Source organism: Brassica napus, chromosome C1 (genome assembly GCF_020379485.1).
Source record: "Brassica napus cultivar Da-Ae chromosome C1, Da-Ae, whole genome shotgun sequence".
In the NCBI taxonomy this organism is placed as follows: Eukaryota; Viridiplantae; Streptophyta; class Magnoliopsida; order Brassicales; family Brassicaceae; genus Brassica; species Brassica napus.
Genome location: NC_063444.1, coordinates 28,308,154 through 28,380,242, shown reverse-complemented (window position 1 = coordinate 28,380,242; position 72,089 = coordinate 28,308,154). Strand labels below are relative to the sequence as shown.

The 72,089-nt window shown below is 44.8% G+C and overlaps 2 protein-coding genes across 2 annotated transcripts; both read right to left on the bottom strand.

Annotated features, from left to right (window-relative positions):
* Nucleotides 1-21,013: 21,013 nt before the first annotated feature.
* On the bottom strand, nt 21,014-22,853 carry LOC106427587. The gene is made up of 5 exons (XM_013868307.2): nt 22,765-22,853; nt 22,284-22,719; nt 22,031-22,145; nt 21,445-21,546; nt 21,014-21,381 (listed from the first exon to the last, which is right to left on the bottom strand). Exons 1-5 carry the CDS (start codon nt 22,851-22,853, stop codon nt 21,014-21,016), a joined length of 1,110 nt encoding a protein of 369 aa, XP_013723761.2.
* Nucleotides 22,854-31,669: 8,816 nt separating this feature from the next.
* LOC106427588 lies at nt 31,670-34,138 on the bottom strand. The gene is made up of 5 exons (XM_013868308.2): nt 33,625-34,138; nt 33,425-33,552; nt 32,869-33,275; nt 32,547-32,678; nt 31,670-32,489 (listed from the first exon to the last, which is right to left on the bottom strand). Exons 1-5 carry the CDS (start codon nt 34,136-34,138, stop codon nt 31,670-31,672), a joined length of 2,001 nt encoding a protein of 666 aa, XP_013723762.2.
* Nucleotides 34,139-72,089: the final 37,951 nt, after the last annotated feature.

The following is a 72,089-nucleotide window of genomic DNA, read 5'->3' as shown; positions in this document are numbered from 1 at the left end:
GTCAGGCTTCAGAGGAGGGAGCTCAGCGCCTGGCCCGGGAGATGGAGATCCATGATCTAAAGGATAAGGTGAAGGATCTGGAGAGGACTGCCGAGGTATCTTTGGCTGATGCGCTGGCTATTGGCAAGAGGAACTCAGAGTTGGAGGAAGCTATGGGGACTCTCAAGCTTGAGATGGTGATGGGCGTAAACGGGGCAAAAGTCATTGCCCGGTGGGAGTTGATGAGGGAATGGTTGAAGGGACAAAGTAATCAGTGGGATCTGGTTAAGGCTTTGGAGCAATACAAGGCGATTACTCTGGAGGAGGCAAAAAACAAGATTGCTCCACTCCCCACATTCGAAGATGAGCCCGCCATTCCTTCTATTTCGAGGATGGATGTGGATAGGAGGCCTGGGGGGTCTTCCTCCTAAACTCGTGTTTCTGTTTCCCCTTTTTCTGCTGAAATATTGGCCCTTTGTGGCTTATTTTGATTTTGATGAACAAGGGACCGGTTGCGGCTTTATAAAAAATGCTTTCGGAGTTTGGCATCTCTCACTTGCTTGTTGTCGATCTTGACCTTGTTCTTGATGGACCTTTTGTCCTTTAAGCCCGGAGTTTGGCTTTGCTTATCTGTTTCCTTCTTTGCAGGTTGCGGAGTGATATCGGTGTTTCGAAGCTTGATTCATGGAGATGGATTAGAGAGCTGATGGATACAGCGTGAGTAATCTAAGCGTTGATGCGGAGGAGGCTCTCCTAAGATCTTCTTGCAAGATCCGAGCCGCGTGGGCTTTGGATGCTGGGATTCCCTGGAACCTTTGGACCTTGAGACTCTTGGCTGGTCGCCTATGTCTCGGACCCTTGGGCCTCTTTTTTCGACCCTAGGATCGTTTGGGGAACTGATGAGTTCAGGACCCGTAGGTTGCTTTTAAGGAACCCGTGGGTTCTGAACCCTGGTGTCTTTGATAGGACTCGTAGTCTTTGGACCTAAGGTCATTTTTAGGAACTTGTGGGTTCTTGACCATAAGGCCTTTCAGATCCTGGAGTTCTTTCTCAGAACCTGGAATATTAGTTTTAAGGGACCCTATTCTGCCATCCTAGGCGAGGCCACTATCAGTACCTGTTGGGATTTCGCATTCTGCCGGTCGGAAGCTGGGCACTATCAAGTTCCCGTGCTGCACGCTGCTTCTGCTGGAAGCCACTATCAGACTTAGAGGGTGCTGATATGGGTGAAAACCCAAGTGCCAGACTTTACTGCTTTCTACGTCTGGAGAAGCAGGATATTATAGGGTGCTCCCGGACTTTTGCACTTTTGCTCCCTGTTATCACAGTACTTTTACAATTATACCTTGTGACCCCTGTATTATTTAGCACGTAGCGTTTTAATACATGTACTTTTGTACTTTTCACATGGGTTTTAGGTAGTATTGACGGTAAACTCGGGCTTGCGCAGACCCATTCCTACCTTATGTCTCATACCCGTTTTGTTTTTCTGTGGTCGTACCACTTTTCATTGAGGGTTGGCCAGGATCGGAGGTCGCTTGGACCTGATCCAGCTCGTTTGCCCCTTTAAGTATTATGGTGTTCCTACTACACTTTTATAGTCGGAACAATTTTATTACATAAGTTTTTGTCCGGAGACGTTTCAGCGTACATAGGAGTAGGAAAACATAATGCTTAAATAATAAATAAGTAATAAAAATAATGGTCTGGAGACCGTACAAGACATCAGCTTGCGAGGTACCCCGGTGGTTAGGCCATGTTTTACCTTTGTTATGTAGCCCGTAGGCTATGTTTCGCTGTTTTGGATGAGTGCCCCTGATGGAGGATTCCTCTTTTTTGCTGCGGTCCCTGGCGGCACTCCGTGGTCGGGACCGTGACCGAGATTTGTCTCGTGCCCCAGCTTCTGTAGATTTTCTTGTTATTGGGCATCCACGGCCAGTGTTTCCTGGTGATGAAGGTTCTCGACACGGCTATGAGATGTGTAGTCACATTTATCCACCGGAGATATCTCCGTTTTGCGTTGGCAGGGTACCCTCTGCCCAGATCCGTCCGCTATGATTTCAGAGGAGATCTCCTCACGGTGCTCATGCCCCACTTTTTCATTTGGGAGATCATCGGTTGATAGCTGATGAGATCCTTAGTGGGCTTATCTATGCGGGGTGGAGGACGAGGATCTTGCGAGATCCATGTCTTCTGAACAGGTACCGCTTTGGAGGACCTCGAGTGAGACCATGCGAAGAGGTCGATATCGGTCCTCAGGGGGTCCTTCACATGATTCGGGGTCTGCGTCCTCTGAACCGATTGCCATTCGCCTGTCTTCTTGACCTCTAGTCTTTGAGTTCGCGGGACCTGAGGTCTCTTCTATAATTGCTATAAGACCTTGGTTTTTCCCTTTAAGGTGGTCTGGTAGCAGGATTGAGAGTTCTCCTGATCTCCCTTGATTATTCTGATGCCCCAGGGCGTAGGCAACTTCACCATTTGATGAAGGGTTAAAGGGACTGCTCCCATGTCATGAATCCAGGGTCGTCCTAGGATCATGTTGTATGCTGATTGACAGTCGATGATCAGGAACTCGATAGACATGTTGATCCCTTCAGCGTATATGGGAGAGTGATCTCTCCGGCCGTTTGCTTGACTTCACCACTGAATCCGATGAGTGGAGTTATTTTGCGCGTTAGGGCACTCTCCTCCAGCCCAAGGTTCTGGTACGCAATCTGGAAGATGATGTTGCTGGAGCTACCGTTGTCCACTAGTATTCTTTTCACCAAGCAGTTTGCTACGGTGAGTGAGATAACCAGAGCATCATGGTGGGGAGCCAGGATCCTCTCCTGCTCCTTGGCTGTGAAGCTTATTTCGTCGGTACCTAGGAGCAAGCACTTTGGTTTGGTCGTCTCCAGGCGTGCTTGGCGTTGCGGGTGCTTTTCTTGGCAGCTGCATGGCTCACGCCACTTATCTCTAAGCCTCCTCGGTCCTGGTGAGGTGGCAAGGCGGGTATAGCTCCAGCGGATTTCACCGACGCCTCTTTATTTAGATGGTTCTTGGCTTTTTCTGAGAGGAATTCCCGGAGATGCCCCTTTTAGAGTTGTTCATTGACCTCGATGGAAGTTGCACCAGAGGCCGGGGTTCCGGAACGAGTCAGGTGCCTTCATCTTTTGAGGCCACTTGACCTGTGGGCCTATCTGCCTCAAGACGTTGACTAGCTCCGGTGTAGATTTCGAGAGATGGGAGATGTCGGGCCAAGTGGATACCTACATTCCTTCTTCCTTTTCCAGGGGTCGGTATTGGAACCTGCCCCGATTTCTATTCCCGGAGTCCTTGGTTGCTCTTTGGGAGGATCTTTCATCCCGATTTCCTTGATCTGATCGGGCTGATTTTTTATCCAGCTTCGGCTGGGCTTTAGCGTGGCTAGCGATGTTTTCTTCCCACTTCACTTGCGCCCAGGCTCGGGATAGCACGTCTTCCATGGTCTTGCAGGGATACATGGTTAATTCTTTGTAGAGGCCCCCGTCTGGAAGCAGGCCCCTTTTAAAGGGAGAGATCGCGGTAGGGATGCTGCACTCGAGAACTGCCACCTTCTCTAGGTTGAAGCGGGCTATGTAGTCTCGTAGGGGTTCTACCCGATGCTGAAGAATCTCGTAGAGACCGTCTGAAGTCTTCTCCAGGCTCCTACAACTTGCGAATTGCTCCACAAACTTGTCGCTGAGGCTCGTGAAAGAGGATATGGACCTGGTGGGTAGGTTGATGAACCATTGTAAGGCAGGTCCGATCAGAGTGGAGCCAAAACCTTAACACATAGTACATTCGCGGGTAGAAGTGCAACCGCGAGTATCCGCTACTTGTACTGAGCGATATGATCGTCGGTGTAATACCCCACCCTTCGGGATAAAATGGTTGAGAGTGTAAAAGTCATAATCTGAAGCCAAGCTTTTCGGAGTCTACATATTTGGAGGAATGTTGAGTTTTGATCACATGAAACTTGACATGATTCGAATAAAATAGAAGATTGGTCGAACATCAACTTGGTGGTCGAGTTGCGGGCGATAAGGATGGATCGAGAAGTTTTGAAGTACGAGGTGGTCGAAGAATTGATCATGAGTGAACTATGAGTCAAATAAGTTGCTCGACCATAGTTAGAAGATGTCTTAGATTGATCAGACGGACGTTTTGGAAGCATCACGTTTTTGGAAGCACGACATTCTAGAAGCTCGACGTTTAAGAAGAACGATGTTTCTTCGGCACGAAGGTTTCTGCGAAACTTTAGCGGAATATTATTTTGAAGACATTGGAAGCAGGACAGGAATTAAGCAGGATGGGAACCAAGCACGGCGGGATCGAAGCACGACGGGAAAACCCGAAATTGGGCAAAAACCTAATTTCGGTATTATGAAATTTTCGAGGAAGCCGGAGGCTCGGGAAATATTATTCATCAAGGTCAGAAATATTTTGGAGTTTATGAAAATTATTCAGACCATCAGAACGGGAGCGAAAAAATATTTGGGGTTAATCGCGGATCAGAAATGTACCGGAAGGACCGAAATCAGGCCAATGAACCGAGAAGCTCGAGGTGGCTCGTTGCATGGGTTCAGAACGCGGTGTCAATCATCTAACAAGCTAAGTTTCTCCAGAAGCTCGAGGTGTCGCCGTGCATGGAATCTGTACATGCAGCCTGACATTTAGATGCACGAGGTGGATCGACCAAGCACGAGTTGTTTACGCGCATGCAACCGAAGAATGCTGATCGACATGTGTGTGCTACTGTGGCGCCTTGCATGAGTTCTAGTCATGCAGCCTGACATCTGGGAGGAGTGGTGGCGTCCTGCATGTGTCCTGGACATGCAGCCAGCCATGTGGAGCACGAGGTGCCGCCGCGCATGCGTCCGGAGCCATGCGATGCGACACACGGGCTGCCACCAACCTGAAGCTGATTGGTTGCTGTCTTCTATAAATAGCCCACGACCCCAGCTCATTTCATCACATCCAGACCTGTCCAAACAACCTTAAAAACGTGAGAGAAAAGTAGAAAAAGAAAGCAAGAGTTTCCGATCTATTTCGAGAATTTTAGAGAGATTGCGAGGTCAGTTCTCTACTGATTTCGAGTCAGCGCCTAGGGACGGTTCTGTCCAACTGAATTCGTCCAGGCCACTCAGTTCCTTTGATGATCAACTAGAGATGTTGTCCGGAGTTATTTCAGTTCTACGGGTTCAGATCAGTCGAAGTTCTGCTCGATACTCTGTCGGGAAATCCGAAGAACTGTCCAGAAGCAAGAGGAGGTTCTGTCCAAGTTCAGATCAGCCTGTCGAGGCCTGTCAGTTTCTTCATGGTGAAGCCGAGGTTGTGTCCAAGACAAGATCAGTCCAGTCCACTCCAGTCATGTCGTCAATTGGGTTTTGGCCAAGTCTTCTCCGATCAACCAGCTGCTTATCGGCAAAGAACACTGTGAATGGTTAGGTTGATTGGATAGTTAGCGAATGCGGAATGCTTAGATGATATCGCTAAGTTGTGGATAGTTAGGTATTCTGGAATTAGTCTTTATGCTAGATTCTGGAATATGATTGATTGTGTTAATTTGCGATTAATACTAGGAACCTTGTGTTATTTTTACCGGGTTTAGTATTAATCATATATTGGCCATATAGCATTTGTGTAACCCACAATGCTAGGCATGTTTGAGGTGGAATGTGTTGATTGTGTGATTAATGCTAGGAATGTTGTGTTATTTTTGCCGGGTTTAGAGTTAATCATGTATTGGCCGATATCATTTGTGTAACCCACAATGCTAGGCATATTGGGGTGAGTTAGTGTTCCTTCAGACCTCGTACCCGGCGGGTTCAAGGAAACCCCTTATTCACTGGAGCGGGAAGACTCAGATAGACGGGGTCATGGCCTATGGCTGAGTGATTACACTATGGTGTAACGTGGCAGTGACCCGAAGGACTGTCGGCTGTCGCGCGGTAACCCGAAAGACTGTGGGCCGCGGTCGGTTGAAAGTTCCTTCTTCTAGCCTTTGTGGTAGGAAGATAGGATATTGCCGATAGTGAAGGAGGAACCTAACGTCACCAGGGCCTGGGTTTGTTATATATATTATATCGTGTTTCGGGTTGTTAAACCCTAGTTTAATTTGAGGTTGAGTTTGGTGATGAGCTAGTAATTAGCATAATGCTAATTTATCTTGCTATCGTTTACCGCTGCGTATATCTGATATTGTTTATGTTATTGAATTGTGTTATTAGGTGAACCTCTCGCTTTAGATTGTTTGGGGTGGGAAAGCGAGGTGTTGTATTTGTTAGTTGGGGATTGTAACTCGCTGAGTAACATTAGGTTACTCATCCAACTAAGTTATCCTTTTTGCAGGTCGCTTTAGGTAAGGATGATCGGATAGCTTGGTGCTGGACGTTAGGACCGCCGGAGTAGATTTCATGCTTTTTGTAAAAGGTATTGCGTTGGCTCGATTTGGTATTAGGCCGGGCCCAATCTTGAATTATTTCAATGTATGGATATTTCTTGAATCAATAAAGTAAATGTTTTATATGCGCTTCATGAGTACTCTGATATTTGACTAGTCCGGTCAAACACAACGTTACGTCGTGGTACGGGTTGAAAAGCCTTAGGCCTCGATCTAACGGAAAACGCTAACTCTAGGTACGGTTGCAAAGCCTTGTGCCTTGACGCAGCGGGATGAGTTAGTGGAGGAACTGGTCAAGGTCTTGGAGTAAATTTTGTGACTCTGGCCAGATCGTCCCTAACCCATCACGTAGCGCTTCCGGACCATGGTGTTGGGTTGGACGGTCACTCATGTTCTTGTTTGATTGTTGGCTGGCCGGTTGGCCTTTCATCTCTAACCCTGGGTGTTGGACGGTCGATCGGTCATGTTCTTGTTTGATTGTTTGCCGGTTGATCGACCATATGTCTAGGACGGTTTGGTGGTGTTACAGAGGTGGTATCAGAGCATGGTTTCGTCCATGCTTCCCGAACTCATGATTTAATCGGATTTAAATATTTATCGAGTCAAAATTAGTCGCAAAAGACATTAAGGAAACCGGTCACGTCCAGCGATAGGATTTGTGGTTTTAGGAATTAGGATTGAGATAGTGGAATCTAGAACTGTTAGGTTGCTGGTTAGCATTGCTAGGTTGTTTGGTTAGCATTGCTAGGTTGTTGTTAGTAGACTGTTGGGATTAGTTGTCTACTAACTTGCGTCTGAGGTGTTCTTTTGAGTTGCAGCGAGTAAGTGTGTTCGTTGATCGGAATTTCAAGTGGAGGGAGTTCGAGGCCAAACCCAAACACGAAGCGAAAGAGGAGAGACAGTTTCAAAGGGACTGGACAGTGGTATGGACTGGACAAATGGTGAGGAACAAGACTTCGTTGGGAAAGGACTTCATCACTATTTGGGGAAAAGGAAGATTAAGAAGGATTTGAGGAATCTGGACAAGGATGGTATCTATCGAAAGGACAAGATAGTATCATGGGCAAGGAGTTGTGTTATGGCAGAGTAAAAGCAAGAGGACGATAAGTGATCATTCCAGTGAGGAAACATGAAGACGATAAGAAAGGCGAACCGACAAAGAAACACATCAGATGATCAAGACCACAAGACGGAGTTATCAAAGAAGTGATCATCATCAACACACACCGAGGAGGAGAAGGTGGTGAAGCTGAGCAATTGTACAACTAAGAATTCGAGGACGATTTCTATCTGAAGCTAAGCTTTTGGGAGTCTACGTAATTTGAGGAATGTTGAGTTTTGATCACATAAAACTTGACATGATTCGAAGAAAATAGAAGATTGGTCGAACATCAACTTGGTGGTCGAGTCGCGGGCGATAAGGATGGATCGAGAAGTTTTGAAGTACGAGCTGGTCGAACAATTGATCGTGAGTGAACTATGAGTCGAATAAGTTGCTCGACCACAGTTAGAAGATGTCTTAGATTGATCAGACGGACGTTTTGGAAGCATCACGTTTTTAGAAGCACGACATTCTAGAAGCTCAACGTTTAAGAAGAACGACGTTTCTTCAGCACGAAGTTTTCTGCGAAACTTTAGCGGAATATTATTTCGAAGACATTGGAAGCAGGACAGGAATTAAGCAGGACGGGAAGCAAACACGGCGGGATCGAAGCACGACGGGAAAACTCGAAAATGGGCAAAAACCATAATTTCGGTATTATGAAATTTTTCGAGGAAGCCGGAGGCTCGGGAAATATTTTTCATCAAGGTCAGAAATATTTTGGAGTTTATGAAAATTATTCAGACCATCATAACGGGAGTGGAAAAATATTTAGGGTTAATCGCGGATCAGAAATTTACCGGAAAGACCGAAATCAGGCCAATGAACCGAGAAGCTCGAGGTGGCTCGTTGCATGGGTTCAGAACGCAATGTCAATCATCTAACAAGCTGAGTTTCTCCAGAAGCTCGATCTGTCGCCGTGCATGGAAGCTGTACATGCAGCCTGACATGTAGATGCACGAGGTGGATCGACCAAGCACGAGGTGTTTCTGCGCATGCAACCGAAGAATGCTGATCGACATGTATGTGATACTGTGGCGCCTTGCATGAGTTCTAGTCATGCAGCCTGACATCTGGGAGGAGTGGTGGCGTCCTGCATGTGTCCTGGACATGCAGCCAGCTATGTGGAGCACGAGGTGCCGCCGCGCATGCGTCCGGAGCCATGCGAAGCGACACACGGGCTGCCACCAACCTGAAGCTGATTGGTTGCTGTCTTCTATAAATAGCCCAATACCCCAGCTCATTTCATCACATCCAGACCTGTCCAAAACACCTTAAAAACGTGAGAGAAAAGTAGAAAAAGAAAGCAAGAGTTTCCTATCTATTTCAAGAATTTTAGAGAGATTGCGAGGTCAGTTCTCTACTGATTTCGAGTCAGCACCTAGGGACGATTTTGTCCAACTGAATTCGTCCAGGCCACTCAGTTCCTTTGATGATCAACTAGAGATGCTGTCCGGAGTTAGTTCAGTTCTACGGGTTCAGATCAGTCGAAGTTCTGCTCGATACTCCGCCGTGATGTCCGAAGAACTGTCCAGAAGCTAGAGGAGGTTCTGTCCGAGTCCAGATCAGCCTGTCGAGGCCTGTCAGTTTCTTCATGGTGAAGCCGAGGTTGTGTCCAAGACAAGATCAGTCCAGTCCACTCCAGTCATGTCGTCAATTGGGTTTTGGCCAAGTCTTCTCCGATCAACCAGCTGCTTATCGGCAAAGAACACTGTGAGTTATAATCAATTGATTGCTGAGTTGTTTTCATGCAGGATCCCGTTACTTGAAGGCTGGATCATGGCAGGAGGCCGGGTCTAACTGAGTAACTGTTTGATTAGTTAATAGTTGAGGTTTGGTTGATTGAGTTGATAGCATGCTTAGTTATTGCTTGAGAACCGTAGTAGCATGCTAATGGTTAGGTTGATTTGTTAGTTAGAGAATGCGGAGTTCTTAGATGATATCGCTAAGTTGTGGATAGTTAGGTATTCTGGAATTAGTGTTTATGCTAGATTCTGGAATATGATTGATTGTGTTAATTTGCGATTAATACTAGGAACCTTGTGTTATTTTTACCGGGTTTAGTATTAATCGTATATTGGCCATATAGCATTTGTGTAACCCACAATGCTAGGCATGTTTGAGGTGGAAAGTGTTGATTGTGTGATTAATGCTAGGAACCTTGTGTTATTTTTACCGGGTTTAGTGTTAATCATGTATTGGCCGATAGCATTTGTGTAACGCACAATGCTAGGCATATTGGGGTGAGTTAGTGTTCCTTCAGACCTCGTACCCGGCGGGTTCAAGGAAACCCCTTATTCGCTGGATCGGGAAGGCTCAGATGGACGGGTCATGGCCTATGGCTGAGTGATTACACGACGGTGTAATGTGGCAGTGACTCGAAATACTGTCGGCTGTCGCGCGGTGACCCGAAGGCCTGTGGGCCGCGGTCGGTTGAAAGTTCCTTCTTCTGGCCTTTGTGGTAGGAAGATAGGATATTGTCGATAGTGAAGGAGGAACCTAACCTCACCAGGGTCCCGGGATTGTTATATATATTATATCGTGTTACGGGTTGTTAAACCCTGGTTTAATTTGAGGTTGAGTTTGGTGTTGAGCTAGTAATTAGCATAATGCTAATTATCTTGCTATCGTTTACAGCTGCGTATTTCTGATATTGTTTATGTTATTGAATTGTGCTATTAGGTGAACCTCTCGCTTTAGATTGTTTGGGGTGGGATAGCGAGGGGTTGTATATGTTATTTGGGGATTGTAACTCGCTGAGTAACATTAGGTTACTCATCCAACTCCGTTGTCCTTTTTGCAGGTCGCTTTAGGTAAGGATGATCGGATAGCTTGGTGCTGGACGATAGGACCGCCGGAGTAGATTTCATGCCTTTTCTAAACGAAATTGCGTTATGTGTTTTGTTGGCTCGATTTGGCATTAGGCCGGGCCCAGTCTTGAATTATTTCAATGTATGGATATTTCTAGAATCAATAAAGTAAATGTTTTATATGCGCTTCATGAGTACTCTGATATTTGACTAGTCCGGTCTAACACAACGTTAGGTCGTGGTACGGGTTGAAAAGCCTTAGGCCTCGATCTAACGGAAAACGCTAACTCTAGGTACGGATTGCAAAGCCTTGTACCTTGACGCAGCGGGACGAGTTAGTGGAGGAACTTGTCGAGGTCGTGAAGTAAATTTTATGACTATGGCCAGATCGTCCCTAACCCGTCACGTACCGCTTCAAGATCACCCCCGAACCGTTTTAGGCATAGGTCGAACCACCGGCTAACAATCAAACAAGAACATGACCTACGGCCCGACCGTCTAGCAAGGTTCGGGAGCGCTACAAGACGGGTTAACGGGCAATCAAGCCAAAGTCACAAAAAGTGCAATTTTTAACTAGGCCACTCCGCCCACTAACACGTCCCGTCAGACCAAAGCCTAAGGCTTCTCAACCCGTACCCCAACCTGACGTTGTGTTAGCTCGGACAAGCTAATATCAGAACGACAAGGCATTTGCACAAAAATGTTCGCTTTATTTATTTTATATATTGTATGGTTCGAAACACACAACATAATAAACAAGCGGTGGCATGCAAAGAAAGCGAAAGTACATACTTATAGTCTGAAACGCTTTAACCAGAAAGATGCAAATCTACACCAGCCAGCCTAGCCTACCGCGACCTCTACAAGCTCGCTACTGGTCACCTGAAACAACAACGAGTGAGGAGTGAGTAATCTAGCATAACTCAGCGAGTTACAATCCCCAACTAACAAATACAACCCCTCGCTATCCCACCCCAAACAATCTAAAGTGAGAGGTTCACCTAATAGCACAATTCAATAACATAAGCAATATTAGAAATACGCAGCGGTAAACGATAGCAAGATAACTAGCATTATGCTAATTACTAGCTCATCACCAAACTCAAACTCGACTTAAACCAGGGTTTAACAACCCGAAACACGATATAATATATATAACAAACTCGGGCCCTGGTGACGTTATGTTCCTCCTTCACTATCGGCAATATCCAATCTTCCTACCACAAAGGCCAGAAGAAGGAATTTTCAACCGACCACGGCCCACTGTCCTTCGGGTCACCGCGCGACAGCCCACAGTACTTCGGGTCACAGTCCTTCGGGTCACCGCGCGACAGCCCACAGTCCTTCGGGTCACCGCGCGACAGCCCACAGTCCTTTGGGTCACTTCCACATTACACCGTCGTGTAATCACTCAGCCATAGGCCATGACCCCGTCTATCTGAGTCTTCCCGATCCAGCGAATAAGGGGTTTCCTTGAACCCGCCGGGTACGAGGTCTGAAGGAACACAAACTCACCCCAATATGCCTAGCATTGTGGGTTACACAAATGCTATCGGCCAATATATGATTAATACTAAATCCGGTAAAAATAACACATTCCACTTCAAACATACCTAGCATAGTGGATTACACAAATGCTATATGGCCAATATTTGATTCATACTAAACCCGGTAAAATAACACAAAGTTCCTAGTATTAATCTCAAATTAACACAATGACTCATATTCCAGAATCTAGCATAAGGACTAATTCCAGAATACCTAACTATCCACAACTTAGCGATATCATCTAAGCATTCCGCATTCGCTAACTAACCAATCAACCTAACCATTAGCATGCTACTACGGTTCTCAAGCAATAACAAGCATGCCATCAACTCAATCAACATAACCTCAACTATTAACTAATAAAACCGTTACTCAGTTAGACCTGGCCTCCTGCCATGATCCAACTTCCAAGTAACGGGAACCTGCATGAAAACAACTCCGCAATCAATTGATCATAACTCACAGTTTTTGGTTGACTGTGACCTTGACCCCAAACCCGACTTCTGCGATCCGAACCCTTTCTCGACCTTCTCAAGTAGACCCACGTCCAGACTGGTATTGAACTTGTCTCCACTAGAACTGATCTCTCTTCACATGAACAGAACCTTCTCCAGGTGCTGACTCAAAATCGGCAGAGTAACTGTTCTCGAAACTGCCTAAATCGTTCGAAAACTATCGATACTCGATATTTTTTTCTTTGCTTTCTCTCTCACGTTTTGAACTGGCTTTGATGTTTTCTGGATGTGTTCAAATAAGAGGGAGCCGTGGGCTATTTATAGGAATCAACAACAAATCAGAAACAAGCCGTGTGGCAGTCCGTGTGTCGCTTCGCGTGGCTCAGGACACATGCGCGGCGACACCTCGTGCTCCACATCGCTGGTTGCATGACCTGCTCACATGCAAAGTGACACCACGCCCTCTACCTGTCTGGATGCATGGCCTGGCTCCATGCAAGGAGGCACCACGTCCTCCACATGTCTGGCCGCATGGCCTGGTCGCATGCATCGCAACACCTCATGCTTGGCCGATCCACCTCGTGCTCCACATGTCTACTTGCATGTACAGGTTTCATGTACTGCAACACCTCATGCTTTCCTTGACACACATACTCCCAGGAGCTTGTGAAGGACCCTAAGATCGGCTCACTTTATTGGATCAGATCTGGATATGAACTCCGAATGGAGAACTAGATGGATTGAAAGGCCGCAGGAAGGTTGCGGAATGGCCTTCGATATTCACGGCTTCAGTTGGTGCTTGATATGACTCAAAAGACCACCAAAAGAAGAATCTCGAACCGTCGCTTTATATGACTCACAAGAAACATGACAAGTTCTAAACAAAGAACAAAGAGTTTAACTCAAAAGCTTTAGACAAAATCCGATTTATTCCAATAGAAGAGTTTTCATACTTATTGAGTTTTCTAGATCTAGGCATTAAATAGAAAAGTAGATCTAGATCTAGATCTAGTCAAGACACGAAAATAAATAGAGAAGACTAGTCAAAGTGACCGTTCGGCTTCTGTCCAGATGCATCCGAATCGGCTAAATCCAAAGCGGTAAGGATCAGCACATAGGCGGGACGATCAGCAAGGGACGCGGGACGTTCTGATCGGACAAGTTGCGTTCCAACAAAGCCCAAGTCTTCTGATAGCTTAAGGATCCTTGCCTTAGAAAAATATCCAAAGGAAAAGTCCATGATCGGATCGAACAAGGTAGAGAGATCATCAGCACGGTAGCCGATACATGCGGTACAAGCCAAACATGCCAAAAGAGAGAAGCTATGGTCTGAATCAAAATTGGCTCGTCCTAAGTTGATTCTAGTTTGACCATCAGCCTTATCTTGTGAAGTTGGACGGAAAAGGCAAGCTCCAGTACAGTCAGATCGGTCATCCGGCCATTGTTCCAGCCAAAGATCCTTTCCGGACGTATGTCGGACGGTCCAGTACACTGCACGGTCAGTCTGTCTGGTACGGTGAAAAACATGAACCTCGGTTGAAATGTTCAGAACGTCCTGAACTCCATGCTGAGCTGGTTCCATGTACTGATCTGTGGACTGCGGCACATCATTCCCTCCCTCTTCAAAAGGATTTGTCCTCAAATCCATTGTACCTATATTCAGTGAATGAAAAGATTGGACAGAAACTTCCTTGGAGTTTTGAAGTCGTTTTCATCAAGTAATTCCAAGTCCTTTGGCGTTCACCATTGCTTGCGCTCCTTGGAAAATGATCATGCTTATCATGTTCATTCAAAACAACTAGAGAAACCACATCAAATCTAATAAAGAAATAATCAAAGGGTTTCTCTATCCTTAAGACATCAAAAACAGGATCCAAACTCTTAGGGTAATCATCAAGCACGTGGGCAAGCATCAAGCAAGTAAACTGATCACCAAAAATTGGTTTATCAATTTTAAAATTAGGCAAAGCTGTGAAACGGTTAGGAAAAAAAAAGACAATGACAAATCAGAAAAATTCTCATCATGAACGAAATCAAATTGATTTTTTGGCCTAAGTAATTTTGGTTCATGCATTTTTCTACACCAAATCTCTTTCAAAGCACAGCTTAAGTAAAACAATTCATGAAAAGGTTTAAGCAAAACATTTTTCAACCAAGTAAAGATGTGTTTTCTTTTGGAAATTCTCGGATTCAAAACGTTTTCATGATGAGCAAAGACAATCAACCCATGATCCTTACAGTTCTTATGGTTTGGACAGGAGGTTGACTGAGGAAACACCTTTGGTTCATGGAGGATCGGTTTTGGCTCAGGCCGCTTCTTTCTTGGGCCTGAATCTCCTTTAGAAGTCTGGTACTCGCGGATAGACGGGCTGGAGAACCTCCGGTTTGGAAAATTCATAACTCCTTCCTTCGTGAAGCTTTTCAAGTGATTCCAAGCCTTAGTGAATCCTTTGTGAGCTGGATTTTCAGGAAAATTGGATTCATGACAAAAGACCTTCTGAATGTTGAGATATCCGTTTTGGAATGAAACCCTGTCGCTGGCATCTCCAAGGTAGCTGGTTTGGACAACAAAGCTTCTCCAAATCTCAGGCTGTTGGGCACGGTCAACGCTTTTATTTCTCAGAGGTTGAACCAGTCTTTCCTGGATACTCAAAACAAACACTAAAAGACCAGGATCAAATGTGCAAGCGAATACTTGTTCAAATCAAAAATCAAGATATCTTTTACAAGAACAAGTAGCACACATTTCAGCTTGTCAAGATGCACATCAAAGTAGACATTACAGACCATAATTTTATTAAGATATGCAACAATAGTATTCATTTTCAAGTCGTGCATATCCTGCTCAACATCTGAACACACAAGCTTAAGTTCAGATTGAGAATCAACTATCAAATGATCTAGATGGTTGTCAAAGAAGGTGTTGTAGGCCAAGATGTCATTAAAACTAAAAAAAAACACAATTATCACGAAATGATCTCAGAAGATGCCAAGTTCTATTAGTTTCAGAACATACAGAATCACAAAATTCAAGATCACAAAAATTAGTTTGTTTCAAATCAAGCTCAAGAGATTTTTCAAAATGATCAATGCCTTTGCTATGCTTTAAGAACTGATCAAAACTCAAAATAAATTCAGAACAGATGCCATTGCCTTTTTGAAAACATTTTTGATCAAGAAGTTTCTCAGGTTTAAACAATTTAAAAGAATTAATCATGTTTTCAAAAATAGATTTTGAAACACAAAAATCTTTCATCATGTCAAAACCAAAACAAATTACATCATGAGAACTGATCTTTACAAACATATTAGGCAGATAATTAATCAAATCAGATTTCACACAGTGCTCTTGAAGATCATGAGAAAAAGAGGCAGGAGTTGTGCTGGGATCAAAGCATATATGGCAATCCATGACGATGGAGGTGATGCTTGTTGCTTCTTCATCAAAGACTGGACCAGGTTCGTCCTCCTCATCAAAGATAGGATCTAGATCTTCATCAAAAGATATCCTAGTGTCAAGACGTGGTCCTTGATGTGGTAAATCTAGTGGCTCTTCCTCAAAAACCTGTGGAGACAAAACAAGACTACTCGGATGCTCCGGTTGCAAAACAGTTAGTTCTACAATAGTCTGTTCATTATCATTCATAAACTCAGATTTAAGAGAAAGAAGATCACAATTTTTCTCACAAGAAAACAAGCTTTCAATTAGCTCTTCATTAGATTCATCAAAGATGGGTAAATAATCTGAAAAATCTTTATACTCTTCAACATGGGTTTCAGATTTACCTTTAGGTTTTTCACTGATGAACAATGATGGTTCAGCTACAGGTGCACATGTGGATGTGCTCTTCTTATGGCTCTTGCTGATGTCTTTGAGGGCTTTCATCATTCCCTTCTCAAAGTTGTCACAGATCTCTCAGACATCAAACTGAAGGAAACACCTCTTTAGATCAGCTTCACCTTTGGACGACATGGACTGCTCTTTGCACCTCCGGTCTGGCACCTTATATGGTTTCTAAGGGTTGGTCTTTCCTGCACAGTAACAAAATCATCAAAAACATTCAACAAGTTTTGAGATGAAGAATGAAAATTAGCCTGTCGTTGGTATTTCTCTTGGCTAGTCTCCTTGAGAAGGCCAAACATCTTATCCTGAAAATTCTCAAGACAAAAAATTAGCAAATAAAAATCCTCACTCTCTCAAGTGTTTGATCCTCACCCACACAAGTGTTTCTCTCAGATTTTTGGTGATCACACACAAGTTTCTACTCAATGTCCTGAGAGAACAAATCAAAGAATCCCAATGGGCAAATCCAAGCAAACAAAAGGGAATTTTTTTTCAAGATAGAAAGATAAGAGATTTTTAGTTTTGGAATCTGTTTTAACCACCTCAAAGGCTGGATTTCTCCTTAGCCAGCAGGCTTTCTCTTCCACCACCAATCCCCAAATCAAAAACTTTTCGAATTCTCTCTTTTTTTTTTTTTAATAGATAGATCTTTTTTTTTTTTTTTTTTTTTTATAGATAGAGGATGGTAATGAGGGGCCCGGATTCAAGATAGGTAGAAGAAGAAGTGTTTATGATTTAGAAATGGAAGATGAGAAAGATGAATGATTTAGAAGATCCCAAACGAGCGGCTCTGATACCACTTGAAAGACCCTAAGATCGGCTCACTCGATTGGATCAGATCTGGATATGAACTCTGAATGGAGAACTAGATGGATTGAAGGGTCGCACGAAGGTTGCGGAATGGCCTTCGATATTCCCGGCTTCAGTTGGTGCTTGATATGACTCACAAGACCACCAAAAGAAGAATCTCGAACCGTTGCTTGATATGACTCACAAGACCAACGAGTTTGAGGGGTGTTTGCTTGGATATGACTCACCAAGAAACATGACAAGTTCTAAACAAAGAACAAAGAGTTTAACTCAAAAGCTTTAGACAAAATCTGATTTATTCCAATAGAAGAGTTTTCATACTTATAGAGTTTTGTAGATCTAGGCATTAAATAGAAAAGTAGATCTAGATCTAGATCTAGTGAAGACACGAAAATAAAGAGAGAAGACTAGTCAAAGTGACCGTTCGGCTTCTGTCCAGATGCATCCGAACCAGCTAAGTCCAAAGCGATAAGGATCAGCACCTAGGCGGGACGATCAGCAAGGGACGCGGGACGTTCTGATCGGACAAGTTGCGTTCCAACAAAGCCCAAGTCTTATGATAGCTTAAGGATCCTTGCCTTAGAAAAATATCCAAAGGAAAAGTCCATGATCGGATCGAACAAGGTAGAGAGATCATCAGCACGGTAGCCGATACATGCGGTACAAGCCAAACATGCCAAAAGAGAGAAGCTATGGTCTGAATCAAAATTGGCTCGTCCTAAGTTGATTCTAGTTTGACCATCAGCCTTATCTTGTGAAGTTGGACGGCAAAGGCAAGCTCCAGTACAGTCAGATCGGTCATCCGGCCATTGTTCCAGCCAAAGCTCCTTTCCGGACGTATGTCGGACGGTCCAGTACACTGCACGGTCAGTCTGTCTGGTACGGTAAAAAACATGAACCTCGGTTGAAATGTTCAGAACGTCCTGAACTCCATGCTGAGCTGGTTCCATGTACTGATCTGTGGACTGCGGCACATCAGCTTGCCACCACGTCCTGAACACACACACATCTAGCCACCTCGAGCTTCTCCGTCAATTGTCCGATATCGGCCTTCCAGTGAATTTTCGTCCCGCGATCAATCCCAAATATTTTTCGACGACCGTTATGATGATCTGAGTATTTTTAATAAATTCCACTTGGACTCTGATCATAAGGGAAAATATTTCACGAGCTTCCGGCTTCTTTTAAAAATTCCATAATACCGAAATTTAGGGTTTTTCACCCAATTTTTGGTCATCCTGTTGTGCTTCCAAAAGTGCCGTGCTTCAAACGTCCTTTGAATCAATCGACCACATTGTCTAGTGGCATACTTGTCTCATGGTTCAGACAAGAACAATCTGATCGTCCGCGACTCGACCACCCAAAAGATACTCGACCATTCCTCTTTTTTTTTTTAATGGGTTTCTACATTCTCCCCCCCCCCCCCTTAACAGAATTCGTCCTCGAATTCTAAGGGTCTGAGGGGCCTCTTTCTTCCATCACAACATCCTCTCGGAAGAACTCTGGGTGATCGGTTTTAAATCGGGCCTCATCTTCCCAAGTAACATGAATCCTGTTTTGTCTTCCCCAGAATACTTGCACTTGAGCAATCTCTCGATTCTTCAGTTTCCAAATATGCCGTTCTCCCAATCTGATTAGTCCTTCCGGATACGTAAGGTTTGTCCTCAACTCCTCTAGTCTGTCGGGTTCAACATCACTTGGATCCTGTATATGTTTCCGAAGCATGGAAACATGAAATATAGGATGTAGACGAATATCCTCTGGCAGATCCAAACGGTAAGGTACCTCACGAACTTTCCCGATGATCTTGTACGGACAATTGAACCTGACCGCAAGTTTCCCGACCTTGCTAAATCTGTCCTTCCCTTTTTGTGTAGTAACCTTCAAATAGACTCAATCTCCTATCTCGAAAGTTACCTCTCGTCTTGACTGGTCTGCGTACTTCTTCTGACGGTCCTGAGCCTTCTTCATGTTGGTCTGAATCGTCGCTAGCTTAATCATGGTCTCCTGAACAATAGGTGACCCAAAAATTCTCCTTTCGCCCACTTCCGTCCAACATATAGGTGCTTTGCATGGCCTTCTGTATAACACTTCATTAGGTAACATCCCTATGCTCGAATGATGACTGTTGTTATACGAGAACTCGACTAACGGTAAGTGCTTCTCCCGATTCCCGGCCCAATCAAGAATACACATCCGAAGCATGTCCTCGATGGTTCGAATGGTTCTCTCCGTTTGGCCATCTGTTTCTGGATGGAACGCCGTGCTTCTGAACAGTTTAGTTCCGAAGGCTTCTTGAAGTGCTTCCCAGAATGATGACGTGAACCTTGGATCGCGATCGCAGACGATGTCTGAGGGTACACCATGTAACTTCACGATTTGGTCGATGTACAGCTCGGCCAACACTTCACCTTTATCAGTGTCCCGCATAGGCAACAAGTGTGTAACCTTGGTTAACCTATCCACAATCACCCATATCGAGTTGTTCGATCTACCTGGAGCGGTGGGTAATCCGGTAATGAAATCCATGGAAATCGAGTCCCATTTCCATTGAGGTATCGAAAGACTTTGTAACAATCCTCATGGTACTTTATGCTCGACCTTGACTTGTTGACAAGTTGCACACTGAGCAACCCATTGCCCTACTGACCTCTTCATGCCCGACCAATGATAGTATCTTCTCATGTATCGGTACATTTTCGAACTTCCAGGATGGATACTAAGTAAATAATGATGTGCAATCCTTAGTATCTCATATCTCGGCTCTTGTCCTTTAGGAACCGTGATTCTCCCATTAATTAGCAAGGTTCCATCCTTCGCCAACTAGTAACCAACATTATTTGGCCCGACTTGTCCTTTGAGTTCTTCAGCAATCTTCAGTAACTTCTCATCCCTAAGCTGTTCTTCTCGAATTCTCTGAATCAAGCTGGCCTGGTTCACCGCTCGAAGTCCCAATGGCTCGCTTGTCTGCCCTTCCAAAACGACCAACTTCACTTGTTTCAACTCTTGGTTCAACAGCTCCACTTCATTCTCTAAATCTGCCAACTTTTTTCGACTTAAAGCATCCGCAACAACATTCGCTTTACCAGGATGGTAGCGAATCCGTATGTTGTAGTCTACCACAAATTCCATCCACCTACGCTGGCACAGGTTGAGATCTGGCTCAGTGAAGAGGTATTTAAGACTTTGATGGTCCGTGTACACCACCACTTCTTCTCCATACAAGTACGATCTCCAAATTCGCAAAGCGAACACCACGGCCATTAACTCGAAGTCATGTGTACTGTAGTTATCCTAATGCTTCCGTAGTTTTCGTGAAGCATATGCAATGACTCGCCCATTTTGCATAAGAACACAACCTAACCCAACTCGTGAAGCATCTGTGTAAACCGTTTAAGGTTTACCTTGCTCGGGCAAAGCTAACACCGGTGCGGTCGTGAGAGCTTCCTTCAACTTCTTGAATGCCTTCTTGGTTTCTTCCACCCATAAGAAAGGAACTCCTTTACCGATAAGTTTAGTTAAAGGATTTGCAATGGAGGAAAAGTCCTTAACAAACTTCTGATAATAGCCCACAAGTTCGAGAAAACTCCTTACTTCTGTCACAGTGGTAGGTCGAGGCCATTCCCATATGGCTTCGACCTTTTCTGGATCAGCAGCCACGCCTTCTCCTGATACTATGTGACCCAGAAATCCTATCTCTCTCTTCCAAAACGAGCATTTGCTGAACTTGGCAAAATAGCTTCTGATTTTGTAGTCTCTCCATAACCAGTCTCATATGCTCACTATACTCCTCCTTACTTCTCGAGTATACCAGAATGTCATCAATGAAAATGATCATGGACTTGTCGAGGTAGTCGTGAAACACTTCATTCATCAAAAGCGTGAAAGCCGCATGTGCATTTGTGAGACCAAAGGGCATCACTACAAACTCGTACTGCCCATACCTCGTCCGAAACGCCGTCTTCATGATGTCTGGCTAGGAAATAGGAATTTGGTGATACCCTGATGCCAAATCAATATTTGAAAACCAACTAGCTCCCTTTAGTTGGTCTAAGAACTCGTCTATCCTCGGAACCTTGTGTTTCCGTCCTTCTTCTTCACAAATAGCACAGGAGCTCCCCAAGGTGAAGAGCTCGACCGAATGAATCCATTTTCCAATAGATCTTCCAATTGCTTCTTTAGCTCAGCCAACTCCACAGGTGTCATCCGATATGGTGCCTTAGCTATAGGTTTTGCTTCAGGCTCCAAAGTAATGGTAAAGGGATTACTCCGAGGTGGTGGTAATTCTTTTAGTGGTGCAAAGATATCCTCAAACTCTTGGACCACTTCTATGTCTTCGACCTTAACTTCATCATTAATGGCTCCTCCACTAACCGATAAGGTCACCAAATATACTTCCCCATCTTGAAACAAATCTTGTACTCTCATTGCTGCTACCAAAGACACAGTCATACTAGGACTGATTCCATAGTATACCATCTCTGGTCATTTACCTCTGCCAAACAAGAACCTTCCCTTTCCACAGTCGATCTGAACTCCGTAGCTCGATAACCAATCCATTCCAAGGATTACTTCGTACCCTTTCAAAGACACGACTAACAAATTTGCCACAAATTATTTCTCTTGAATGACCAATGGAACATTCTTGATACACTGATCTGCTTGAAGGGTTCGGTCTGCGGGGGTCAAGACGGCCACGTTTATTCTGTCAACCACAAAACAATCCCAAAACCGGGCAGCTACTTCAGGGGTCGTAAAACTATGTGTTGCCTCCGAGTCGAACAATACATGTGTGGGTTTACCATCAACATGTATGGTTCCTTCCACAGTAACCCAATCAACAATATCTCAATCACAAAAATTAATCAAAATTCGCACAACCATCAATCATAATCCAAAATTTTTTAAACGCGCAACCTAGCGATCAAGCAATCTATACTTAACCAGTATACTAATTGAATTTCAACAACTAAATTCCATTCAATAAAAAGAGGAGGTTAAGCACCCATAATACCTGTGATGGGACCGCTTGACGGTCCTTCATTGTCTTGGTTTTCTACACCTAAGGCATAAATCTACCTCTTAGGTTTTGACTCTTTGGTGCTGGCTCAATAGCTGGACGGCTAGGAGGAGCTTGGATCGCGAGAGGGGTCGAAGGGATTGGCTTGTTTTGACATGACGATGCATAATGGCCCTTCATACCGCAAGAGAAACAAGTTACATCTTCCATCCTTATCTATGAATAACCCTGCTGGTTACTCCGTTGGTTATTCCGCTGGTTTTTGGGACAAAACCTCGAAATATGTCCCGACTGATCACATGTGTAACATACTCCAGTGTTACCACGATTGTTAGCTTGGCCTCCAAATCCTCGCCCTTTGCCTTTGTTAGATTTTTGACCCTTGTTGAAATTCAGCCTTTCTCCTTGGCTAAAATTGGTGTGTCCACCAGAATGTGGTATTGTCTTCCTTTCAGCCTCCAATACAGTCTCAACATTAACAGCTTTTTCCACTATCTCAGATAAGCTGCTAAAGTTGCTTCCAGCTAAATGACTTCCAAGCTCCGGCTTCAATCCGTACATAAAGTTACGGATCATAGTTGCTTCATCTTCGTGCCCATCAAAGACATGTCGTCTCAACCTTGTGAACTCTGACTCATAACTCCTTACCGGCATATCTCCTTGAACAAAGTTCATAAACTGACGCTCCAACCGATGCTTCGGTTCTGGAGGAAAGTACTTCCTCTCAAACTCTCCCTTGAATGATTCCCTTGATGTGATGGTATGTCCATGCTGCCTCTCTATGCTTTCTCACCAGCCTGTTGCATCTCCTTGTAGATAGTACACATCGATCTTCTTCTTGTACTCTTCTAGGCACTCCATAGCTTCAAAATTCTTCTCCATCATAGTAATCCACTTGTCAGCTTCAATAGGATCTGATGTTCTTCATGGTAGAAAATAGCTTGGAAACTTCAGGGGGTTGAGTACGCCTGCCTTGGTTACCAAGTGCTTCTGTCATCACGTCATGTAAAAGCTTCAGGGTGTTTTCGGTTCCTTGCTCTTGTGGTCTGGCACGGTTCTGATCTGGCCTTGGGTTTGATTGAGCGGATTGATCATGTTGATGTCTCCGGTCCCAATTATGAGTTGGGCCAATACTCGCAAAACTGTCATCCCTCACTCTAGTCCTGTTACCGTACACAGGAAAAGATCTTGTTCTCTGCAGAAGGCTCCTATCGTGTCCAAACATCTCACTGATGCCATTTCCATCCTCCTGATCAGATCTGTAACCCAATCCTCCGCCTATCCAATCCATACCCTCTCCCCATATCCGATCTCGTCCATCATCACCTGTCCTGCGATTAGCCATCTGCACACAATCAAAAGGGTAAGTCATATTCCTACTACGGGAAGCGGCTGGTTTCCAAATCATCTTTTTGCGACTCCTTTGACTCGATAAAATCGTTAAAAAGCACTTGTGTCACGCATGGATGAAACCATGCTCTGATATCACCTCTGTGACACCCCAGAACCGTTTTAGGCATAGGTCGAACCACCGGCCAACAATCAAACAAGAATATGACCGACGGCCCGACCGTCTACCAAGCTTCGGGAGCGCTACAAGACGGGTTAACGGGCAATCCAGCCAAAGTCACATAAAGTGCAATTTGTAACTAGGCCACTCCGCCCACTAAAACGTCCCGTCAGACCAAAGCCTAAGGCTTCTCAACCCGTACCCCAACCTGACGTTGGGCTAGCTCGGACAAGCTAATATCAGAACAACAAGGCATTTGCACAAAACATTCGCTTTATTTGTTTTATATATTGTATGGTTCGAAACACACAACATAATATACAAGCGGTGGCATGCCAAGAAAGCGAAAGTACATACATATAGTCTGCAACGCTTTAACCAAAAATATGCAAATCTACACCAGCCAGCCTAGCCTCCCACGACCTCTACAAGCTCGCTACTGGTCACCTGAAACAACAACGAGTGAGGAGTGAGTAATCTAGCATTACTCAGCGAGTTACAATCCCCAACTAAAAATACAACCCCTTGCTATCCCACCCCAAACAATCTAAAGCGAGAGGTTCACCTAATAGCACAATTCAATAACATAAGCAATATCAGAAATACGTAGCGGTAAACGATAGCAAGATAACTAGTATTATGCTAATTACTAGCTCATCACCAAACTCAATCTCGACTTAAACAAGGGTTTAACAACCCGAAACACGATATAATATATATAACAAACTCGGACCCTGGTGACGTGTTGTTCCTCCATCACTATCAGCAATATCCTATCTTCCTACCACAAAGCCCAGAAGTAGGAACTTTCAACCGACCGCGGCCCACAGTCCTTCGGGTCACCGCGCGACAGCCCACAGTCCTTCAGGTCACTGCCACATTACACCATCGTGTAATCACTCAGCCATAGGCCATGACCCCGTCTATCTGAGTCTTCCCGATCCAGCGAATAAGTGGTTTCCTTGAACCCGCCGGGTACGAGGTCTGAAGGAACACTAACTAACCCCAATATGCCTAGCATTGTGGATTACACAAATGCTATCGCCCAATATATGATTAATACTAAACCCGGTAAAAATAACACAAGGTTCCTAGTATTAATCGCCACACAACCAACACATTCCACTTCAAACATGCCTAGCATTGTGGGTTACACAAATGCTATATGACCAATATATGATTAATACTAAACCTGGTAAAATAACACAAGGTTCCTAGTATTAATCGCAAATTAACACAATCAATCATATTCTAGAATCTAGCATAAAGACTAATTCCAGAATACCTAACTATCCACAACTTAGCGATATTATCTAAGCATTCCGCATTCACTAACTAACCAATCAACCTAACCATTAACATGCTACTACGCTTCTCAAGCAATAACAAGAATGCCATCAACTCAATAAACATAACCTCAACTATTAACTAATTATTAACTAATAAAACCGTTACTCAGTTAGACCTGGCCTCATGCCATGATCCAACTTCCAAGTAACGGGAACCTGCATGAAAACAACTCAGCAATCAATTGATCATAACTCACAGTTTTTGATTGACCGGGGCCTTGACCCCAAACCCGACTTCTGCGATCCGAACCCTTTCTCGACCTTCTCAAGTAGACCAACATCCAGACTGGTCTTGAACTGGTCTCCACTAGAACTGATCTCCCTTCACTTGAACAGAACCTTCTCCAGGTGCTGACTCAAAATCGGCAGAGTAACTATTCTCGAAAACTGCCTAAATCGCTCAAAAACTATCGAAACTCTATATTTTTTTCTTTGCTTTCTCTCTCACGTTTTGAACTGGATTTGATCTGTTCTGGATGTGTTCAAATGATAGGGGGTCGTGGGATATTTATAGGAATCAGCAACCAATCAGAAACAAGCCGTGTGGCAGCCCGTGTGTCGCTTCGCATGGCTCCGGACGCATCCGCGGCGACACCTAGTGCTCCACATGGCTGGTTACATGACCTGCTCACATGCAAAGTGACACCACGCCCTCTACCTGTCTGGATGTATGTCTGGGCTCCATGCAAGGAGACACCACGTCCTCCACATGTCTGTCTGCATGGCCTGGTCGCATGCATCGCAACACCTCGTGCTTGGCCGATCCACCTCGTGCTCCACAGGTCTACTTGCATGTACAGGTTTCATGTACTGCAACACCTCATGCTTACCTTGACACCACGTCCTGACCACACAAACATCTAGCCACCTCAAGCTTCTCAGTCTATTGTCCGATATCGGCCTTCCGGTGAATTTTCGTCCCGCGATCAATCCCAAATATTTTTCGACGACTGTTCTGAAGATCTAACTATTTTTAATAAACTCCACTTGGACTCTGATCTTAAGAGAAAATATTTCCCAAGCTTCCGGCTTCTTTGAAAAAATCCATAATACCGAAATTTAGGGTTTTTCGCCCAATTTCCGGTCTTCCTATTGTGCTTCCAAAAGTGTCGTGCTTCAAACGTCCTTTGAATCAATCTACCACATTGTCTAACCATTGTCTAGTGGCATACTTGTCTCATGGTTCAGAGAAGAACAATCTGATCGTCCGCAACTCGACCATCCAAAAGATACTCGACCTGCAAAAAGGACAACGGAGGTGGATGAGTGATCTAGTATTACTCAGTGAGCTGGTGGCCTCTACCCGCAACCTAGACTCTAACCCAGACAACCCAAAATAACAATCAATGTAGCCCTAGCATGCAATAAAACCTAAGGCTAAGCAAACCGTTAGTAAGTTAGACTTGGCATCCTGCCATGTTCTAGCTTCAAGTAACGGGAACCTGCATTAAAACAAGTCAACAACCAATCTCTCGTTAACCATATATACGCTTTAGTTCAGTAATCATGTAGTGTTAGACACTTAGAATATACAAGTATCATTAACCGGTCGACCAACAATCAGACAAGAACATGATCGGCCAACCAATGATACCGCATAGCTTCAATATCCACCACCCTTCACAAGCAATCACTCGAACACATATAAGCCAACGTCAGGCCTACACTAACCAAATACACACCAAGGCAAATCCGGTATCTAAACCAGACTTAGGACTTAATGTCAAAACCTGCAAGACAAACAATCAACAACCACAACCACAACAATAATAAGATAGTAACTACCAATGACTCGATCTAACTCGTAACACCGTATATTGGTGCTACATTAACTCGAGGGTTCCATAACCCTCTACGACACACTAACACAACACTCTAGCCTGGGCCCTGGTGACTTCGTGTTCCTCCTCTCTATCGGCAATATCCTATCTTCCTACCACAAAGGCCAGAAGAAGGAACTTTCAACCGACCGCGGCCCACAGTCCTTCGGGTCACCGCGCGATCGCCCACAGTCCTTTGGGTCACTGCCACATTACACCGCCGTGTACTCACTCAGCCATAGGCCATGATCCCGTCTCTCTGAGTCTTCCCGATCCAGCGAATAAGGGGTTTCCTTGAACCCACTGAATACGAGGGCGAGGAAATACTAATCAACCCCAAACAAGCCTAGTATGGGCGGGTTACGCTCATACTGTCGGCAACACTCACACAACACAAACTCAATCTAGAACCTAACCTAAGGCTAAAGTTCCAGATCCTAACTAGACACTCGACTCTACAAGAGTAACCAATAGTACCAGTAATCCGGCCTATATGGCCTAAGACCACTAAAACCAACAATTAAACAATAATATCAATACTAAACAACTCAATCAAACTGTTACCCAGATAGTTCAGCCTCCTGCTATGAAACTATCTTTAAAGATAACGGGAACCTGCACTCAACCATATCAACACGCAAGAATAGAAAACATGATGCATCCTAGTCCTAGTCAGGTTATCATCTCAGTCTTAATTCCATTCATCTCAGCTTAGCCCTTGCTAATCTGATTCCGGTTCCATAAATAAAATAACCCTAAAGACTCTACCATTCAATAGCGTGATCATTCAAATCTATATGCGAATCGATCTACCCTAAATTCCAAGTGGAATTCAAACAAGCCAACTCACAAAACTACCCTAAATTCCAAGTGAAATTCAAACAAGCCAACTCACAGTGTTCTAGGCGAGAAGCAGTTGGTTTATCGAAGAGGACTTGGCCAAAACCCGAGGGAAGACTTGACTGGACTGGACTGGACTAATGTCGACTTGGACAGAACCTCGGCTTCACCATGAAGAATCTGACAGGCCTCGACAGACTGATCTGGACTCGGACATAACCTCCTTTAGCTCCTGGACAGTTCTTCGGACTTCCCGGCGGAGTATCGAGCATAACTTTGACTGATCTGAACCCGTGGGCCTGAACTAACTCCGGACAGCACTTCCACTTGATCATCAAAGGAACTGACTGGCCTGGACAAATTCATTTGGACAGAGCTTCCGCGTCACAATTGTAGAGAATCATCGATTGGACATAACTGGCCGTCTCGGTGGAATATCGGTCTTCAGAATCGACGATACTCGACATCGAACACCTTTATTCTCTCTCTCTCTCTCTCTAGCCACGTTGACTTCCCATCTGAACTGATCTTCACTTGATTGATCTTCAGTTGGATAGAACCTTCCCTAGGAGCTGACTCGAAATCAATAGAGAACTGATCTCGAAAACTCTCTAAAACTCTCGAAATAACTCGGAAACTCTTGCCTCCTTTTTCTTCCTTTCTCTCACGGTTTTAACTTGGTTTGGAGAGGTTTCGATGTGAATAAATGAGCTGGGGTCGTGGGGTATTTATAGGAGACAGCAACCAATCAGCTTCAGGTTGGTGGCAGCCCGTGTGTTGCTTCGCACGGCTCCGGACGCATGCACGGCGACACCTCGTGCTCCACATGTCTTTCAGCATTGCCAGGACACATTCAGAACGCCACCACTCCTCTCATATGTCAGGCTGCAGGACTGGAACTCATTCAAGGTGACACACTATCTCACACATGTCGATCAGCATGCTTCGATTGCATGCGCGGAGACACCTCGTTCTTGGTCGATCCACCTCGTGCTTCTACATGTCAGGCTGCATGTACTGCTTCCATACACGGCGACACCTCGAGCTTCTGTAGACACTGAGCTTGCTGGACAGTTGACACCATGTTCTGAACACTCACACCAAGCCAGCTCGTGCTTCTCAGTCCATTCGTCTGATTTCGGTCCTTCCAGCAAATTTCTGACCAGCGATCAATCCCGAATATTTTTCTACTCCCATTCTGATGTTCTGAATATTTTAATAAAATCCAGACTCCATTATAACCTTGACTGTCATATTTCCCGAGCCTCCGGCTTCTCCGAAAAATAGTACAAAATACCGAAATTAGGGTTTCGTCCAATTTCGGGTTTTCCCGTCGTGCTTCTATCCCGTCCTGCTTGCTTCCCGTCCTTCTTAATTCCCGTCCTTCTTCCAGCATATTATGTTTCCAACATAATATATATTACTGATACGAAGTTCTGAGGATTACTTCGTGGTTAAGAAACGTCATGCTTCTAAACCGTCGAGATTCTAAAACGTCGTGCTTCCAAACCGTCCGTCTGATCAATCTAAGACATCTTCTAACTATGGTCGAGCAACTTATTCGACTCATAGTTCACTCACGATCACTTTTTCGACCACCTTGTTCTTCAAAATTTCCCGATCGATCTCTGTCGCCCGCGATTCAACCACCAAGTTGATGCTCAGCCAATCTTTTGTCTCGGCCATTCTTATCCCGAAGGGCGGGTTATCACATTCTTATACCACCTCTGTAACACCCCCGAACCATTCTAGGCATATTTCGAACCACCGGCCAACAATTAAACAAGAACATGACCGACGGTCCGACCGTCTACCAAAGCCTAAGGCTAGGCCAGCCCGCCCACTAACACGTCCCGTCAGGTCAAAGCCTAAGGCTTCTCAACCCGTACCTCAACCTGACGTTGTGTTAGCTCGGACAAGCTAATATCAGAAACAACAAGGCATTTCCACAAAACGTCGATTTCATTTATTTTATAGATTATCTGGTTCAAAACACACAAAATATTATACAAGTAGTGGCATGCCATGCGAGAAAAAGTACATACTTATAGTCTGAAAGCGTCTTAAGCAAAAAGATGCAAATCTACACTAGCCGGCCAAGCTTCCCGCGACCTCTACAAGCTCGCTACTGGTCACTTGAAAACAACAACGAGTGAGGAGTGAGTAATCTAGCATTACTCAGCGAGTTACAATCCCCAACTAACAAATACAACCCCTCGCTATCCCACCCCAAATAATCTAAAGCGAGAGGTTCACCTAACAACAAACCAACCCAGTTCAACGAATAAAAATAAGATATATCTGAAATACGCAGCTGGAAAAAGATAGTAAGATAACTAGCACTATGCTAGCTGACCACCAAATTCAACCTCGAAATAAATTAGGGTTTATCAACTCAAAACACGATATAATATATATAACTAACTCGGGCCCCGGTGACGTTAGGTTCCTCCTTCACTATCGGCAATATCCTATCTCCCTACCACAAAGGCCGGAAGATGGAACTTTCAACCGACCACGCCCCACAGTCCTTCGGGTCACCGCACGACAGCTCACAGTCCTTCGGGTCACTGCCACATTACACCGTCGTGTAATACTCAGCCATAGGACATGAACCCACTGGGTACGAGGTCTGAAGGAACACTAACTCACCCCTAATATGCCTAGCATTGTGGGTTCACAAATGTTGTCGGCCAAAATATAACCAATACTAAACCCGGTAATATAACCAAGGTTTCAAGTAATAATCACAACACAATCAACCACATTCCAGAATCTAGAATAAAGACTAATTCCAGAATACCTAACTATCTACAACTTAGCGATATCATCTAAGGATTCAGCATTCGCTAACTAACCAATTAACCTAACCATTAGCATGCTACTATGGATCTCAAGCAATAATAAGAATTCTATCAACTCAATCAACATAACCTCAACTATTAACTAATCAAACCGTTACTCAGTTAGACCCGGCCTCCTGCCATGATCCAACTTTCAAGTAATGGGAACCTGCATGAAAACAACTCAGCAATCAATTGATCATAACTCACAGTTTTTGGTTGACCGTGGCCTTGACCCCAAACCCGACTTCTGCGATCCGAACCCTTCCTCGACCTTCTCAAGTAGACCCACCTCCAGACTGATCTTCAACTGGTCTCCACTAGAACTGATCTCTCTTCATTTGAACAGAACCTTCTCCAGGTGCTGACTCAAAATCGGCAGAGTAACTATTCTCGAAAACTGCCTAAATCGCTCGAAAACTATCGAAACTCAATATTTTTTTATTTTCTTTCACTCTCAAGTTTTGAACTGGCTTTGATGTGTTCTGGATGTGTTCAAATGAGAGGGGGTGGTGGGCTATTTATAGGAATCAACAACCAATCAGAAACAAGCCGTGTGGCAGCCCGTGTGTCGCTTCGCATGGCTCCGGACGCATGCGCAGCGACACCTTGTGTTCCACATGGCTGGTTGCATGACCTGCTCACATGCAAAGTGACACCACACCCTCTACCTGTCTGGATGCATGGCCTGGCTCCATGCAAGGAGACACCACGTCCTCCACATGTCTGGCCGGGCCTGGTCGCATGCATCGCAATACCTCGTGCTTGGCCGATCCACCTCGTGCTCCACATGTCTACTTGCATGTAAAGGTTTCATGTACTGCAACACCTCATGCTTTCCTTGAAACACATACTCCCAGGAGTTTGCCACCACGTCCTGAACACACACACATCTAGCCACCTCGAGCTTCTCGGTCAATTGTCCTATATCGGCCTTCCGATGAATTTTTGTCCCGCGATCATTCCCAAATATTTTTCGACGACCGTTCTGATGATCTGAGTATTTTTAATAAACTCCACTTGGAGTCTGTTCTTAAGGGAAAATATTTCCCGAGCTTCCGGCTTATTTGAAAAATTCCATAATACCGAAATTTAGGGTTTTTCACTCAATTTCCGGTCTTCCTGTTGTGCTTCTAAAAGTGTCGTGCTTCAAACGTCCTTTGAATCAATCTACCACATTATCTAACCATTGTCTAGTGGCATACTTGTCTCATGGTTCAGACAAGATCAATCTGATCGTCTGCGACTCGACCACCCAAAAGATACTCGACCATTCCTTTTTTTTTAATGGGTTTCTACATCCCCCCCCCCCTTTAACATAATTTGTCCTCGAATTCTAAGGGTCTGAGGGGCCTCCTTCTTCCATCACAACATCCTCTCGGAAGAACTCTGGGTGATCGGTTTTAAATCGCGCCTCATCTTCCCAAGTAACATGAATCATGTTTTGTCTTCCCCATAATACTTGCACTTGAGCAATCTCTCGATTCTTCAGCATCCGAATACGCCGTTCTCCCAATCTGATTGGTCCTTCCGGATACGTAAGGTTTGTCCTCAACTCCTCTTGTCTCTCGGGTTCAACAGCACTTGGATCCCGTATATGTTTCTGAAGCATGGAAACATGAAATATAGGATGTAGACGCATATCCTCTGGCAGATCCAAACGGTAAGCTACCTCACCAACTTTCCCGATGATCTTGTACGAACCAATGAACCTGACCGCAAGTTTCCCGACCTTGCCGAATCTGTCCTTCCCTTTTTGTGCAGTAACCTTCAAATAGACCCAATCTCCTATCTCAAAAGTTACCTCTCTTCTTGACTGGTCTGCGTACTTCTTCTGATGGTCCTGAGCCTTCTTCATGTTGGTCTGAATCGTCTCTAGCTTAATCATGGTCTCCTGAACAATAGGTGACCCAAACATTCTCCTTTCGCCCACTTCAGTCCAACACATAGGTGTTTTGCATGGCATTCTGTATAACGCTTCATAAGGTGACATCCCTATGCTCGAATGATGATTGTTGTTATACGATAACTCGACTAACGGTAAGTGCTTCTCCCAATTCCCGGCCCAATCTAGAATACGCATCCGAAGCATGTCCTCGATGGTTCGAATGGTTCTCTCCGTTTGGCCATCTGTTTCTGGATGGAACGACGTGCTTCTGAACAGTTTAGTTCCCAAGGCTTCTTGAAGTGCTTCCTAGAATGATGACGTGAACCTTGGATCGCGATCTGAGACGATGTCTGAGGGTACACCATGTAACTTCACGATTTGGTCGATGTACAGCTCGGCCAACACTTCAACTTTATCAGTGTTCCGCATAGGCAACAAGTGTGTAACCTTGGTTAACCTATCCACAATCACCCATATCGAGTTGTTCGATCTACCTGGAGCGGTGGTAATCCGGTAATTAAATCCATGGAAATCGAGTCCCATTTCCATTGAGGTATCGGAAGACTTTGTAACAATCCTGTGGTACTTGATGCTCGACCTTGACTTGTTGACAAGTTGCACGCTGAGCAACCCATTGCGCTACTGACCTCTTCATGCCCGGCCAATGAAAGTATCTTCTCACGTCTCGGTACATTTTTGAACTTCCAGGATGGATACTAAGTAAATAATGATGTGCAATCCTTAGTATCTCATCTCTCAGCCCTTGTCCTGTAGGAACCGTGATTCTCCCATTAATTAGCAAGGTTCCATCCTTCGCCAAGTAGTATCCAACATTATTTGGCCCGGCTTGTCCTTTGAATTCTTCAGCAATCTTCAGTAACTTCTCATCCCTAAGCTGTTCTTCTCGAATTCTCTGAATCAAGCTGGCCTGGTTCACCGCTTGAAGTCCCAATGGCTCGCTTGTCTGCCCTTCCAAAACGACCAACTTCACTTGTTTCAACTCCTGGTTCAACAGCTCCACTTCTTTCTCTAAATCTGCTCCCACTTTCTTCGACTTAAAGCATCCGCAACAACATTCGCTTTACCAGGATGGTAGCGAATCCTTATGTCGTTGTCTGCCACAAACTCCCTCCACCTACGCTGGCGCAGGTTGAGATCTGGCTGTGTGAACAGGTATTTAAGACTTTGATGGTCCGTGTATACCTCCACTTCTTCTCCATACAAGTAAGATCTCCAAATTCGCAAAGCGAACACCACGGCCGCTAACTCCAAGTCATGTGTACTGTAGTTATCCTCATGTTTTCGTAGTTGTCGTGCGGCATACGCGATGACTCACCCATTTTGCATAAGAACACAACCTAACCCAACTTGTGAAGCATCCGTATAAACTGTGTAAGGTTTACCTTGCTCGGGCAAAGCTAACACAGGTGCGGTCGTGAGAGCTTCCTTCAACTTCTTGAATGCCTTCTCGGTTTCTTCCACCCATAATAAAGGAACTCCTTTACCGGTAAGTTTAGTTAAAGGCTTTGCTATGGAGGAAAAGTCCATAAGAAACTTCCGATAATAGCCCTCAAGTCCGAGAAAACTCCTTACTTCCGTCACAGTGGTAGGTCGAGGCCATTCCCGTATGGCTTGGACCTTTTCTGGATCAGCAGCCACGCCCTTTCCTGATACTATGTGACCCAGATATCCTATCTCTCTCTTCCAAAATGAGTATTTGCTGAACTTGGCAAATAGCTTCTGATTTCGTAGCCTCTCCATAATCAGTCTCGGATGCTCATTATGCTCCTCCTTACTTCTCGAGTACACCAGGGATTCATCAACGAAAATGATCACGAACTTGTCGAGGTAGTCGTGAAACACTTCATTCATTAAATGCATGAAAGCCGCATGTGCGCTTGTGAGACCAAAGGGCATAACTACAAACTCCACTGCCCATACCTCGTCTGAAACGCCGTCTTCATGATGTCTGACTTGGCAATAGGAATTTTGCGATACCCTGATGCCAAATCAATCTTCGAAAACCAACTAGCTCCCTTTAGTTGGTCTAACAACTCGTCTATCCTCGGAAGAGGATACTTATCTTTTATCGGGATGTTGTTGATACCACGATAATCAATACACAGCCTCATGCTTTCGTCCTTCTTCTTCACAAATAGCACAGGAGCTCCCCAATGTGAAGAGCTCGACCGAATGAATCCCTTTTCCAATAGATCTTTCAATTTCTTCTTTAGCTCAGCCAACTCCGCAGGTGCCATCCGATATGGTGCCTTAGCTATAGGTTTTGCTTCAGGCTCCAAAGTAATGGTAAAGGGATTACTCCGAGGTGGAGGTAATTCCTTTAGTGGTGCAAAGATATCCTCAAACTCTTGGACCACTTCTATGTCTTTGACCTTAACTTCATCATTAGTGGCTCCTCCACTAACCGATAAGGTCATCAAATATACTTCCCCATCTTGAAACAAATCTTGTACTCTCATTGCTGATACCAAAGACACGGTCATACTAGGACTGATTCCATAGTATACCATCTCTGGTCGTTTACCTCTGCCAAACAACAACCTTCCCTTTCCACAGTCGATCTGAACTCCATTGCTCGATAACCAATCAATTCCAAGGATTACCTCGTACCCTTCCAAAGGCACGACTAACAAATCTGCCACAAATTCTTTCTCTTGAATGACCAATGGAACATTCCTGGTAAACTGATCTGCTTGAAGGGTTCCGTCTGCGGGGGTCAAGACGGCCACGATTATCCTGTCAACCACAAAACAATCCCAAAACCAGGCAGCTACTTCAGGGGTCACAAAACTATGTGTTGCCTCCGAGTGGAACAATACATGTGTGGGTTTACCAGCAACATGTATGGTTCCTGCCACAGTAACCCAATCAACACTATCTCAATCACAAAAACTAATCAAAATTCGCACAACCATCAATCATAATCGAAATATTTCTTAACGCACAACCTAGCTATCAAGCAATCTATACCTAGCCAGAAGACAAACTAGATTCCAACAACTCCATTCCATTCAATAAAAAGAGGAGGTTAAGCACCCAATACCTGTGGATTGTATTTGTTAATTGGGGATTGTAACTCGCTGAGTAACATTAGATTACTCATCCAACTCCGTTGTCCTTTTTGCAGGTCGCTTTAGGTAAGGATGATCGGATAGCTTGGTGTTGGATGTTAGGACCACCGGAGTAGATTTCATGCCTTTTGTAAACGGTATTGCGTTATGTGTTTTGTTGGCTCGATTTGGCATTACGCCGAGCCTAGTCTTGAATTATTTCAATGTATGAATATTTCTTGAATCAATAAAGTAAATGTTTTATATGCGCTTCATGAGTACTATGATATTTGACTAGTCCGGTCTAACACAACGTTAGGTTGTGGTACGGGTTGAAAAGCCTTAGGCCTCGATCTAACGGAAAACGCTAACTCTAGGTACGGGTTGCAAAGCCGAGTGCCTTGACGCAGCGGGACGAGTTAGTGGAGGAACTGGTCGAGGTCGTGGAGTAAATTTTGTGACTCTCGCCAGATCATCCCTAACCCGTCACATAGCGCTTCTGGACCATGGTGTTAGGTTGGACGGTCAGTCATGTTCTTGTTTGATTGTTGGCTGGTTGATCGACCATATGTCTAGGTCGGTTCGGGGGTGTTACGGAGGTGGTATCAGAGCATGGTTTCGTCCATGCTTCCGGAACTCATGATTTAATCGGATTTACATATTTATCGAGTCAAAATGAGTCACAAAAGGCATTAAGGAAACCGGTCACGTCCAGCGATAGGATTTGTGGTTTTAGGAATTAGGATTGAGATAGTGGAATCTAGAACTGTTAGGTTGCTGGTTAGCATTGCTAGATTGTTTGGTTAGCATTGCTAGGTTGTTGTTAGTAGACTGTTGGGATTAGTTGTCTACTAACTTGCGTGTGAGGTGTTCATTTGAGTTGCAGCGAGTAAGTGTGTTCGTTGATCGGAACTTCAAAGGGTGAAAACCTTAAAGTGGAGGGAGTTCGAGGCCAAACCCAAACCTGAAGCAAAAGAGGAGACTGTTTCAGAGGGACTAGACAGTGGTATGGACTGGACAAATGGTGAGGAACAAGACTTCGTTGGGAAAGGACTTCATCAGTATTTGGGGAAAAGGAAGATTAAGAAGGATTTGAGGAATCTGGACAAGGATGATATCTATCGAAAGGACAAGATAGTATCATGGGCAAGGAGTGTGTTATGGCGGAGTAAAAGCAAGAGGACGATCAGTGATCATTCCAGTGAGGAGATATGAAGACGATAAGAAAGGCGAACCGACGAAGAAACAAATCAGTTTGATCAAGACCACAAGACAGAGTTATCAAAGAAGTGATCATCATTAAAACACACCGAGGAGGAGAAGGTGGTGAAGGTGAGCAATTGTACAACTAAGAATTCGAGGACGAATTCTATTAAGGGGGGGGAGAATGTAATACCCCGCCCTTCGGGATAAAATGGTCGAGAGTGTAAAAGTCAGAATCTAAAGCTAAGCTTTTGGGAGTCTATGTATTTGGAGGAATGTTGAGTTTTGATCACATGAAACTTGACATGATTCGAAGAAAATAGAAGATTGGTCGAACATCAACTTGGTGGTCGAGTCGCGGGCGATAAGGATGGATCGAGAAGTTTTGAAGTACGAGGTGGTCGAAGAATTGATCGTGAGTGAACTATGAGTCGAATAAGTTGCTCGACCATAGTTAGAAGATGTCTTAGATTGATCAGACGGACGTTTTGGAAGCATCACGTTTTTGGAAGCCTGACGTTCTAGAAGCTCGACATTTAAGAAGAACGACGTTTCTTCAGCACGACGTTTTCTGCGAAACTTTAGCGGAATACTATTTCGAACACATTGGAAGCAGGATGGGAATCAAGAAGGACGGGAAGCAAGCACGACGGGATCGAAGCACGACGGGAAAACCCGAAATTGGGCAAAAACCCTAATTTCGGTATTAGGAAATTTTTTGGGGAAGCCGGAGGCTCGGGAAATATTTTTCATCAAGGTCAGAAATATTTTGGAGTTTATGAATATTATTCAGACCATCAGAACGGGAGCAGAAAAATAATTGGGGTTAATCGCGGATGAGAAATATTCCGGAAGGACCGAAATCAGGCCAATGAACCGAGAAGCTCGAGGTGGCTCGTTGCATGGGTTCAGAACGTGGTTTCAATCATCTAACAAGATGAGTGTCTCCAGAAGCTCGAGGTGTCACCGTGCATGGAAGCTGTACATGCAGCCTGACATGTAGAAGCACGAGGTGGATCGACCAAGCACGAGGTGTTTCCGCGTATGCAACCGAAGCATGCTGATTGACATGTGTGTGCTGCTGTGGCGCCTTGCATGAGTTCTAGTCATGCAGCCTGACATATGGGAGGAGTGGTGGTGTCCTGCATGTGTCCTGGACATGCAGCCAGCTATGTGGAGCACGAGGTGCCGCCGCGCATGCGTCCGGAGCCATGCGAAGCGACACACGGGCTACCACCAACCTGAAGCTGATTGGTTGCTGTCTTCTATAAATAGCCCATGACCGCAGCTCATTTCATCACATCGAGACCTGTCCAAACCACCTTAAAAACGTGAGAGAAAAGTAGAAAAAAAAAGCAATAGTTTCCGATCTATTTCGAGAATTTTAGAGAGATTGTGAGGTCAGTTCTCTACTGATTTTGAGTCAGCGCCTAGGGACGGTTCCGTCCAACTAAATTTTTCCAGGCCACTCAGTTCCTTTGATGATCAACTAGAGATGCTGTCCGGAGTTAGTTCACTTCTACGGGTTCAGATCAGTCGAAGTTCTGCTCGATACTCCGCCGGGAAATCCGAAGAACTGTCCAGAAGCTAGAGGAGGTTCTGTTCGAGTCCAGACCAGCCTGTCGAGGCCAGTCAGTTTCTTCATTGTGAAGCCGAGGTTGTGTCCAAGACAAGATCAGTCCAGTCCACTCCAGTGATGCGTCAATTGGGTTTTGGCTAAGTCTTCTTCGGTCAACCAGCTGCTAATCGGCAAAGAACACTGTGAGTTTAAATTAATTGATAGCTGAGTTGTTTTCATGCAGGATCCCGTTACTTGGAGGTTGAATCATGGTAGGAGGCCAGGTCTAACTGAGTAACGGTTTGATTAGTTAATAGTTGAGGTTTGGTTGATTGAGTTGATAGCATGCTTAGTTATTGCTTGAGAACCGTAGTAGCATGCTAATGGTTAGGTTGATTGGTTAGTTAGCGAATGCGGAATGCTTAGATGATATAGCTAAGTTTTAGATAGTTAGGTATTCTGGAATTAGTCTTTATGCTAGATTCTGGAATATGATTGGTTGTGTTAATTTGCGATTAATACTAGGAACCTTTTTTACCGGGTTTAGTATTAATCATATATTGGCCATATAGCATTTGTGTAACCCACAATGCTAGGCATGTTTGAGGTGGAATTTGTTGATTGTGCGATTGATGCTAGGAACCTTGTGTTATTTTTACCAGGTTTAGTGTTAATCATGTATTGGCCGATAGCCTTTGTGTAACCCACAATGCTACGCATATTGGGGTGTGTTAGTGTTCCTTCAGACCTCGTACCCGGTGGGTTCAAGAAAACCCCTTATTCGCTGGATCGGGAAGACTCAGATAGACGGGGTCATGGCCTATGGCTGAGTGATTACACGACGGTGTAATGTGGCAGTGACCCGAAGGACTGTGGGCTGTCGCGCGGTGACCCGAAGGACTATAGACCGCGGTCGGTTGAAAGTTCCTTCTTCTGGCCTTTGTGGTAGGAAGATAGGATATTGCCGATAGTGAAGGAGGAACCAAACGTCCCCAGGGCCCGGTTTTGTTATATATATTATATCTTGTTTTGGGTTGTTAAACCCTGGTTTAATTTGAGGTTGAGTTTGGTGATGAGCTAGTAATTAGCATAATGCTAGTTATCTTGCTATCGTTTACCGCTGAGTATTTCTGATATTGTTTATGTTATTGAATTATGCTATTAGGTGAACCTCTCGCTTTAGATTTTTTGGGGGTGGAATAGCGAGGGGTTTTATTTGTTAGTTGGGGATTGTAACTCACTGAGTAACATTAGGTTACTCATCCAACTCCATTGTCCTTTTTGCAGGTCGCATTAGGTAAGGATGATCGGATAGCTTCGTGCTGGGCGTTAGGACCGCCGTAGTAGATTTCATGCCTTTTGAAAACGGTATTGCGTTATGTGTTTTGTTGGCTCGATTTCGCATTAGGTCGGGCCCAGTCTTGAATTATTTCAATATATGGATATTTCTTGAATCAATAAAGTAAAAGTTTTATATGCGCTTCATGAGTACTCTGATAGTTGACTAGTCCGGTCTAACACCATGTTAGGTCGTGGTACGGGTAGAAAAGCCTTAGGACTCGATCTAACGGAAAGCGCTAACTCTAGGTACAGGTTGCAAAGCCTTGTGCCTTGACGCAGCGGGACGAGTTAGTGGAGGAACTGGTCGAGGTCGTGGAGTAAATTTTGTGACTCTGGCCAGATCGTCCCTAACCCGTCTTGTAGCGCTTCCGGACCATGGTGTTGGGTTGGACGGTCAGTCATGTTCTTGTTTGATTGTTGGCTGGCCGGTTGGCCTTTCATCTCTAACCTTGGTTGTTGGACGGTCGATCGGTCATGTTCTTGTTTGATTGTTGGCCGGTTGATCGACCATATGTCTAGGACGGTTCGGGGGTGTTACAGTCGGGGTCGCCTGTACCGTCGTACATCTTTATGTTGGGGAAGGGAAAAATCCTAGGCGTCTCGACCGAGGTGATTCCTTCAACGAAGGGAGTATCGGCGTAGGAGTCTGGTTACTCCTTCGGATTGGGGGGCTACTCCTGGTAGGCGTTCCACCATGGACTGCATGGCATCGAATCTCTTGGAGAACATCTGCTCGAGGTAGGTAGTCATGGAGGACTCTGTCGCTGATATGTTCTCAGGTGTCTCCTTATCATATTCTGGCTCGGAATCACTCTCCTCCAGGTTATGGACTCGAGGATTCTCAGCCCCTTCACGCGTTGCCCCGGCTATGCCTGACGCCGGAGGTAGATCGGTCGCACCTTCTCCGGAGTTAGGATTGTTTAAATTCCCCATAGGTCGAACCTTGGTGTTGAAACGACGCTTCTTGTTGCCTACCGTGTTGCGGGCTTGGTTTTGATCCCGGAGGACCGTACTCTCCGACTGCAACTGGCTGAGCTTTTTGGCACTTTTCTCCAGCTGTTTGGAGTGTTCGTCAAGTTTCTCCTTCAGACTCTGGACTTCTGAAGAGAGGTTGGGGTTTTCCCCGGTTGCTTCTCGAGTTCGATTCATCTAGGTTATTTAGCTCTGCATGCCGTCAACTTGCTTCTGGAGTTCAGCTACTCTTTGGGCATCATCGGATGGCTCGTTATGCTCGTCCACCGTCATCGTCACGTAGTTTGATTACTCCCCTCTTTCAAGCGCCAAACTGTTAGGGGATTTTTGCATAGGCTCTTTTAGAGTACCATGAAACGATGGATAAGCTGGTTTCTTATGAAGTGTTTGTGTATGTTCCGTGGGGAGTTAGCAAGATAATGACGATATAGGCTTGAAGAGACTTTTATTAGATAGAACAAGCAAGAATAAGCGAGGTTACAAAGTATTAGGTAATAACCCTAATTCTAGACGTCTAGTTCTAATCTCTAAACCTTGGAGAAGTCGATCCCTTGCTTTAGGGATTTAGGAGCTCTTATATAGTTGTCTTTAAGTCGGTTTGATTTAGGCTAAACTCTTCCATATTCGGAAAAATGGAAGGTTCTCCTTGTCGGAAGTCTTCCATTTCTTGGAAGGGAGGTCGGTCCCTGGGGGAGGTCGGTCCCTGGGACCGATTCCAGGGTTCCTTTTAGCGGGGACCTCGAGTGTTCCTTTATCGGGGACCCGGAGGCCTGGGTCCTGCCTGGAGGCTGGAGGAAATGATATCGGGATATTTTTCCCCAACAGTCGTACCACTTTTCATTGAGGGTTAGCCAGGTTCGGAGGTCGCTTGGACCTGATCCAGCTTGTTTGCCCCTTTAAGTATTATGGTATTCCTACTACTCTTTTATAGTCGGAACTATTTTATTACATAAGATTTTGTCCGGACCGTCTAAGCATTCTCAACAGACGTTCCATTCGAATGTAAGTCTGTGTACTTCACATTCCGGCATCAGTGCCTTAGCCATTAGTCCTTAGGCTCTTCCATGGACGACTTGTCCAATTTAGTTTTCCGATTTTCAACATTCAGCTCATCCACTCGGCTATCCTGCCTTGAACCTTTCCGCTGAAGTCTTCCTTCCAAATTCAGTTATGGACGCCTTGTCCATACAGAGTTAAACTCGCCAGCTCCTTGGCTCAATATCCGACATCATTGTCCTTGACAGTTCCTTGTCTTACTTAGACTTTTCCGAAGCATCCTTGGCTTTCTCGAGCCACTTGATTCAATCCTAACTCCAGTCAGCTTATTATCCTTAAGCTTCAGAATAGACTTCGTCAATCTTTCCTATTTCTTCACTTCAGAATCCGGATCCATTGACTTAAATAAACCTCTCGGTTGTTTCCAACACTCAGAAAAATTTATTCGATAACTCTCTTGTGTAATCCAGAACACCTTAAGCAATCCGATCATTCTCCAAATGATCTTAACTCAGACTTCATTCAACCAATCCAATCATTCATCAATGATCTTATCTCCGGTTTCTTTTCAGTTAGACTTCTAACTTACATTTACCCATACAAAGTGTAAGTCCGACTTGATCACTCCCAAGATCAAGTCTCTCGTCAGTTCTCCAATGCTCGTGCTTAGTATTTTCCACGTCCGTTCGGTCTAGAAAAATCATGTATCATCCTTCAAACTCTGTCCTAGAACCGTATTCGCTCTGATTCCACTTGAAAGGCCCCGACCCGGTTTCCTTTACCACCGGTTCGTCCTCAGTTCGCTTCCCTCGACCAAACATGATCGATACCCGATTTTCTCTAATTTAGGATTTTATTCCAGTTTTCCTCTATGAGGTTCAGTTCAGTACACATGGTTCGCTAAGTCTAATCCAGCAACTTAGCAGTCTACTAATTTTCTCAGCATGATAAACATGTACCTTAATGCCTCGGTGCTTTGTTGTCTGACAATCCATCCATACGCTCCTTCCTTGCTGGCTACATGTTTTCCGTCCTTCCTTATCTAACCAATAGCTTGATCAGACACTTAACTGAATCCCCTTGTTTCTTACTCACTCAGCCAACCATTCCCACGTAACCCAAGTAAACAAAGAGAGATGGCTTGGTCTCCAGCCAGCCATCCAGAATAGACAGTACACTAGCCTTGCTTAGCGCCCCAGAACCAGTCCTTGATCACACCCGGATCAGTTAGTACACAGTTGGCTCCACAGCCCTCGATCCAGTCAGTTCTCCCCACGGCCTTCCTGCTCCTCAGTCATTCCAGTATCAGTAACACGCCCTCTTGTGCCACACGCATCAGCAAACTCGATCCTATTTCCAGTCGATCATCCTTTAGTATGTCGCTGGTCCCGATCGCCTCCAACGATCCAATCAGATCGATCACTTCAGTACCACATCTCTCCATGGCTAGGATCGTTCCAAGCACAGTATCTGATCCTTCCTTCAGTTCATCAGAACAGACTGATAGCATATGCTGTCGCACACAGATCACTTCCAATCCGTACACAGTATCCGATCAGGATTGATCAGATCAGGACATCGAACCCAACAGATACGCTGTCTCCAGGCCCGCGACCACTGCCTCTTGATCTTAACCACCACATGCTCTAGTATGCGTCGCGATCAATCAGTACACGGCAATGTCATTACAGATTAAACCGGCGGTCCCTTTCCCGCGGCTTGCGCACCGTTGCCTAGACTGTAACCACCGTATACCGCAGTAAGTACATCGTGAACCATCGTTCAGTCTGCAGTCTGTCTGACGCGACTCAGACCACACCGAACACACCATCGCTCAACTTTAGGACCGTCGGATCAGAACCCCAACGATCCTTTCCGGCGATCTCCGACTCCATCAGTTTCTTTCTCTCTCTATGTTCTGTATCAGAACCCTTCCCTTTCTGATCCGCGAAATAACTCTTAAGGGAAACAGATAGGCGGTTTCTCAACAAACATAACCGCTCTCGCGTCCCAAACTGTCCATAACTGCCTTCGGCAGTTTCTCATTAACTTCTCGACAGTTCCATAACTGTTCCGGTAACCAACCCATGAACCGTTCTAGACTGCTTTGCTAACTACCCTTGCAACTGTTCTGGAACTGCTTAGTAACTGCCTTTGTAACTGCCTTATAACCGCTCGGCAGTTCACAAATCCAGTAACTGTCAGATAACTGTTCCCATCAGTTTGCTTAGCTTCCTGTACGCGTTCAGCTCAGTATCCGTTCCCGTCAGAATGTATACCCGTCAGTCCACACAGTGACAAACTGATCTCAGATGACAAACCCCACTGCTATATTCGGACAGACAGTATCGTCTTAACCTGACAAGTACTATCCAGATGACATGTCCAACATGTCTGTCCCGTCTGATCAGTCCGACCTTGGACTGATTCAGTTCAGACTGCGAGATGGGGATGCTACAGATTGCCTACGTACCCTTCAGGGGGGGGGGGATCAAGCCGTTCATAGTAAATGTATATAGAGGCACAGAGCCTAGATGGGCGCGGAGCCTGATGGAGGCACCTAGCCTGATGGAGGCGCGTAGCCTAATGGAGGCATGTGGTCTAGGGAGCACGGTGCTCTAGTGGGCACAAGGCCTAAGGGGCACGCAGCCTTGGGAGCACGGGGCTCTAGTGGGCACATGTCCTAAGGGGCACGTAGCCTTGGGAGCACGGGGCTCTAGTGGGCACATGGCCTAAGGGGCACATAGCCTTGGGAGCACAGGGTTCTAGTGAGCACATGGCCTAAGGGGCACGTAGCCTTGGAAATAACATGATTTTCTTCATAGGACTTCGTGAGTCTCACCATGGTATCAAGCTTCTTGTTGAATTTGGAGTAGGACGTCGGCTCGTAGCATGGGCCATCAAAGTCCCTTGTCGATAGTGCTCGGATGTACTTCCGGTCGGTCTGAAGGATTCACAGCTTGATTGGAGATATATCGCCTGGAGAATGGGCAATAATCCTTGATCCCATGCAGAGACGTGGTAGACATGCTTCAATGGGCATGTGTTTGGTCTCTAGTTGTTGTTGGGGTCAAAATCGGTCATGACGGAATCAATGTCTGAAAGTTCTCGTAAAAATCAGCATGAATGTTTTTACGAAAAGAAATCTTCGTAAAGAGATCTTTACGAAGAACTTTGTGGTAAAATCTTGCACTAATCTCGGTTAACACCAATAGTCCGAGAACACGTTCATGAAACATCAAAAAAAGATGCAAACAAGGTCGCCACGTAACGACCGACCCGCAAACAAGACGGTCGCTACGTAGCGACCGACTCGAGAACGAGCCAGTCGCTACGTAGCAACCGATCAAGCCTCTCGGTCGGTCGCTACGTAGCGATAGACTATGGATTTGACCCATTTTCATCCATAGTTTATTGGCGTTTTTACTAATAATTATATTATTACGGAGTCTATTTATTATATTTATAAGATCAGGAATGTTTTGGAGATAAGTGATGATTTTGGAGCGTTTTGGAGATATTTGGAGCAAGCACCCGAGATGACCATCGAGATCGACTATCGGTTGATATTGGAGTGCTAGAATCGATCGATACACAAGACATGGTGTCGATCGACAGCGAAGCGCGCAGGAAACCCGTTTGGTCACAGCCAACTTGAAGCCCAAGATTTCACTATTTTACAAGATTTCTCCTGACGAGTTTTTATCCGAATTATATAAGATTTTCCGCCATGTTAGAGGCAAAGTGTGCTTTCTTTGTGTTTCATTGTTTTATTGATAGATAGGAGAGAAGATCCAAAGTTATAATTTGTGATTGGAACTCCATTGATATCTATATTATTATTCTATGTAGTTTTTATACTTAACTGCTGCTATGAATTGCTAAGCCATGTCTGAGTAGTTCTCTTGTTAGATTTTAGGGTTTAAATAGGTTAGGAGGGATTAGCCCCAACTATAGATTGCTGAGTTGTGATAATCATCTTTAGGATTGTTCATTAATGCATGTGTCTAGATTAACTACCTAGAACCTGCCCTTGGATTGATTGATAAAAGCAATAGCTTAATTCTCATCCTGAAAACATTCTATGAGCAAGGCGAGCTGATCTAGTGAGGTTAGTAAGAATTCATTCAACATGCACATAAAGCTTGACTTGAGCGCGTCGATCGATATCACACTTGAATAATCGATCGACGGTGCAAAAGGTGTATCGATCGATACGCCCATTGGAATATCGATCGACACTTTCGGTAGATCAATATAACGAGAGTTGAGATCATAGATCTAGTTAATAGACAACAAGTCAATGCCCGCAAGAGCCGAAAGACTTGTTGATCAAATAGTTGAGCTTTACATTATCATGCATGCAACTCATTAGGCATCTATAGGATTGTAATTCCAACTTTCCTCAATAAGAACTCTAAGTCTAGCTATTTCCTTTTTAAGCACAAAAACCCCAAAAATCTGCTATTGAACAAACACTTGTTCAATATAAAAATGCAATGTACTTTTAAAACTCTTAAAAAAACTTTGCTTAAAAAATCATATTAGAATCCTTAGGTTCCCTAGCTACCTGTGAATTCGATCCCTAAGTACTACAACTCGACCTCTTATTTGAGAGAGCATAAATCACTCCTTAGGGTAATTTGAGTGGTATCAAATTTGGCGCCGTTGCCGGGGAGCTTTGATCGCCTACTTTCTAATTTTTGTTAAGTATTCAGACAGAAATTTTTTCTTGGATTTTCAGGTACATGCCCAGCAGTACCAAAAGCAACAAGGAATCCCAATTGATATTCTCACCAGATCCTGCAAATTTGGAACGCACGATCCGTAAGGAAGCGCGCTCCCTATCGACCGACAACAACACTTTCGTGTCGGTCGATTCCGCTCAACCACCGTCGACCCAGAAACCAGTCCCGTCGACCGATTCTCGCTCACCCCTGTCGATCGACAACACAAACCTTCCCCCGACCGATACCCTTCACCCGAAATCGATCGACATTCCATCTCGGACATCGATCGATACTGAACCGCGAGACATGGTTGCGCCTTTGATACTTGTTCGGGACAACAATGGAGACCTGCACGACCAGGAGGGTGATCTGCTTAATGCAGCAGGTCAGAGAATAGATGCTCAGGGGGATGCAATCCCTGAGCCTGATGCTACTACTACATGTACTGCCTTACCTGTAGATGGGGCTGCGCAACCCTGGACGTTGGCTGACTACAACCGTCCAGATCGCTACTACACCAACAGATCAGCCATCCTTCCTCCCCCCATTGAGAGGGATTTTAAGTTGAAAGCGAAGTACTACACACTTGTGGGACAGTTACCCTACCATGGACTATCCCACGAGCATCCTATTGACCATCTAGAGAGGTTCGAGGATCTGATTTATGCTATTAGAGTCGAGGGAGTCTCTGAGGACTACCTATTATGCAAGCTTTTCAGATATTCACTTTCTGGAGAGGCTCTGCATTGGCTCAAGCAGTTACAACCAGGATCTCTTAAATCCTGGAGCGACATCAAGAATGCATTCGTATGCAATTTCTTTGATGAGGCGCGTGCTGAGGACTTGAGGAGAAGGATTGCTACATTCACTCAGGAGCCTGCAGAGTCATTCAGAGGCTCTTGGATCGGATTAAAGTCCTACTAGAGAGACTGTCCACACCATAGATTCAATGAAGTACAACTACTCAGTACTTTCCACATAGGCATCGCGGTGCAGTATCAGATGGCTCTTGATGCTTCCAGTAATTGAAATTTCAACACCAGGAATCCAGAGGAGGCAGTCAAGGTGATTGATAACCTAGCATCCAGTAATAGCACCAAGAACACTGATTCTGAGAGGAAGAGATCTGCCACCATCCTTGGGAATGCTCAGATGGATGAGGTGAAGGCAAAACTGGACAGTGTTCACAAGCTTCTCAAGAAGCAGGTTAGCTTTGTTGAAGATGCAAAAGTTGTAGAGGGTAGAGCAGAGGAAGAAGAAGTAAACTACATTGGTGGAGCTGGATTCAAAGGAAACCATGGTGGAAATAGAAAATCCTATGGAAATAGGAGTAACTTCAACCAAAATTCACTGTACCAGAAACCCTACAACAACTGCTACATCAACAATAGGAATATTGTAAGTTCCTACTACCAAAAGCCACCGCCGCCTATTCAAGAGAGAAAGATTGAAGAGTTGCTCGATAGGGTTCTTGAGGCACAGCAGCGAATGACTGTGGACTTCAATGGGAAGATAGATTCTGTCTACACCAATCTGAACACAAAGTTTGAGACCTCATGTGAAGAAGATGGAGATACAGGTTGTGCAGACAGGAGATACTATTAGGAAACAGGAAGCTTCAACAAGAGGAGTAGGGGATGATGGGATGAAGCACCACGTGAATTCCTTTATTGAGGATGACTTTTGGCAAGTGGTGAAGGAAGAGAAGCTGCAAGAAGGCGATTTTGAGGAAGAAAGTTTGATGAGTTTCGGCGGGTCACATTGGTCTCGATCGATACCAGAGCATCGATCGTCATACACCAACTCAAATCGATCGACAGGAGTACCAGAGCATCGATCGACAACGCCTACGGAGCCAACCGTGTCTTGCAATGCCGCGAAGATTCTAACTCACGAGGAGTTTGCAGCAAAACACCCACATCCGCCCAACCCTGACAATGTCTGAATCGATCGACATGCCAACATCAACGTCGATCGACACTCAGAAGCCTATCGATCGACGTGCACCTATTACCTACCGAGTGCAGATGCCGAAGATAGATGTAGCACGACTTAACACACTCAGGCCCTAACCTAAACCTTCAGAACAACCACCGGAGCCTATCAGGACACCTTCAGATGATGGAGATGATCTCATGGAAGAAGATAGGGTTTCTACTGGAAGAACCATAAGGAGAAGAAAGGAAAAAGTGGCGAAACATCTGAGAGGGGGGATAATGAAAAGGAAAAGGAAAATTTCTAAAAGAGAGTATTCAGGATTCCTCTACATAAGCCATTCAAAGAAGGTTATTACAGCCACAGATTGTGGATGTTCTTCAGAGAAACCAGAGAGAAAGAAGAAGACATTAGGAGAATGTTCTGTGAAGCTAGAGAAAAGATGAGGAGAAGGATTACATTGAAGAAGAGTGATCCTGGGCAATTTGCAATACCATGCACAGAGCATGGTATTGAATTCCCACATGCCTTGTGCGACACAGGAGCATCAGTCAACATTCTACCTAGGGTTATGGCAGACCATCTGGGTCTGCAGGTGGAGCCTTCGTGGGAATTGTTCACTTTTGTGGATTGTTTCCAGAAGAACTCAGGAGGAATTGTGAGAGACCTAGAGGTGCAGATTGACAATGCCCTAGTTCCAGTTGATTTCCATGTCTTGGACATCAAATTAAACTCGAACTCTTCTCTACTACTTGGGAGAGCCTTCTTGTCAACAGTGGGGGCAGTATGCAACTTGCAAACCAACCAGTTGTGTCTAACACTCATCGATCCTAATATCCACTACGACCCTATCCCAGTCAAGAAGCCACAGACGATCTCCAGAAGAATAAATGATGCAGGAATCATTGCAGTACGAACTGAGTACGAACCGAGTACGAATCTGACTACTCATAATCGATCGACACTCATCCAGTTACGTTGATCGACACAAACCATACGAAATCAACCGACGCTGACAAAGAGAAATCGGTCGACACGTATCCAGATGAGTGGGAGAATGACTACTACAACCCCACTATTGACGCTTACACAAGACAAAATATGCATATAGACGAGTATGATGAAAACTTCGAGGAGGAACGAGCCATTGAGTACAGAGCCATCCTTGATGAGGAAGATAAACTCTTACATAATTCCTCTTGGAAAAGGAATGCACCATCGTTCGACAAGACAAGCTTGCCATCGATCGACACTCAACCTCAACAACGATGCCGAAAGCGAGCATCGACCGACACTGCCTACTACAAATCGGTCGACACTACTTTCAACCGTGTGCGAGATAAAGACTAATCAATTGGTAGTTGGGCAGATGAACACCACCACAGAGCTTTGTAGTAGAAACAGTAACCTACACACCAAGAGCAGATAAACTACAAGATAGTTTCACAAACGAGGAACTGCTCAACATGCAAAAGCGCGATGATACAGATCAGATTCAAGCAGAAGCTGGTTGGAAAATTACTCGATCGATCGACACTCGTCACAAGAAATCGATCGACAAGCTTCCTCAACAATCGATCGACACCAACAATACCACGTCGATCGACAACCATCTAATACCGAAAACCACTGTAAACGAAAAAGATAAATTAGATAACCAGTATCTAACTCCAGACGAATTTGGTATTTTCAGGGACCCTAATGGCTATGCAAGAGACATAGACGGCCGCACACTACACGTATCTCGAGAAGATATCGCATATATACTTCAAACAGCCAATGGAGCAGACAATCTGTTCATGCATCAACGCAGCAACCGAAAACAGAAGACTACAAAGGAGTTCTATGACACAGCTGGTGGCATAGAAAACAGCTTCAAACAACGATCTCGCCATACAACTCATCCATCGATCAACATAGACGTCCCAACGGTCGCCAGACAGCCAGAATTCGGCAAAAGAGCTTATGACCTTTATGGTAACAGGAAATTCTACTGGGAAGAAAAAGATGAGTATGGAGTCTACAGAGACGATCGACAATTTACCAGAGATCTAGATGGACACATCATTCATGTTCACACCAAGGATATCAGAAGACTTCTGGAAAGAACTTCAAGAGATGAACCAGCCTACATATGTCTTCCTGAACATGCTAGCTCATTCACACAGACGAAGTTGGTACCAGAGATCTACACCAAGGACGAGATCAATGAGATGTTCTATGGAGTCTGTGGTGAACATGAGAAGAACAAATAAGCCTTCCAGATGAAGCTTGATGGTGTCTACTATCCATTGAATGATTGTATAAGTTGGCTAACCACTTGCATGGAGGAGATGGAGCAAGACATAGCCAAAATTCAAAACGCGACCGACGTTGCTCGACCTCCATCGATCGACAGAAGACAATCCCAATCGATCGACAGCAGACAATCACCATCGATCAGCAGACACCATCATGCATCGATCGACAACCGCTTGGCCGCATCGATCGACAACCGGTTGGCCGCATCGATCGACACCAATCTGCCACGCCCACACACAATGAAGTCTCAACCAGATTTCCACACCACAGAAGAGGTAGATCAGTTGGTAGAAGGGATCTATAGAGCTCTAGAAACTACAAAGGAGAGGCTTAATGGGAGATATGATGACATCTATTTCCCAATTGATCTTACCATCAGTGCATTGACCTCCACGGTCAAAGCTGTAAAGGGGAATTGGTGGAGATTCAGAGTTACATTGCGCATCGACCAGAGGCATCAATATCGATTGACAGACGCAAAAACAAATCGATCGACACCAACCATTCAACATCGATCGACAGTGATACAAACCGAGGCCGGCTAGTACCAAAGACGACATCTGACATGTCCAACACACCTTACCATGGAAAAGAGATCTCAGCCGACACTTACGCCGCACTTACCAGACATCAATTCAACCTTGAGAGTCTTGGTGATAAATTGCAGAGGATTGAAAACACAACTGCAGCAATGAAGGATAAATGGCGCAGAGGGGATGAGGGAATGAGAGACTTCATTGGTACATGGTTCAACAAGCGCAAAGAAGAGATGGATACTTGTTTTCCAACAAGTCCCAGTTCTCAACACTACTAGCCAAAACGCCTCCAAAGTCAAGTTAAAGGACTATAACAAAGCGCTGAGTGGGAGGCAACCCACTATTTGGTAATATTTATTATGTTTTTATTAATTTGCTATTTATGTTGGTTTTTAATTGTTGCAGGTCATAAAAAAAAAACAAAAAGAAGATCCGAGTAGACGATTGCCATCTGAATCGACCGACGCGAACAAGTCGACATCGATCGACATTGCCTTACCTGTGTCGAACGACATCAACATCCTTACATCGGTTGACATCTATTCCGGTCTGGTATATCGTTCCTACTTGTTACATTGAGTCCTTATGATTTATTTTTAACCATAACTCCGACTGAATTTACACTTGGGACAGTGTAGTTTAAGTCTAGGGGGAGGTTTACTGATATTTATTTACTTATTAGTCTTATTAAAATTGTTTTCAAATTAAGCTATTATTGAGTCAAGAAGGAGATTATGAACTTATTGATTTTCGCTAGATATCTAACCACTCTTTAGCACCATTCTAGACTTATTGGTTGCAGATAGTACTAACGATACTAAGGTGGATCAACCTGTCAAGTATCCACTCTTGCTAAGATTGTTTTGAAGGAACCAAAGCTGACCTCCAACACTAAATCTGACACAACTGTTTGTCTTGGGGCTTGGTATACATGTGATCGGATTCTTCAAACAAGTCTGGAAGGTAAAGCATTGTGTATATAGATTTATCACCCTTTCTCTCTCTATTTTTTTTATATAGATTATATAAAAAAAATAAAAAATTGTTATTATATTTGAGATTTATTAGGAAGGAATTCGAACAGGACTTGATGGCTACAACCATTAAGGCTTGCTTCATAAGAATTTCATAGGTAAAGGATTAGAACATGACTTGGTGGCTATAACCATTAAGGCTTGATTCACAAATAATCCTAGGATATAGGTCAAAAAGAAGTGAACATAACTTGGTGGCAACCACCATTAAGGCTTGATTCATGGAAGCATGTCCAATCTTGGTTAATGATCTTGCATATAAGCAGATTTTGACCAAGAGAGAAAATTAGTAGAGAGAGATGATAGGAACTAATGTTTACCTGCAGGTCCTGATACTTGTTTGAAAATCCTAGAATCCTTTGATCGATACTCCCAAGTCCCAAGGTAAAGCCTTGACTTTTATTTTATGCTAAGAAATGAGGTTGGTAGAGGGGAATGAAAGACAAGATTATGCTGAGTTGTTGGCTAGATGAATTTGGTTGCTAAGCTAGGATATGGTATGATGTACTTTTGTGATTAGGACTTCTTAGATGTGGATTGCAATATTGTAGAGGTGATGATTCTAAGCTTTAAATAATGTGAGTCCCTGCTGTTTTTAAAACCTCTTTCAGAGAGACTGCCTGTTTGTTTTGCTTGAGGAAAAGCAAAAGGGTAAGTCTGGGGGAGTTGATAGACTATGGATTTGACCCATTTTTATCGATAGTTTATAGATGTTTTTACTAATAATTATATTATTATAGAGTCTATTTATTATATTTATAAGATCAGGAATGTTTTTGAGATAAGTGATGATTTTGGAGCATTTTGGAGATATTTGGAGCAAGCACCCGAGATGACCATCGAGATCGACTATCGGTTGATATTGGAGAGCTAGAATCGATCAATACACAAGACATGGTGTCGATCGACAGCGAAGCGCGCAGGAAGCCCGTTTGGTCACAACCAACTTGAAGCCCAAGATTTCACTATTTTACAAGATTTCCCTTGACAAGTTTTTACCCTAATTATATAAGTTTTGCCGCCATGTTAGAGGCAAAGTGTGCTTTCTTTGTGTTTCATTGTTTTATTGATAGATAGGAGAGAAGATCCAAAGTTATAATTTGTGATTGGAACTGCTGCTATGAATTGCTTAGCCATGTCTGAGTAGTTCTCTTGTTAGATTTTATGGTTTTAATAGGTTAAGAGGGATTAGCCCCAACAATATATTGCTGAGTTGTGTTAATCATCTTTAGGATTGTTCATTAATGCATGTGTCTAGATTAGCTACCTAGAACCTACCCTTGGATTGATTGATAAAATCAATAGCTTAATTCTCATCCTGAAAACATTCTAATAGAGCTATGTTTCTTGCTATGAGCAAGGCGAGCTGATCTAGTGAGGTTAGTAAGCATTCATTCAACCTGCACATAAAGCTTGACTAGAGCGCGTTGATCAATATCACACTTGAATAATCGATCAACGGTGCAAAGGGTGTATCGATCGATACGCCCATTGGAATATCGATCGACACTTTCTATAGATCAATATAACGAGAGTTGAGATCATAGGTCTAGTTAATAGACAACAAGGCAATGCCCGCAAGAGCCGAAAGACTTGTTGATCAAATAGTTGAGCTTTACATTATCATGTAAGCCTCTCGGTCGGTCGCTACGTAGCGACCGATCCGCAATCAACTCGGTTGCTACATAGCGACCGACCAAGCCATTCATTTGGTCGCTACGTAGCGACCGATCCATCGTGGACCCGGTCGCTACGTAGCCTCGAACTGTCTCGGACATCGATCAACGGGTACGACCCAAATCCGTGCATTCTCGTATGTTCCTCAATGCTAGCTCCCATGTACCACAGTCATATCATTTCTCACTCCCATCGATTGGAGTTATCATTTAAACTTTACGATAAAAATCGCGGAAAGTTCATTCTTATTGATAAAAGTCTCGATAAACGTTTCGAATCGAAAGACGGCCCAAATAGGTCTAAAACGGGATTAGAAACCCACTTTCGATTTTTTAAGGAAAACCCCATAGATATTATGGCGGTTTATACTTAGTCCGCAAGAAAGGATAAATGTCAAAATTCCGGAGATAAATGTTAAGTTTCCGCGGATAATCATGAAGATCGGGAAAAATAGAATATCTCCATTTTCGAGTTATGACAGCTTAAGGGCAGGAAGGGAAAATCTCAAACCGACCTTGGGGGGAGTATATAAGGAGTCCTAGGCGAGAGGCCCAAAAGGGGAACTTTTTCAGAGCAAACTTAGCATTTAGAGCAATTTTAGGCATCTTTTCGTTTTTGTTATTCGAGCTGCGACTCAATTAGGTCTTGGAGTCTTAGGGTTCTAGAACTAGGAATCTCGCCGACAGCTCTCGTAGCCCAGGCTCTAACCTTGTTGTAACGCTCAAACGCGGATTCGGAATAAGATCTATTTTGCTCTCTTTTCGATTTCTTATTTTTCTCGTCTTTATTTGGTGTTATGATTGCTTGGCGTGTGGTTTAGCAGATATCCGGGACCTCTGGGAAATTAGGGTTTTCCTAACTTTCCTAATTTAAACAGAAATCGACATTGCGAATTTCGGTTCCCAAAGTTGTACCCCTGATTCCGATGACCTGGAAGTGGATAATCAGAAAGAACCACCATGTAGGACCTAGTAAATGCTCTAAAGGCGGACATCACTGTCGTGTAGGATCAAGTTGACCCTGTAACACTTTCTTCTTTCTCCTTTATAAGGATGAGATGTTGCCCCCATGGTGGGGATTGGTCGAAGTTGTCCGAAGGTTTGATGGAGAAGCTATACTCGGCCTTATTTCAGGCATGACTTTAGTTTGCATTCCTTGAGGCTCTCAGGACCCAGGAATTCTGAGAGGGAGAATCTTGGCGAGGCTAAGGATTAGGGGGATGAGGAGGTTTAATAAGACCCAGAGGCCGAAACTGAGGATCCTCATGCTTGATCCTGCTGGCCTTGCTTGCGCCTCTTGAGCTTGTAAAAGCTGTAATGGATTGTACCTTGACTTTTGGAAGGGGGGAAGTTCAGCATGTTCATCTTGGTACTTGGAAGTAACCTAGTTGACTCTTGGTACCGGAGTAGAAGTCTTGGACATGTTGTTTGTGGTGAACAATAGTGTCCATGCCGAATAGAGAAGATGGAACCGCTAGTTGAACTCTGCCATTGATTCTTGGCCACTCTCAACTATGTAATATTGCAATCTGCCCCAGGAGGTAGGCCACAATCGATGCTGGGATGACCTGGCGTCGTGCTTTCATGGAACCTAGGGGACCCTGGGCATGCTCTTCCAAAATATGAAGGTTTAGAGATACATCCTTCTGAAACTCATGGCTCGTGGATGCGATTCTTCATAAATTGGAGGTTGTATGGACTTTCGTCCAAGAACCCAGATGTCGAATGGACTTTCGTCCCAAACCCGAAGGCTGGATGGACTATCGTCCTGGAACTCAGAGGCTGGATGGACTACCGTCCTGGAACCCAGAGGCTGGATGGACTACCGTCCTGGAACCCGGAGGCTTGTTGGACTATCGTCCTGGAACCCGGAGGCTAGATGGCCTATCGTCGTGGAACACGATGGTTGTGTGGACCTTCAAGGGGTCCTTCTCGTATATTTTTTTGACTCGAAGTCGCCTATGCCGGGTAGACCCTTGTTGATTGCTTGGTAGGCTTTTTGGAGAAGTGTCTTCCTTTATCAAAACCTGGGAGCGTCTTCGAATGCGTCATCCAGCTAACCTTTGGAAGACGTACAGACGGAACCATATGTGTTAGGTTCGTGAACTTGGAATATAGGGATGCGTCACATTCCACCTTCCGTAGATGAGTTACTAGTGAATTTTTCCCAGGAGATAGCAGGTTTCTCTTATGGAACCGGAGATTCAATAGCGGGATCATGGGATCGAACAAAACCGTGGTATTGATTCAGAACCCGGAGATGTTGTTGGGATCCGAAGGTCGTTTCTGGAGCCCAGAGGCTGCCCTAGACCCGGAGGTCACCTTTAGAACCCGGAGTTTGAGTAGGGACCCGAAGGTCATTTGGGAACCCGAAGGTTCCTTCAGACCCTGAGGTCGTATTTAGGACATGGAGGTCGTTTTGAACCCGGAGGTTGCTCGGGACCCGGAGGTCGTTTGGGAACCCGGAGGTCGTTTTGAACCCAGAGGTCATTTGGGAACCCAGAGGTTCCTATAGACCCGGAGGTCATTTTGAACCCAGAGGTTTCTTTTGGACCCGGAGGTCGTTTTAAACTCGGAGGTTTCTCTCGACCCGGAGGTCGTTTTAAACCCGAAGGTATCTTTTTGACCCGGAGGTCCTTTTGAACCCGGAGGTTGTTTTTTGGACCCGGAGGTCGTTTTGAACCTGGAGGTCGTTTGGGAACCCGAAGGTTCCTTTTGGACCCGGAGGTCGTTTTGAACTCGGAGGTTTCTTTTGGACCCGGAGGTCGATTTGAACCCGGAAGTTATATAAGAACGATTTGAACCCGGAAGTTATATAAGAACCTGGAGGTTTACCTTTTCCAGGCCCTGAGATCTTTTCAGGACCCATAGACTGCATGCGGACTCGAAGGTTCTTAATAACCCGGGGGTTCTGATCTAATAACCCTGAGGTTATCTTTAGACCTGGAGTTCGTAAGAACCCGTAATATTTGGTTTTGCAGGGACCGTACTCCACCTTCCTAGGCAAGACTACTCCCGATACCTGTTCGGATTTCGCATTCTGCCGCTCGGAAGCTGGCCACTATCGAGTTCCTATGTTGTATTCTACTTCTGCAGGAAGTCACTAACAGGCTTAAGGGTGCTGGTGTGGGTGTTATGACCCAAGTGCCAGGCTTACGCTGCTTTCCACGTCTGGAGAAGTAGGATTTAGATTGCTCCATGTATTTCACATTACTTTTGCAATGAATATATACCATGTGTTCCCTGTATTGTGTAGCTCGTAGCGTTTTAATACATGTAATTTTCACATTGGTGCTCTAGGGACCCCGATGCGCCTTAAGCTGCACAGGGGTTTTATTGACAGCATACTCAGGCTTGCGCATACCCATTCCTGCTTTATGTCTCATACCTATTATCGCTCCCTTTACAAACTCTGAGTTTGAATTCAGTACTTTTCGTTTGTATTTAATATACTCCCTGCCTGAGAGTAAGCGTGTAAGCTCCTCAGGCAGTACCTTGCATTATATGTAATATGCTCCCTGCCTGAGAGTGAGCGTGTAAGCTCCTCAGGCAGTGCCTTTGCATTATATGGAATATGCTCCCTGCTTGAGAGTGAGCGTGTAAGCTCCTCAGGCAGTATCTTTGCATTGTATGGAATATGCTCCCTGCCTGAGAGTGAGCGTGTAAGCTCCTCAGGCAGTACCCTTGCATTATATGTACTTTGTATCCTTCATGGGAGTAGGCTCTTGAGCAGGAGTACTATATTTGACTGCATACTATGGCTTGTGCTAGCCCATTCCTACGACTGTCAAATATTTTCCATGCGTTATATGTGTGGGTTTCCACTTATGCACAAGATCATCGGATCTAGTAATCCCTTTTATTGATCTCGATGCAAGGATGGATGCAAGGGTCAGAGCCAGAGCTTCTCTCAACAAGAACCCGGAGGCCGGTGTAACACCCCCGAACCGTCCGAGGCATAGGTCGACCCACCGGCCAACAATCAAACAAGAACATGATCGACGGACGACCCAAACCAAGGGCTAGAGATGAAAGGCCAACCGGCCAGCCAACAATCAAACAAGAACATGACTGACCGTCCAACCCAACACCATGGTCCGGAAGCGCTACATGACGGGCTAGGGACAATCCGGTCAGAGTCATAAAATTTACTCTACGACCTAGACCAGTTCGTCCACTAACACGTCCCGCTGACTTAAGGCTGAAGGCTTTGCAACCCTTACCCAAAGTTAACGGTTCCGTTAGATCAAGGCCTAAGGCTTTTCAACCCGTACAAAGACCTAACGTTGTGTTGGTTTGGACTAAACAAATATCATTTGGACCCGTTAATTTTTAAATTCAATTCTATGTCTTTTAAGAACATTTAAATATTTTAGGGATCCCAAATCCAAATAAAACGCAACGGAAACATAAAATGTTTTAAGAATCAAATTGTAGCCAAATACACTTCAAATCTACTCTGGTGGCCTATGCGTCCAATCCTCTACAAACGGGTCTCCTGCAAAAAGAAAAAGACAACGAGAGTTGGGTGAGTAACGTAAGGTCACTCAGTGAGCTGGCTACCTCTACCCAAAACCTAGTAGCTAGCCCCGAAAATCTAAAATAACAATCAGCTTAGCCTAAGCGCAATAAACAAAGCTTAAGGATAATCCGAAAACACACCGACTAAGGTATGCTCAACCTTAATCTAATAACAATCCTTGGCCACACGGCCAACTACTAAAACGGATCCCTTACAAGTCTAACAATCAAGACTCGATTAAAGACAACACCGTATCTCGGTGCTAACACTGACTCGAGGGATCCACAACCCCCAACACAAATAAAACTACTCGACACGACACAACACTCTAACTCGGGCCCTGGTGACATCGTGTTCCTCCTCTCTATAGGCAATATCCTATCCCCCTACCACAAAGGCCAGAAGAAGGAACTTTCAACCGACCGCGGCCCACAGTCCTTCGGGTCACCGCGCGACAGCCCACAGTCCTTCGGGTCACTGCCACATTACACCGTCGTGTAATCACTCAGCCATAGGCCATGATCCCGTCTCTCTGAGTCTTCCCGATCCAGCGAATAAGGGGTTTGCTTGAACCCGCTGAATACGAGGGCGAGGAAACACTAGTCCACCTCAAAACATGCCTAGCATGGGCGGGTTTCGCACCTGCTGTCTGCATAACACACACTCGACACAACTATCTCTAGGGAAGACCTAAGGGACAAGACTCCTAATCCAAAACTAAACAATACTCAGGAGTCTACCACACTAACCATAAGTACTCGTAGTCCGGCCTATATGGCATCGGACCCATAGTACCAACATCAGAACCAGGAGATCAGCCTATATGGCCAAAGATCCCCTAGACAACAACATACCACAATCCGTGCACAAAAAATAATCACTACCAAGCAATCATCACTAAGGCATGTTTAATCCATAACTAATCAACCAAGTAGTAAATAATCAAGACATGCATCTCATCTCAATCTCAATTCAACTATAATCGATCATCCTAGTCCTAGTCCGGTTATTATCTCATTCTTAATTCCATTTCATATCAGCTTAGCCCGTGCTAAACTGAGTCCGGTTTAATAAATAACCCTAAGGACTACCATGCAAGAATGTGAGCAGTCTACTCTATATGAATACTCAATCTTCCCTAAGTTCCAAGTGGAACTCAAACAAACGAACTCTTAGTGTTCTAGCAGCTTCTCGATCGGAGAGAGCTTAGCCAAAACCCAATGCTGACATCTCGAATGGGCAGGAATGGACCGTTCTGAACTCGGACAGAGCCTCCTCTAGAACCTGGACGATTTCCTTGGACTTCCGGTAGAGTAACTGATCTCGAAAATGCTCTAAAATCCTCGAAATAGCTCCAAAAGATTTAATTTCTTTTTCTACTTCTCTCTCTCTCTCTAAGCCACGTCTTTAAGTGATTTTGGTGTGAGAAGGATGAATGAAACTTAAGGGAGGGTGCTGGTATTTATAGAAAATTTTGACCAGTAATATCGCACTACCCGGGCGACTGTGTGTCAGCCCGCATGCTTCCGGTCGCATGCGCGGCGACACATGCTGCACACATGTTGTGAGGCATGTATCACACACATGCAAGAGGACACCACTCACGTCCAGATGGCTTTCTGCATGGCTGGAGTGCCTGCGTCGCGACACACCGCCCTCTGCGTGTCGTTTCCCATTCGCAGATCGCAGGTATTGCGACACCTCGAGCTACGACTTGTCAAGCTGCATGTTCAGCACCCATGCACGTCTACAACTCCTCCTTTTGTTGACACTCAGCTGCTGATATGCTAGACAGAACATCCTGGCCATATGCATAGAGACACCTCGAGCTTCTTGGTCGGCTTACGCGATTTTTGACCCTTCTGGCATATTTTCGACCCGCGGTCAATCCCAAATATTTTTCCGCTCCCGTTCTGATGCTGTAAATATTTTTAATAGACTCCAGATGAATTCTTATATACTCTAAAAATATTTCCAGAACCTCCGGCTTCCTCGAAGAATTCCATAATACCGAAATTAGGGTTTTCGCCCAACTTCGGGTTTTCCCGTCGTGCTTTGATCCCGTCATGCTTGCTTCCCGTCCTGCTTAATTCCCATCCTGCTTCCAACATATTATGTCTCAAGAATAATATTTTACTGATACGAAGATTTTCCGAGAGAACTTCGTGATGAAGAAACGTCGGTCTTCAGAAACGTCGAGCTTTTGAAACGTCGTGCTTCCAAAAATTTTATGCTTCCAAAACGTCCGTCTGATCAATCTAACACATCTTCTAACTGTTGTCGAGCAGCTTATTCGACTCATAGTTCCCTCGCGATCAATTCTTCGACCACCTCGTTTTTCAAAATTTGCCGATCGATCTTTACCGCCCGCGGTTCGACCAGTCTTCTCTTTTCTTCGAATCATGTCAAGTTTTATGTGATCAGACTCAACATTCCTCCTGATACTTAGACTCCCAAATGCTCGGCTCCAGATTCTGATTTTTTCTCTCTCGACCATTTTATCCCGAAGGGCGGGCTATCACATTCTCCCCCCCTTAATAGAATTCGTCCTCGAATTCTTGTTGCGTAAATGCCCAGCTTCAGGGCACACTCCTCCTTGATATGTTGTGATGGTGATCTCTTCTTGAACGACTCCATCTTGTGGTCTCGGTCATAAAATGTGCTTCACTGTCAGCTGGCCTTTCTTTCGGTTTCTTTGGGTCTCCATAGACACTTGAAATTTTAGACTCGCTCAATCTTGATGCTTCTCCAAGAATTCTTCTTGGTCGACCCTTTTTCTTTTGCTCTCGAATTCCCATGGCTCATCCATTATCTACTTGTCTCCATAATCTCTTTACGCTGTCTACAAATGTTCCTTGAGTGTTCTCCTCAAGGTCTCCACAACTATCTTCGTAACTCTTCAGCTGAATGATCGCTGGGCTATAACATCCTCATCCCGATGATACCATCTTATCCTTTCGATAAATATCATCATCACTCTACTCCTCTTCTCAAACTCTCTTTCCTCAAATACTGATGAAGTGAAGCCTTGTCTCTGTCCATTGTCAAGTCCATACCACGGTCCAGTCTCTGAATCTTTCTTTCCTCTTTCTCTTCGGGTTTTGGGTTTTTGGCCTAGAACTCTGTTTACTTTAAGGTTTTCATCCCTTAAAGTCTCGATCAACAAACACACTTACAAGCTGCAATTTAACAGAACACTTCATATGCAAGTTAGCCAACCACTACACAAACAATCTACTAGCCAAACAACTTATCGCAAGGCTAACTAATCGCAATATTAACCAAGCAACCTAAATTGCAAAGTTAACCAGCAACCTAAAAATTCTATCCAGGCAACGTAGCAATCCTATCCAGGCATTCTAGATTCCACCACCTAATCTTAAGAAGGCGGTCTACAATTCTAAGGTTCCAATGATACTAACAATTTGTGTGATATTTCAACCATTGTAAATGTTATGTTAGACCATATGTCCAAGCGATCTCTATTTTTCATTTTGCAAACCACATAACTCAAATATGCAACATCAAACAAGAACATACTTAAATAATATGGTCCCATAATTACTAAATAGATTACGCAAACTGATAACCATTTTCACTACAAAACATATCCTTCCATCATATATACATATACTTGATAGAAAAACATCCTATATAACTACTGATGGTATATCATACAACAAAAGGGACATAGCCTGTCACATAGCACAACAAAAGTCTATACACCGCTATATCACAACAAAAAGTTAGTACCAAACTTACCCGGCCCTAAGCGTCTAAGGACGCCATATATAAACTAGCGCCCCACTCCGTCGATCCCCCAGCAGGTCGTGGACATGGTAGGTAGGGTATCTCGAGCAACTCCACATATCTCAGACAAACAGTAGTCAAATGCCCCATCACTCCGCAAACAAAACACCTCGGCTATAGATCAGATCCAACAAGATAAGTCGTAGTATGATATGGGTAACCGTGAGGATCCACATATCCATCTTCGGCACCAGTGAACATCTTGCTACCTTGTCCATAAGGAAAGGACTGAGTAGCGTAAGGATCTCCAAAATTAGTCGATCCTCCGGGAGCATAAGCTGGAAAACTCGATGGTCCTCCCGTCTCGTAAGTAGTCTGGGGTAATGGTAACTCTGTCGTGGCTGTCTCCATATATGGAAAGCTGGAAGGCTCTCCAATGTCATATATGATCTCCGGAAATGGTAACTCTCTCGTAGCTGCCTCCGCACGTGGAATGCTGGAAGCCTCTCCGGTCTCAAAGATAGGCTGATAGTGGGGTAACTCGATCGGCTGAGTAAAAGGGTCATCGGTAATCATCATGTCTGGGTAGTAAGGTGCTGGGTCATCCTCACTGTCTCCAATAGACTCCATAGGCTGATAAAAGAGTTCAGCCATCCTGTCTCAAGCTCGTACTGCTCGTCAGTCATCAGTATATAAGTGGGATCGGGTAATCCTGGTGACATAGGGGAGATGGGTAGCTCAATTGCCTCTAAAGGTGGGGACCAATATGGCATCCATATCTCTGGCGTCAGAGGAGAAGGACCACGACTGCAACACCCCCGAACCGTCCTAGGCATAGGTCGACCCACGGGCCAACAATCAAACAAGAACATGACCGACGGACGACCCACGCCAAGGGGTTGGAGATGAAAGGCCAACCGGTCAGCCAACAATCAAACAAGAACAAAACTGACCGTCCAACCCAACACCATGGTCCGGAAGCGCTACGTGACGGGTTAGGGATGATCCGACCAGAGTCACAAAATTTACTCCATGACCTCGATCAGTTCCTCCACTAACTCGTCCCGCTGGGTCAAGGCACAAGTCTTTGCAACCCGTACCTAGAGTTAGCGTTTTCCAATAGATCGAGGCCTAAGGCTTTTCAACCCTTACCACGACCTAAAGTTGTGTTAGGCCGGACTAGTCAAATATCAGCGTACTCATGAAGCGCATATAAAACATTTACTTTATTGATTCAAGAAATATCCATACATTGAATAATTCGATACTGGACCCGGCTAATGCCAAATCGAACCAACAAAACACATAACGCAATACCGTTTACAAAAGGCATGAAATCTACTCCGGCGGTCCTAACGTCTAGCACCAAGCTATCTGATCGTCCTTACCTAAAGCGACCTTAAAAAAGGACAACAGAGTTGGATGAGTAACCTAATGTTACTCAGCAAGTTACAATCCCCAACTAACAAATACAACCCCTCGCTATCCCACCCCAAACAATCTAAAGTGAGAGGTTCACCTAATAGCACAATTCAATAACATAAGCAATATCAGAAATACGCAGCGGTAAACGATAGCAAGATAACTAGCATTATGCTAATTACTAGCTCATCACCAAACTAAACCTCAAATTAAACCAGGGTTTAACAACCCGAAACACGATATAATATATATAACAAACCCGGGCCCTGGTGACAATAGGTTCCTTCTTCACTATCGGCAATATCCTATCTTCCTACCACAAAGGCCAGAAGAAGAAACTTTCAACCGACCGCGGCCCACAGTCCTTCGGGTCACCGCGCGACAGCCCACAGTCCTTCGGGTCACTGCCACATTACACCGCCGTGTAATCACTCAGCCATAGGCCATGACCCCGTCTATCTGAGTCTTCCCGATCCAGCGAATAAGGGGTTTCCGTGAACCCGCCGGGTACGAGGTCTGAAGGAACACTAACTCACCCCAATATGCCTAGCATTGTGGGTTACACAAATGCTATCGGCCAATATATGATTAATACAAAATCCGGTAAAAATAACACAAGTTTCCTAGTATTAATCGCCACACAATCAACCCATTTCACCTCAAACATGCCTAGCATTGTGGGTTACACAAATGCTATATGGCCAATATATGATTAATACTAAACCCGGTAAAAATAACACAAGGTTCCTAGTATTAATCGCAAATTAACACAATCAATCATATTCCAGAATCTAGCATAAAGACTAATTGCAGAATACCTAACTATCCACAACTTAGCGATATCATCTAAGCATTCCGCATTCGCTAACTAACCAATCAACCTAACCATTAGCATGCTACTACGGTTCTCAAGCAATAACAAGCATGCCATCAACTCAATCAACATAACCTCAATTATTAACTAGTCAAACCGTTACTCAGTTAGACCCGGCCTCCTGCCATGATCCAACTTCCAAGTAACGGGATCCTGCATGAAAACAACTCAGGAATCAATTGATTATAACTCACAGTGTTCTTTGCCGATAAGCAACTGGTTGATCGGAGAAGACTTGGCCAAAACCCAATTGACGATATGACTGGAGTGGACTGGACTGATATTGTTTTGGACACAACCTCGGCTTCACCATGAAGAAACTGACAGGCCTCGACAGGCTGATCTGGACTCGGACAGAACCTCCTCTAGCTTCTGGACAGTTCTTCGGACTTCCCGGCAGAGTATCGAGCAGAACTTCGACTGATCTGAACCCGTAGAACTGAACTAACTCCATACAGCATCTCTAGTTGATCATCAAAGGAACTGAGTGGGCTGGACGAATTCTGTTGGACAGAACTGTCCCTAGGAGCTGGCTCGAAATCAGTAGAGAACTGACCTCGCAATCTCTCTAAAATTCTCGAAATTGATCGGAAACTCTTGCTTTCTTTTTCTACTTTTCTCTCACGTTTTTAAGGTGGTTTGGACAAGTCTGGATGTGATGAAATGAGCTGGGGCCGTGGGCTATTTATAGAAGACAGCAACCAATCAGCTTCAGGTTGGTGGCAGCCCGTGTGTCGCTTCGCATGGCTCCGGACAGATGCGCGGCGGCACCTCGTGCTCCACATGGCTGGCTGCATGTCCAGAACACATTCAGGATGCCACCACTCCTACCAGATTTCAGACTGCATGACTAGAACTCATGCAAGGCGCAACAGCAGCACACACATGTCGATCAGCATGCTTCGGTTGCATGCGCGGAGACACCTCGTGCTTGGTCGATCCACCTCGTGCTTCTACATGTCAGGCTGGATGTACAGCTTCCATGCACGACGACACCTAGAGCTTCTGTAGACACTCAGCTTGTTAGATGGTTGACACCACGATCTGAACCATGCAACTAGCCACCTTGAGCTTCTCGGTCCATTGGCCTGATTTCGGTCCTTCCGGTAAATTTCTGCCCTGCCATCAATCCCGAATATTTTTCTACTCCCATTCTGTTGAGCTGAATATTTTTAATAAACTCCATTCTGAACTCTGACCTTGGCGGTAAATATTTCCTGATTCTTTGGCTTGATCAGAAACTTCCATAAATACCGAGATTAGTGTTTTCGTCCAATTTCGGGTTTTCCCGTCGTGCTTGGTTCCAAAACATCCATCTGATCAATCTAAGGCATTGTCAAACCATGGCCTAGTGGCATTCTTGACTCATGGTTCAAACATAAACAATATGATCGCCCGCAACTCGACCACCACAAAGATACTCGACCATTTTTATTATTATTATTATCTTTTTTTTTAACGGGTTTCTACAATGACCCTCAGCAGGATCGTAGCTAGGTGTCTACCCTGTAGTGCCTGTAGACCAAATAGTGATAGGGCTCAGTGGCGTTACTGAAAGTATCTCTAGAACATCATCATCTGACTCGGTGTCATCATCCGAAATGATAATAATAGGTGCTGGAACCGCCACATCATCATCAGAAATGATGATAGGTGTCGTGATAATGTCAGGCACAACCTGATCAAAACTCTGGGCGCAAAAAGGTCTGCCAATATAGGACTAGGTAAAACGTCGAAATCCTCCATAACTCCAAATATCCACCCTACCACTCCAGTGCAACAACCTGTGGAATCAAATAATATAATCTAACAAACCCCTTCCCAACGATTGGACACGACCTGATTTCCTAGAGAGTGCATTGGCGACTCCTTTTGACTCGAAAATTATTGAAAACGTTTGAAAACACGGGAACCAGTGAGCATAATCCTAACCATTCTCTGATACCACCTCTGTACCACCCTCGAACCGTCCGAGGCATAGGTCGACCCACCGGCCAACAATCAAACAAGAACATGACCGACAGACGACCCAAACTAAGGGTTGGAGATGAAAGGCCAACCGGCCAGCCAACAATCAAACAAGAACATGACTGACCGTCCAAGCCAACACCATGGTCCGGAAGCGCTACATGACGGGCTAGGGACAATCCGGTCAGAGTCATAAAATTTACTCTACGACCTAGACCAGTTTGTCCACTAACACGTCCCACTGACTTAAAGCTGAAGGCTTTGCAACCCTTACCCAAAGTTAACAGTTCAGTTAGATCAAGGCCTAAGGCTTTTCAACCCATACAAAGACCTAACGTTGTGTTGGTTCGGACTAAACCAATATCATTTGGACCCGTTAATTTTTAAATTCAATTCTATGTATTTTAAGAACATTTAAATATTTTAGGGATCCCAAATTCAAATAAAACGCAACGGAGACATAAAATGTTTTAAGAATCAAACTGTAGCCAAATGCACTGCAAATCTACTCCGGTGGCCTATGCGTCCAATCCTCTACAAACTGGTCTCCTGCAAAAAAAAAAGACAACGAGAGTTGGGTGAGTAACGTAAGGTCACTCAGTGAGCTGGCTACCTCTACCCAAAACCTAGTAGCTAGCCCCGACAACCCAAAATAACAATCAACTTAGCCTAAGCGCAATAAACAAAGCTTAAGGCTAATCCGAAAACACACCGACTAAGGTATGCTCAACCTTAATCTAATAACAATCCTTGGCCACACTGACTCGAGGGTTCCATAACCCCCAACACAAATAAGACTTCTTGACACGACACAACACTCTAACTTGGGCCCTGGTGACATCGTGTTCCTCCTCTCTATCGGCAATATCATATCCCCCTACCATAAAGGCCAGAAGAAGGAAATTTCAACCGACCGCGGCCCACAGTCCTTCGGGTCACCGCACGACAGTCCACAGTCCTTCGGGTCACTGCCACATTTCACCGTCGTGTAATCACTCAGCGATAGGCCATGATCCCGTCTCTCTGAATCTTCCCGATCCAGTGAATAAGGAGTTTCCTTGAACCCGCTGAATACGAGGGCGAGGGAACACTAGTCCACCCCAAAACATGCCTAGCGTGGGCGGGTTTCGCACCTGCTGTCAGCATAACACACACTCGACACAATTATCCCTAGGAAAGACCTAAGGGACAAGACTCCTATCCAAAACTAAACAATACTCAGGAGTCTACCACACTAACCACTAGTACTCGTAGTCCGGCCTATATGGCATAGGACCCGTAGTACCAACATCACAACCAGGAGATCGGCCTATATGGCCAAAGATCCCCTAGACAATAACATACCACAATCCCTGCACAAACAATAATCACTACCAAGCAATCATCACTAAGGCATGTCTAATCAATAACTAATCAACCAAGTAGTAAATAATCAAGACCTATATCTCATCTCAATCTCAATTCAACTATAATCAATCATCCTAGTCCTAGTCCGATTATTATTTCAGTCTTAATTCCATTTCATCTCAGCTTAGCCCATGCTAAACTGAGTCCGGCTTAATAAATAACCCTAAAGACTATCATGCAACAATGTGAGCATTCTACTCTATATGAATACTCGATCTTCCCTAAGTTCCAAGTGGAACTCAAACAAACCAACTCACAGTGTTCTAGCAGCTTGTCGATCGGAGAGAGCTTAGCCAAAACCCAATGCTGACATCTCGAATGGGCTGGAATGGACCGTTCTAAACTCGGACAGGGCCTCCTCTAGCTTCTGGACGATTTCCTCGGACTTCCGGTAGAGTAACTGATCTCGAAAATGCTCTAAAATCCTCGAAATAGATTCAAACCTTTTACTTTCTTTTTCTACTTCTCTCTCTCTCTCTAAGCCACGTCTTTAAGTTGTTTTGGTGTGAGAAGGATGAATGAAACTGAAGGGAGGGTGCTGGTATTTATAGCAAACTTCGACCAGTAATATCGCACCACCCGAGCGACTGTGTGTCAGCCCGCATGCTTCCGGTCGCATGCGCGGCGACACATGCTGCACACATGTCGTGAGGCATGTCTCACACACATGCAAGAGGACACCACTCACGTCCAGATGGCTTGCTGCATGGCTGGAGTGCATGCGTCGCGACACACCGCCCTCTGCGTGTCGATTCGCATGCGCAGATCGCAGGTATTGCGACACCTCGAACTACGACTTGTCAAGTTGCATGTTCAGCACCGATGCACGTCTACACTTCCTCCTTTTGTTGACACTCAGCTAATGATATGCTAGACAGAACTTCCTGGCCATATGAATAGAGACACCTCGAGCTTCTTGGTCGGTTTACACGATTTTTGACCCTTCTGGCATATTTTCGACCCGCGATCAATCCCAAATATTTTTTCCGCTCCTGTTCTGATGCTCTAAATATTTTTAATAGACTCAAAATAAATTCTGATATCCTCTAAAAATATTTCCCGAGCCACCGGCTTCTTCAAAGAATTCCATAATACCAAAATTAAGGTTTTCGCCCAACTTCGGGTTTTCGCGTCGTGCTTTGATCCCGTCATGCTTGCTTCCCGTCCTGCTTAATTCCCATCCTGCTTCCAACTTATTATGTCTCCAGAATAATATTTTACTGATACGATGATTTTCCGAGAGAACTTCGTGATTAAGAAACGTCGGTCGTCAAAAACGTCGTGCTTCTGAAACGTCGTGCTTCCAAAAATATTATGCTTCCAAAACGTCCGTCTGATCAATCTAAGACATCTTCTAACTATGGTCGAGCAGCTTATTCGACTCATAGTTCCCTCTCGATCAATTCTTCGACCACGTCGTTCTTCAAAATTTGCCGATCGATCTTTACCGCCCGCAGTTCGACCACCAAGTTGATGTTCGACCAGTCTTCTCTTTTCTTTGAATCATGTCAAGTTTTATGTGATCAAAACTCAACATTCCTCCTGATACTTAGACTTCCAAATACTCGGCTCCAGATTCTGATTTTTGCTCTCTCGATCATTTCATCTCGAAGGGCGGGTTATTACAGCCGGTGTCCTGCCCGAGGCCTGGATGATTTTTCCCAACCAGTTTGTCCCTTATATCTCGATTTCGTCCTCGAACTCGAGGAATAACCTGTGCACTCAAGTCAACCGGAGTTGCTCATTCTCAGCAGGCCTCCCCTGGACAGGACATCGTTCCAGTAATCCTTCTTTCCCAGGTTCTTCTTAGGTCTGTACCGTTTTCGGACCTGGAGGAGAACAAACTTCCCCGGGACAGACCGGGCTCTAGTAGATATTTCCGGGTTTAAGGGGGCTCGTGGCCTGAAGTAGTTCTCTCTTGTTGGCGCGAGACCTGATGGAGAAACGCACGATGCTTCAGTGGGCATCAACACCGGCTTGTCGGTGGCAGGTCCTTTGGACTTGGAGTGAACAGGACGTCCGTAACACCCCCGAACCGTCCTAGGCATAGGTCGACCCACTGGCCAACAATCAAACAAGAACATGACCGACGAACGACCCACACCAAGGGTTGGAGACGAAAGGCCAACCGGCCAGCCAACAATCAAACAAGAAAATAACTGACCGTCCAACCCAACACCATGGTCCGGAAGCGCTACATGACGGGTTAGGGACGATCCGGCCAGAGTCACAAAATTTACTCCTTGACCTCGACCAGTTCCTCCACTAACTCGTCCCGCTGCGTCAAGGCACAAGGCTTTGCAACCCGTACCTAGAGTTAGCGTTTTCCATTAGATCGAGGCCTAAGGCTTTTCAACCCGTACCACGACCTAACGTTGTGTTAGACCGGACTAGTCAAATATCAGAGTACTCATGAAGCGCATATAAAACATGTACTTTTATTGATTTAGGAAATATTCATACATTGAATAATTCAAGACTGGGTCCGGCCTAATGCCAAATCGAGTCAACATAACACAATTCACAATACCGTTAACAAAAAGCATGAAAATCTATACCGGCGGTCCTAACGTGCAGCACCAAGCTATCCGATCATCCTTACCTAAAGCGACCTGCAAAAAGGACAACGGAGTTGGATGAGTAACCTAATGTTACTCAGTGAGTTACAATCCCAACTGACAAATACAACCCCTCGCTATCCCACCCCAAACAATCTAAAGCGAGAGGTTCACCTAATAGCACAATTCAATAACATAAACAATATCAGAAATACGCAGCGGTAAACGATAGCAAGATAACTACCATTATGCTAATTACTAGCTCATCACCAAACTCAACCTCAAATTAAACCAGGGTTTAACAACCGGAAACACGATATAATATATATAACAAACCCGGGCCCTGGTGATGTTAGGTTCCTCCTTCACTATCGGCAATATCCTATCTTCCTACTATAAAGGCCAGAAGAAGGAACTTTCAACCGACCGCGGCCCACAGTTCTTCGGGTCACCGCGCGACAGCCCACAGTCGTTCGGGTCACTGCCACATTACACCGTCGTGTAATCACTCAGCCATAGGCCATGACCCCGTCAATCTGAGTCTTCCCGATCCAGCGAATAAGGGGTTTCCTTGAACCCGCCGGGTACAAGGTCTGAAGGAACACTAACTCACCCCAGTATGCCTAGCATTGGGGGTTACACAAATGCTATTGACCAATATATGATTAATACTAAACCCGGTAAAAATAACACAAGGTTCCTAGTATTAATCTCCACACAATCAACACATTTCACCTCAAACATGCCTAGCATTGTGGGTTACACAAATTCTATATAGCCAATATATGATTAATACTAAACCCGGTAAAAATAACACAAGGTTCCTAGTATTAATCGCAAACTAACACAATCCATCATATTCCAGAATCTAGCATAAAGACTAATTCCAGAATACCTAACTATCCACAACTTAGCGATATCATCTAAGAATTCTGCATTCGCTAACTAACCAATCAACCTAACCAGTAGCATGCTACTACGGTTCTCAAGCAATAACAAGCATGCCATCAACTCAATCAACATAACCTCAATTATTAACTTGTCAAACCGTTACTCAGTTAGACCCGGCCTCCTGCCATGATCCAACTTCCAAGTAACATGATCCTGCATGAAAACAACTCAGCAATCAATTGATTATAACTCACAGTGTTCTTTGCCGATAAGCAGCTGGTTGATCGGAGAAGACTTGGCAAAAACCCAATTGACGACATGACTGGAGTGGACTGGACTGATCTTGTCTTGGACAGAACCTCTGCTTCACCATGAAGAAACTGACAGGCCTCGACAGGCTGATCTGGACTCGGACAGAACCTCCTCTAGCTTTTAGACAGTTCTTCGGACTTCCCGGCGGAGTATCGAGCAGAAATTCGACTTATCTGAACCCATAGAACTGAAATAACTCCAGACAGCATCTCTAGTTGATCATCAAAAGAACTGAGTGGCCTGGACGAATTCAGTTGGACAGAACCGTCCCTAGGAGCTGACTCGAAATCAGTAGAGAACTGACCTCGCAATCTCTCTAAAATTCTCAAAATAGATCGGAAACTCTTGCTTTCTTTTTCTACTTTTCTCTCACGTTATAAGGTGGTTTGGACAGGTCTGGATGTGATGAAATGATCTGGGGTCGTGGGCTATTTATAGAAGACAGCAACCAATCAGCTTCAGGTTGGTGGCAGCCCGTGTGTCGCTTCGCATGGCTCCGGACGCATGCACGGCGGCACCTCGTGCTCCACATGGCTGGCTGCGTGTCCAGGAAACATGCAGGACGCCACCACTCCTCCCAGATGTCAGGCTGCATTACTAGAACTCATGCAAGGCGCCACAGCAGCACACACATGTCGATCAGCATGCTTCGTTTGCATGCGCGGAGACACCTGGTGCTTGGTCGATCCACCTCGTGCTTCTAAATGTCGGGCTGCATGTACAGCTTCCATGCACGAAGACACCTCGAGCTTCTGTAGACACTCAGCTTGTTAGATGGTTGACACCACGTTCTGAACCCATACAACGAGCC

Coding starts and splice junctions, on each gene's coding strand:
- LOC106427588 (XM_013868308.2), bottom strand. CDS start 34,138: ATGCCCTTTGGTCTCACAAGCGCACATGCGGCTTTCATGCATTTAATG. Junction 33,553..33,624: donor GTTAGCTTTGCCCGAGCAAG/GTAAACCTTACA, acceptor AAAATGGGTGAG/TCATCGCGTATGCCGCACGA. Junction 33,276..33,424: donor TGTATGGAGAAGAAGTGGAG/GTATACACGGAC, acceptor GGATGCTTTAAG/TCGAAGAAAGTGGGAGCAGA.
- LOC106427587 (XM_013868307.2), bottom strand. CDS start 22,853: ATGGAGAAGAATTTTGAAGCTATGGAGTGCCTAGAAGAGTACAAGAAG. Junction 22,146..22,283: donor ACAATCGTGGTAACACTGGA/GTATGTTACACA, acceptor TGCGGTATGAAG/GGCCATTATGCATCGTCATG. Junction 21,382..21,444: donor AAGGTTCTTGTTTGGCAGAG/GTAAATGACCAG, acceptor CTTTGGTAGCAG/CAATGAGAGTACAAGATTTG.